Source organism: Drosophila grimshawi, unplaced genomic scaffold (genome assembly GCF_018153295.1).
Source record: "Drosophila grimshawi isolate 15287-2541.00 unplaced genomic scaffold, ASM1815329v1 contig_311, whole genome shotgun sequence".
Lineage (NCBI taxonomy): Eukaryota > Metazoa > Arthropoda > Insecta > Diptera > Drosophilidae > Drosophila > Drosophila grimshawi.
This window is the reverse complement of record NW_025063098.1, coordinates 11280812-11352900: the sequence shown is the minus strand read 5'-3', so window position 1 is coordinate 11352900 and position 72089 is coordinate 11280812. Positions and strand designations below refer to the sequence as shown.

General features: G+C 39.9%; 3 protein-coding genes across 7 annotated transcripts; 2 read left to right on the top strand and 1 right to left on the bottom strand.

The window, feature by feature from the left end:
* Positions 1-17320: 17320 nt before the first annotated feature.
* On the top strand, positions 17321-29116 carry LOC6563170 (muscle segmentation homeobox). Its single transcript, XM_001989590.2, has 2 exons — positions 17321-19132; positions 27907-29116. The coding sequence occupies exons 1-2, from the start codon at positions 17731-17733 to the stop codon at positions 28242-28244; spliced, it is 1740 nt and encodes a 579-aa protein (XP_001989626.2). The 5' UTR covers positions 17321-17730; the 3' UTR covers positions 28245-29116.
* Positions 29117-58773: 29657 nt separating this feature from the next.
* On the top strand, positions 58774-66886 carry LOC6563172 (protein phosphatase 1B). Of its 5 annotated transcripts, none has more exons than XM_032736741.1 (6): positions 59114-59459; positions 60823-61721; positions 61803-61920; positions 64856-64961; positions 65033-65087; positions 65414-65812. In XM_032736741.1, exons 2-6 carry the CDS (start codon positions 60909-60911, stop codon positions 65432-65434), a joined length of 1113 nt encoding a protein of 370 aa, XP_032592632.1. In that variant the 5' UTR covers positions 59114-59459; positions 60823-60908; the 3' UTR covers positions 65435-65812. The 5 variants fall into 5 exon arrangements, with proteins under 5 accessions (XP_032592631.1, XP_032592632.1, XP_001989628.1 ...); XM_001989592.2 differs by having other exon boundaries at positions 59190-59459; positions 65411-65812; XM_032736743.2 differs by lacking the exon at positions 65414-65812 and adding an exon at positions 65955-66886 and having other exon boundaries at positions 59197-59459.
* Positions 66887-66918: 32 nt separating this feature from the next.
* LOC6563173 (dynein assembly factor with WDR repeat domains 1) lies at positions 66919-69373 on the bottom strand. Its single transcript, XM_043214800.1, is given in 5 exon segments — positions 66919-67623; positions 68075-68428; positions 68430-68858; positions 68918-68996; positions 69049-69373. Coding segments are annotated over 5 exon segments (1398 nt in total). The 5' UTR covers positions 69089-69373; the 3' UTR covers positions 66919-67127.
* Between the last annotated feature and the right edge of the window lie 2716 nt (positions 69374-72089).

Below are 72089 nucleotides of genomic sequence, written 5' to 3'. Positions count from 1 at the left end.
GCATTGGTTTGACTTGATTGCCCAAAACAATTCCAACATAAAAGTCATTAGGGGTTACTAAAGTGGCGATGAATTTTCAAATTTTTACTTGATTTATAATAGAATCTTTCCATCTATCTCTGTCACACTCACAGTGCCTGCCTACAGAGAGTCTGTAATGAATTTCATTTAAATTAACATTGAAATTTATTGAGCATTTCAGCTGTGGGCAGTTGGTTGGGCTGGGTCCTTGACTTTGCATATTTTGCCAATGGCCAGCAGTTCGTCTGTTGTATCTTAAAGATCGTCTAGCTGAGATAAGTTCCGGAGTCTGGGCCCAGGCTCTAATTAAAGTGCTGCTGGTTGGCCAAAAACTAAGTGAGAATTATTGAAAATAAATGAAATAATAATCAAGCAATTACAAAGTATTGTAGAACGTTTTGAAATAATCTGCTATGCGTGGGAATAGAATAAGATGGAACACTTATGATGGCTGTTATCTATTGAAAATAACTCTACTTGGCTACAAAAATATTACAATCAAGAGATTGTGTGTGCACAACGGAGTTTTTACTATAAGTGCTGCTGAAAGATTAGGATACTTAGTAGTTAGATAAGAAAAGTTTATAATAAGCTCGCAGGGCAAGGGAAATAATACAATCTCATTTTAATACGTATCTTAATGATTACTGCACTCAATATTTTAATTTTTATTTAATTTTTAATGTTAAAAAGTTCACAATTCTTACAAAAGGTTTACAAATATAAAAATGTAAAATTGAACTTACAAATTGAAGTACAAAGAGTTCAAAATGGAGTAGTACAATTGAAAATTAGAAAATATTAGGCATATTATAAATCTTTTGGTATTAAAATGGAAAACGGTATAACATATTTTGTCAGGATCAGAAGATCAGAAGAAACCCAATAAGACTACAACATTTAAAACGTTGGGCAAAGAGTAAAAAGAGTAAGAAATGAGATGGAAAACAAAATTTGATTAGAGAAAGAAAACAAACATCATATTTTGAAAAACTTGTAGTGAATTGAAACTGCCATAGCTTCTGATAATTATTTTGAATTGAATAACCTTGCTGATTTTTAATTTCTCTTTTTAGCAAACCCGATTGGAAGACAATCTAATAATTGTTGTAGTTCAGTTAGTAAAATTGAGAAGTTGGCTTCTTCTTCAAGGGACTTGGTGTCCTCATTGGGTTGATGTTGACACGCCTGGCATGCGATGATTTATTGACGCGGTCAAAACATGTGTTGGAAGTGACAGCTTCTTGCGGCATCTGTAACGCCGCCGACGCCTCTGCTGCCGCCCCCGCACCCGTCTGGCTGAGCACGACCTGGAAACGCCGCGTGTGGTTGTCGCTGTGGCTGTTTGAATGTTTGGTGTGTTTCTCGGGAATTGTGTTGTTGCGGTTGCGCCCAACTTGTCTGCCGCTAACGATCCTTGCAGCGGCAATCAGTCTGACAACGATCCTGGCGAAGTCTCAAAGGCCGACAGACTCGTTTCGGTCTGCTCTCGTATTTCCGCCCTCGTGTGGGAATTTCCGCGCTGTAATTGGAGCAGGTTTGTCTACATTAAGCGCCGCAACGACAATCTATAATTATCAATTCTGTTCAAACAATTAATAAACATTTAAGAAATTTACAATTCGTTGCACCGGCTCCAGCGGAAACAGCTGCAAATGGCGGTTACCTCTGAAGATCACTTAAAATGCATTAGCAAGCTAGATTTAAAATTGTTTTCCCCTAGTTTACACTTATCAAATTAAAAGAAATGAAATCTGTAGAATATTTGTGTATGCCAAATATTTCACACCATGGCAAATGTTTTGCATAGTTTTTTGTAGCACTTTTGCTAGGCCAACTGAGATTTTAATCGCTGGACGTCAGCTGCCCGCTGCGATGCTCGTTGCTCGATGCTCGATGCGGCTCGGCACGCACAGTTGGCTGGGAACAATGGCAAAACGGCATTTGAATGTCAAACTGCGGCAACGGCTCAACGGGCATGTCAGGCGGCCATTTTGCGTTGAAAGGATAACAATACACGTTATAATGGCAGTAATATCCCCCAATCTGCTTAGCCCGCTTCACTGGCATCGTGTATGTGTGTGCTGTGTATGTTAATAATGGCACCGCTTTTGGCAATTGACCAGCATGAATGTGCCCAGTCGAGTTGATACCCCTGCTCCCCTCTACGATCTGTCAGCATAATGCCTGTATAATGAGACAGAGGCGGCCATTAATGCAATTGCCATTGCCATTGCCATTTGCATGCTATTTTGCCAAACAGCCATTTGCTCGCAAACTCAAACGCACACAGCAATAACAATAAATTTGATGACAATTGCATTTCATTACATTTCATGCCTTATGTGTCACTAAGTTGATTAAACTGCGCCTCTTCCATGCAGCAAAATGGCGACAAATTCTTGATTGTTTGAGATCTGCATAGAAAGCTTTGAAGTTTGGTCCTTCACGCAAACAAGCAAACGTGCTCAACACTGTTAACAAAGATATGAGATAATACCAAAGGTCTATTTTTTGTGTATTCCAAAACCATTTAAAATGGGTGTCATGAAGTTTGGTAAATGTATGTTGCATGCTAACTCGACTGATTAACTCGGAAAATTAAATTTCACCACTTAAAACTTTGTGCAAAAAGATTACCCCAAGCATATTTCTTCGAGCAAAAAGAGAATGAAGATTTATTAATTTATTTAGCTTTTATGAGTATTAATATAGTAGCACAAATGGTGTATTACAGTAAACTAAATGATCAGCAGCTAAGTGGATCTGCCATTTTAAAAGACAATGCAAAATAGAGAAATTAAATTAAAAAATCAAATTTATGGTTTTCAGATCTTTAAATACAAATTAATATTAATTTGCGGCAAATTAGAAATATATAAAAGCGATATTTTCCTTTGATTTTGGCATTCAAGTAATAAAAAACCGAAGTTTATAGATTACTATGGTGCTCACAACGAATTTTAGTTTCTTTGGAAACTATTTGACACAAACCCATTAGGCATTTGTTTGAGACCTTGCCAGTGGCGTGAAAAATATGAGCCATATTAATGAGACGTGTGAGAAAGGATAACACCCACGAGCAAGATCGAGTTGCTACTGCTCCCGACTGTAATGCGATACACAAAGAAAGCGACGCGTCGCGGAATGTGCGACAAGTGTCCACCTCTGGCGCCAGTTCTGGGCACGCTTCAAGGAGAAAGTAGGTGCTGGTGTTGTCTGGGTGCCTAGACTGTGTGTTGGAGTGTTTGCAGCGCAGCATAATATTTACAACCTTTCGAGCCTTTCTCCATCTTTGTCTAATCGCATTAACTACCGTTTAATGTCTGGCCAGCCAAACTGCCACGCCCACCAGTGTCTAAAGGCAAGCTGCAAATGGGACGCTATAAGTATGCACACACAGAGGAAAACCAAACCCTTCTTAAAGTTTCGAGAACAGTTCACTCTAGAATTAAGTATGAGATTTTTATATTTGAAAAGTCAATCCGTAAATAATTTAGATTAAAAGTTATTGAATCGCGTATAAAATACTCTTTATAAGTTTTTGTATACATAAATTATGTGTTAAGCATTATGGAACTCCAATTCATTACTATTTTTATGTATTAATTGTAATAATAGAATTGACTAATTAAAATAATTATTAATTCTTTTATTAATTATTAAGTTTATTTGAAATATTTAGGAACATTTCAAAATCAGAGGACAACAAAAACGTTATCCGAATTACAATTTGATTCCAGGAATAGCATTTTCGAACTATTCCTGAATTTTGAAGCTTGATTATCTATTTTTTGGCTGAGTGTATTTTTGTCAGGTTTGGGTACTCACATTTGCACTGCTTGACTGAATTCAATATTAATTGATAATTACTGTGTGGGGCAACCGAGCGACTTTTGAGCTAGGGCCAATAATTCACGAAATTAGACAGGCAATTTCAATTTTCCAATGGCAACTGGGGAATAATACGAATAATAGCTGAGAGAGAAGCAAACAGAAAAGTTATCAACGCTAATTGTCAGCCCCAAGTCCATAAATCTTGCCACAGCTATAGCGATAGTTTGGGCGCGACTTGGGATGCTATGCGAGGGGGTAAGGGGTTATCTCCTCCACATAATTATGTGTGCGATTGTGTGAGTGTGTGTGTGTATGAGTGTGTGTGAGGGTGAGTGTGCGAGAGAGTGTGGGCCGATAAGCAACTGCCGTTGGGGCTAGTCAAGCGTTATGCCGCCTGATTAGAATGGGCAAGGGGTAGGGCACACTCACATACACACTCACACACTCACACACACACACACTCAACGACAGCCTCAATTACACAGCATAGTTCGCTGTTGATAAGACTGCACGCTGTCAGCAGCGTTATCCTTCCATGGCCAATTACAAGCGCAATGTTTTAATTTGAGCTGATAATGTGGTCCCGACGGTCCCGTATCGCCGATGCCCCGTAATTTTTCCGAGTTTATTGAATTTGGGGTTCGGGGTTTATTGAACTTGCCACAAAATCTTCGAGAAACAAATCAGTTTTGATAAGCAAACCAAACTACAGATCTTTGCCAGTGCTTGGTTTCTGGTTTCAGATTGCTGTTGTTGTTGATGTTGATTTTGCTGTTGCTGTTGCTGTTGCATTTACGTATTGTTGCTGTAGCGCCTCTGCCGGTTGCAACACAATGTACTGGCATTGTCTTCTTGTGCACCTTTTGGCCGCGGGTCGCCATCTGACGTCAACGGTCTTTTACACGCTTTCAAAATGTAAAAACTGTAGCAGTCAGCCGCGTCTTGGCCATTGTCTTAGTTCGGGCCTGCATCCTGGGCCGGGACCCTGGGCCACTCCATTGTTTCAATCAGTGGCCGGGCATTGTTGCCAGCGGCTTTTGCAAAACACACACACACACACAAATTTTACACCTCTTTTGTCTAACTGTGTGTATGTGAGTGTGTATTTGTGATTTTGCGCTAGCAATTGTGTTTTAAAGAGGTTCAAGTGAAGCGCATCTAATTGCCAGCGTGCTGGTTAAAGCCAAGTGCCAAGTGCCAAGTACCAAAGTGTTTTCCGAAACTGTTTTAACGCCCCATGCATACAAAGAGAGAGAGAGAGAGAGAGAGAGAGAGAGAGAGAGATCGATAGAGAGCGAGAGAGAGCGAGAGAGACAGTGAGAGAAAGAGACTGGCTGAATTTTTCCCGGAAATCAAAAAAGGTGCGCTACAGTTCGGACTCGTTGATATATGAAGCGTGTCAACTGCATCTTTAGTGGTTTTTAATTTGAAAATTGTTTTGGTCACTCCCAAAAAGATGTGCGATTCTTGATGCTGGCCAGGCCTGATGCTAGGGGCGTGTGCGTTTGTCCAACAACTGGCGGCTTCTCTTTCTCTGCTGACTTTTATACAATTACCCAAACTGGCCTTTTGTGGTGCCTTTGTCAAATGTTTGTTGGCACCTCCAACAAACGTTTTCCACTTCTTAGGCCCGCATAACAATACGAATACAATTCCGAGTGCTTGACTCGCAATTTAATTGCCTGGCTGGCTGTCAGTTGTTGCTAAAGCAACCAACAAGCTGCAATTATAGCATATGCTCTCCTTTTTGGTTGCAACCCAATCACAAAATTCTTTCCTATCATGCGATTCATGTCCAAATCAGACCATTATGGAGATGTTTATCGTCATCCGCATTTGCTTGTCTCCTGTTCTGTTTTGATTGCCTGAAAAATATGAAAATCTGTAAATCTGTGAGTATCTGTGTATCATTGAATCAGTCTCCCCCATCGTTCGTGTATAATACATAATACCGTTGATATTTATTGTGAGGCACTTTTTGCACCCTCATTATTTTTGGCTTTGTGCAGCGCAACAAGCCAATTATGTTAGATAAAGAGGGACAACAGCTGAGAGCAGTTGCTGCAGACGGGCAGCATTCTTAATTGATTTACTTGACAAAACGACAACAGACATAAACTATTATTATTGATACCCATAAATGGTGGAAACTTTATCAGCTGCTAGTTAGTCTAGCCAAATCTGCATATGAAATTCCATTTAAGCCAAGTCATGTCCAGCTGGTTATGTATCCATGTGTGTGGCCAGATCACGTGTCAAATGTCCAAGACATGCCAAAATGATTTAATAATGAACTCGACGACAATGCGACTCGAATGCATCATATATGAACTGAAAAATTCGCCTTAAGCGCTGCTCCCTTGACATCCACATTGCTGACAAGTCAATTGTTTGATATTTTTTCAATTTTTTTCAGCAGAATTTGTTGTGTGAAAAATCCGAAAACAATACCAATACAATATGCAAAAGATACACTCACAGACAGACAGTGAAAAACAGATACAAAGAACTTGAGTTTCACAAGTTGTTCAGCCGTTTGATGAGTGTCAAAAAGGCAGCAGAGACTACAAACGGATTAGCAGGATTTGGCTCTTTGTTGGACCAAGGATCATCCAATTTGGAAGTCAAAGTGCCGTCTCTGGGCATTATGCGCTTATCGGCTATAGAGGTTGCACTTTTTGATTGCTAGGTAAGGGCCTCAGTATTAAGCCCATTGTTTGGGGGCTCAAGCAGCTGCCTGGGTTCGGGCTAAATATTATTGATTGCCAATGCTGTGTGAAGTATAATTAAAAGATATTCTTGTTGGCTGCTTGTTTTGTTTGATTGCTGAAAGGCGCAGCAAATGCACTTGAGGTATTAGCTGAATTGAAATGACTTCGAAGCCTTTTGACAAATAATTATTTGCAACTAAAATCGGATTCGAAACATATCATGTGGATGCACTTTAGACAGCCAAAGAGATCAAAGAAATCATTCACAATTATGATTTTAATTTAACACTCAAATGAATATCAATATAAATTAAAGTGAAACGTGAATGCAAATCTTTTCAATATTTTTTAATTAATAGAAGCTTCCGCTATAAGGAATTTTTGATTCGTGGTAATAGTTCGGCGGAACCAAATTTCTCAACTTCAAAAATGTTCAATTTCTAGCTTCGAATATTAAGAAATTCTCGAAATATTGTCGACTTTTCGATTAAATGTCAAGAGCAAAAAATATATGGAAAAAAATTACTTTCCATTACTCTCTAATGATCTACTGATCTAAAAAACTACAAATATCATAATGTCAGTTCAACTCAATGTTATATCTTTCTCTCCTCTCTATCTTCCATTAATTAGCAATCCATAAAGCCAAGTAGCACACAAATTTCAATCAGGTGATGGCAAAGGGCACGGGGGAAACAGTTGCCATACGTTGCTCGTAAAGGCGACGGCTGTCGGGCAAGGGCGTCGGGCTCGTGGCTGCCAAAGTATCGACTTTGTTTGCTGGGTGCTATTGATACAGTAAATTTCCAAAGAAATCTTAGAGATTGGTGGTCGTTGATAAGCGTGGAGCAGCCGCAGTCGCCGCAGCAGAAGCAGAAGCAAACGGCTATGGCGGCAGATGCAACTGCGCTTTATTGTGCCTATATAGGATATGTGTCTGTTGGATTGCTAGCGGCAAATGGCGCGCGTGTTCATTAGCCGCCATAATTTATATGAACCAACATATTTATTGAATGTTTTGGCAGTCGCTTTAACGGCTAGCTGGCTAGCCCTGTCTGTGGCATTAGGTAATAGGCCATGGGCCACAGCTGCCATGTCCGCGTCATAAACTCACTGGACAGCCAGACACTTACCACGAGCTCTGACTGTTTGTGCCCCGAGTGCCTAACTCACTGGGTAACTGGGTGTGGTGCCTCATCGTCTGCATCTGTAGTCGGAGCTGAGCTTAGCTCACAGCGTGCAATTATTTTCGAGTGTGAAAATAATAAAACTGCCAATAGCGGAAAAAGTGTCCTGCGGTTCTCGAGCCCCTTAACAATTGTCGAAAAAGTGCGCAGCACTTGTTGTTGTTTTTGCTTCTCTTGAGTACCCAGCTGCCTCTTGGCTGAAAGGCAATTTGGTCTACCTACATACATGGCTACACTTAGAAATACAAATGCACCAGAACTTCGCAAATCGCTCAACTGATTTTTAGGGAAGCGCATTTTTCTGGCACATTATTTCTATTAAGCTAGATTTTCTAAAATATATCAATGACAAACTAGGGAAACAAATTTAAAAATTCGGAGGTTTAATGTAATAAATATATATAAAAAAAATTCTAAAGCACAGAAAATACATAAGAAAATGTGTTAGATAGAAGTACAAATATTTTTCAAAATATTAAGTATTACTGGTTAAGCAAATAACATAGTCTTACAATTGTTTATTAATATTATAATCTTAAACCCATTACCTAAAAACTAACATTTTTCAGAGAAATTTGGCTAATACTAGAACCTTTTTTTGCTGAGTGTACTTGCACAGTCGGCGCACTCGAGACGCTGTGGGTGATGGATGGATGAGCCATCGTAGTCTATAGTCGGCTCAAGTGCTTGTTGTGTCCTTTTGTTTGAGCTAACATTATTCTTTACTTTAAATACCAATTAATAACTGCAGCTGAAGCTGGCGACTGAATACTTGAATACTCTTAACTCAAACTGGAACACACAAGTGGCCAACTCTCTCTATCTCTCTCAGTCTCTCTTTCTCTCTCTGTCTCTGTCTGTCTCTCTCTTCGATACCTTCACTTCGTTGAGTTTTCTGCAAATATCAGTCAAATGGGATCCCTTTCGGGTTGTTGTTGTTGTTATTGCTGCTGCTGCCGCTTGACTGGCGTGAATGCGTCATAATCTTGCCACTTGAAAATGAGCGCAAATATTTACAGGAACAACGGTCGCTGCCGTCGCGTAGTCAACTTGAAACAATTAATGTGGCATTTGTGTTATGCCATATGACTTTCGGCTTCTGCGGCAAAAGCCGCCCCGCCCCTGCCACCTTCACAAACAAATGCTAATGGGTAGGACACGTCGTTGCCGCCGTTGCTGTTGCCGTTGCCTTTGCCGCCACTTACTCAATTACTTTGCCAAACACGAAGCCAATGGACAGTAAGCGCGCACAGTATTTATGATTTATTTGCGCCGACTTCGTCTCCGCCAGCAGCGTCATCTTCAGTCATTTCGACGGGCCATTCCAACTACCAAGTGTCAATATTGATGCCATGCAAATATAGCCCGGCAACAGTATGGTCCGTTCCATGGTACTATTGTCAGGTGTTGTCTCTGGTCGAGAGTCGGCACTTCAGTGGCTCCGACAGATCGACTGACCAACCGACCGGTCGACAGCTCAAGCTGCCCATTCTAGCAGCATCGGCAGCTCTCTCAGCTACATCTATTATGACTTCAAAGTACCGTCACGCCAATTGTTTGAGGTAGATTTCTATAAACTTTGACTCACATTTGCCAATTAACTGCGACACTTTGAGTGTGTGGCATTGCTACCGGGCTCTATAAATAAACCCAATCAAAATATATACATATATATATATATATATTATATATATATTGGTATATGTGTAGTTTCCAATTAGCAAGTCGAGCCACAAATACACTTTACCAAATCGAACTGAAACCGGTCGGGCTTCAGTTGAAAATAGCTGATTCAGCATAATAGTATTGTAATGTATTATAAAGACTAAGTTAAATATTTGTATATGTGACATATTAAACAAATTTCATATTAGTTTTAAAAATTATACAGTGAATTGATGTTTAAATTGTAATTATTAAAAAATGACACTACATCTGGTATTTACTCTGTGATGAGCGACGAGAAATATGGAAATAAAAGTGATCGATGATTTTTTGTGGATGTGTTTAAAATAAATACATAAATGTAATTCCTTTCATAGGTATTTCATAGCTTAATGGTGGATATATCTAAGTCCATATACCATCATGTATCCTAACTGTTGGAAGGGTATAGAAACGAGCCGCGCGCGCATCCAAATAGCATCAATGGAGCAAGGTGACTGGGACGAGAACAATTGTCCAAGTGTCTAAGTGGAGAGTCGGCTCCTGCGTCTGGAGATGTCTGGCGGCTGTGTGCGATGTCAATTAGCAGCTACGGAATGACACTTTATGTGCGTTGCGCGAGAAGCTACTGCTGCCACTACTATGGAGGAGATCCTTATGCAAAGTGCAATCAGTGCAAAGCAGAAAGCCAACGAAAGCCATCGACCATGAACAGCTACGCAGTTGACAAACAAATGTGCTAAAAAAAATGAACGAGGTAGCTGGTAGCTGGTAGCTGGCAAGGCAACCTAGTCAAGAAGTGAGATCTGTGAGTCGAGCAAACAATTGATGTGCTCCAGACTCCGTACTCGGTAGCTGCCTGAGAGCCAAGTCAAAGGCAGACAACAGTAACGCGACTTGTATGTGAGCTAAGTTGAGCCAGCAGCAGCAACATCAGCAGCAGCAGCTTCTGAAAGCGGTCAGAGCCAAACCGCAAAGTGACTTGTAAACATTTTAGCAACTTTTAACTTCAACTTGACGCTGCCTAATGAACTGCCCAATGCTCGAGACTGTGATTCTCTCTCTCTGATTGGCATTCTCGATCGCTGTTGCATTTGCAATCGCGTCTGTCAATTGACAAGATAAATACATTTAGCTAATTTGATTTTCGACTTGTATCGGAAGCTGAAAATTTGTACGCATCAAACGCAATTAAGTTGTAATTAAGCAACACAAAGACGCCGCGCCGCTGCGAGGCCAAATCACGAATAAGCCCACCATCTAAAGGCACGCAGAGACAATGGCAATCAAAATTCATTAGCTGAGCGGCGACAAATAAACCAAAGGCCTATAAATTTGTGTTCTGTATATACACACACACCCATACACTTAAATACACAGGCATAAGTAAATATATGCTCTGCAGCCCGGAGGCACATAAAAGGCGACAGAACCGCACATCCTGTGCCAGGAAGCAGCCGGCTAAAATTACAAAAGTCAACCAACCCCCAAAAGGCACATAAAAACGCTTCAAAAGCGTATGCTCAGCACCAGCCTGAAGCGCCAGCAACTGTCTCTGGTAGGTGGAAAGTGGGTGATTGTGGGTGCTGTTCTCTCAACAACTTGAACACCCAGCCAACCGGCCCCCCAAAGCAGCCCCCAGCCAGCATCATCAGCATCCGAGTCGAGGCAGAGGCTTTTGAAAAATTGCAAATTGAATTAAGCCAAAGTTAAATGGCTAAATGACTCGAGAGCCAAGTAGCCCAGAATGGTGGCATGGTGGCATGGTGGCGTATTCAGACATGGCTGCCTGCTCTACCAGTCGATCCTTGTGGACAGGACGGGGGCAGGCATGTGGCATGTGGCATGTGGGGCGGGTTGCGGGGGGTTGCGGTTAGGCGCATGATAGCAGCTAATATGCTGAGAAGGATAAACGCACGCTGAAGCAGAGCAACAATGGGACAAGTCGACTTAGACTGAGATAAAAACTGGAATAATAAATTAATAGTAAGAAAAGGACTCCTATAAGTAAAATCATTTCTTTTATCCTTAGAAGAAGGATTTAGTTTGAATCACTTGCAATTACTTAACATAAGTAAACAACAATGAAATAGTAATTAATATTGTATTATTATTTGTATTACGGATAATCCGATTTTTTATTCACCGCTCCAATGAATAATTTGTTTAATTTCCACAGATAAGTGTATGTACCTCAATAATAATATTAATCACCATTATATTAAGGATATGTATATGTTTTCAACGCATGTGTCTTAGTTAGCTATCAATTTCGTGATAAGTTTTTTATTTTTATTTTATTTAAAGCTAATTCAAAGTCTTAAACTTTAGGCCAAGGAGCAATAGCTGCAAATGCCTTCATTTCAGGATAAGTGTGTCTCTTCAATGTTTGAGACATATTTTTAATTTCCTTAAATGTTTTATTTTCTTTCTCATTTTGTCCCACTGTATCGTAGTTGCACCACAGCCGAAACCAAAGACCCACAACCAACAAAGCTCAGCTTCCCCCAGTGCGCTTCTTTTGCCTGAGTGTTAGTGTTATTTACCAGGCTAAATTATTAAACGATTGTTAAACGAGCGGATAAAGGATGAGCGTGAATGATGATGATGATGGCGTACGAGAGGGAGGGGGTAAGCAATGGGCTGGACTTGGGGTGAGCCATAGAATGGCCTTGTTGGCTTGTTGGTAGCTGCAGCGAAGGGGAAATTTGATATTAGGTAAATTTATTTGATTTACATTTTTATAGGGTTGCTTTTGGATAGAGAGCAGTGGAATGGAATGGGAATGGGCAGGAATGGGATGGCAGAGCCTGTTGTTTGCCAACGTCGTCGTCGTCCTGCGCTTATCGCATTAAATGCCGGCAATGAAGATAAGAACTTGTCTAGCTTGTCGAGCCCAAAGTAAACGAGCGTAGAATAAATATAAAATAAATTAATAAAATGGCCGCGTGAAAAGAAATCATAACGAGTTTGCGACGTACGCCGTGTTGGCAATTATGTGAGCAAAGTGGCTAATGGGGGAGGGCAGTGGAGGGTAGGAGGGTAGGGAGGGTGGTGAGGGGTTCTGTCAATTGCAATGCATGGCTATGATTGACTTGGCTTTTGGACAACCACCAGCCAAGTGACCTTGCAGTGCAGTAAGCCTCCCCCTTGGCGCGCACAGCCCGTAAAGCAATCAGTGCCAAATCAGAAGTTTATTTATTTGTTTGTTGTTTGGCAAACATTTACGCCATCAGCAAAACGACACCCAAGAGCTCGTTAAATGCGCAGTCATGCGGATGTAATTCAATAAACGAGCGCGCCATCATCACAGTGGCAGCCCGTTAAACTCCCAGTCCCAGCACTCATCCCTCTGCCTCTCTCTGTCCCTGTCCCTGTTCTTTCTACTGATATCGCTGTCCTTGCCATCAACACCCAACCGTTTAGCTAGGATATACATATATATATATATACATATATATATGTATATAGAGAGAGACGACTACTCGTCTACTCATATATATGTATGAGAGCCAGCCGCAATTGCCACAACAGCCGCTGCGACTAAATGACTGACTGACAACCGCATTGTATTTGTGTATATCAGTGTGTGTGTGTGTGTGTGCTTGTGCGGGGGTTGGTTTATTTACTCGGCTGGGTAAACCACCCTACTGAGGCCAAAACTTGAAACTGCCTCCTCTTTGCGCTGGCTCTCCATGCCTCGGCTCAATAACGTTTATTGACTAAATTTCGCACCAGCTTCGCCTGCATCCCCCGGCCACAAGAAGAAAACAAAAATCAGAACTGTCAACACGTCAAATGGGGGCGTCATCAGCCGCTAAACAGGGGTGGCAACGTTTTTAGCATGTTTAAGCGATTTAACGCATCGCAGGGATAATGAAATTTTGATTATGTTGCGCTTGGCTGCCTCTGTTAGCCAAAAACGATTCGTATTTATCGCTGCTAGTGTCAAGTGCTATATATCTAAATCTATGTGTGTGTGAGAATTACAGATTGGAAGCCATCAGCTCGTGTGGGAACTGCCATTGTCAGCTACTAATTAACATGGCTTATTAAGCCCTCAATGTGTTTAGCGATTATATGTCATTTGTGTAGAAAAATGATCGAAACTTTGCTGATATGTGTGAAAAATATATGGTATATGCCAAACTGTGACTCAGATATGAGTCTAAAATTAGAGACTATGAGTGTGTACATAAAAATCAATAGTTATCCATTATATCATTGTTATACTTCATCATTTATGTGCCATACATATATGTGGATAATAATGAACAGAATCCAAACAATAATAATAATACTATTCAACACACTACATTATAGATTATAGATTAATTATAGCTGATTAATAATATGTCGATTGAAAAGTTACTTCTTTATAATTGTGTCTTTTATTGCTATCGGAAATCAATGAATATTGATATATGTGGACCCAGCTACAGATAAAATTTCATATGCTTGATCTGCGTTTAGTAGGCGATAACTTATATGCCAAATTTTTAATTCTTTAGCTCTTATATTCCCTGTGATAGGTTTGCTCATGCACACCGATAGTCGGTCATGTCTAAATCGACTTATCTGTTGATGCTGATCGAGAATATATATATATTTATATGATCGCTGCTGCCTGTTTTATAATTTTGAAGAATCTCATTCTACTCTTTAACACATTTTTAATTTATATATATATATTTTTTAACTCTACACGCTTTCTGATTTTAACCAAAAACGTTTGCACTTGCCAATTGAAATCAACTGTTAATCAGGCAATTACGCAATTTAATTATGAATTAATTGCGCCATTAAAGCAACAATCTTGCTTAATTGATGACGGCTGCGGCTATTTGAAAGCTAACTGCCCACATAAATGTGCAACACACCCACAAGTACTCAGACACACGCACACTCGCCTTGGTATTGGATGTGCAACAGCCACCCGCCCCACACCCCCTGCTGCATCGAAGCGCTTTTGGTTAAGTGGGCGCGCGGCAAACAAAATCAAAAACACAAATAGCAGCCAACCAAACAAGCAACAAAAAAATAAATAAAAATATTGAAAAAATTATGAAAAACTATCAAAACATTTACATGCGGCGGCTCCATGCGGCCAACGCGACGTCCATTTATCAACTGACCAACTTCCCAAACCGCTGAAAGTTGCTGTTGTTGTTGTTGTTGTACATTTTATTTTTGTTGTTGTTGTGGTTGTTGGCAGTCGTTCTGCGCTGCCGGCGCCGTTTCATCTTTGGCAGGCAAAGAAAAAGCTTTGACTGCGATTGGAGGCGTCACAGCGATTGGCGGGGCTGTATAGAAGGGCAGCCGGTCCATCGGCAACGGCAACGGCATCGGCATCGGCATCAGCATCGAGCATCGAGCATTGAGTCTTTCGGCTCATGAGCAAGTAGTAAATATATGATTATGATGTTTATTGAAAAATTAATTTGCGCCTTGTTTTGGCTGCGGGTCTCATTTGCGTACCATTTTCAAAGCGCAATGAATAATGATGAAGATTATAAAAACTCTTGACGCGTTTCGTCTGGGAAATTAATATTTGTAATTGGCTATAATTGTTCGTGCCAACGTAGAAAACCATATTAATGAGGCCCCTTTGCGCACTCGTCTTGCGTTGTATTTCAATATTTTTAATTGAAAAGAAAGCGGCCTTCTTGGTTTTTTAATGAAGCGCTTAACTGGCAGCAACGAAATGTTTTAATCACTCACTTGTTTGATAATGTAAATGGAGGTGCCACAAAGTATATAGATACATATTTTCATATATATATATATATATATATATATATATACACTTAAAAATATATGTATCGGCAACTAAATATCTTGGCATTTTTGAATTTTAACTTTTATAAATAGCCACATTAGATGCTGTCACAAATCTTCAAAGATCTTGGAATTACCAAGTTAAATTTTATTTATACGACACATGTTCAAGATTTGCACATAACAAAATATAAATGACAAATTCTTGTTTAGTTAAATAGTGTGTTTATTTTACGCTAATAAAATTTCACATTTCAATTAGTTGGCATTTTGTTAATTTAAATTTTATCTTAATTTATTAGTTGAGCTAATCAGAGAAAATTAAATGATCTTTTTAGAAAATTATTACTTTTGTAGACACTTTGCTAATTGGCAATAAAATATTTCTATTTATTTTTATGGATGAACATCGTATAAAGATCCTTCATAATACTTCCAATGGGAAGTTCAAAGAGTTAACTGCTTTATTCAGCTGCTCTAATTGAGTTGATTATTCGCCGAAGCAGCAGCTTCATTAAATATACCCACAGCAGCATTTACAATCCCCAAACAGCGCCTTGGAGACAACCCTTGCTGGACTACCCCCTTCCCCCAGCAAATCCCTTCGCCCAAACATGAAAGCGAAGCAACAATGGCTGGTAAAACTTCGGAGCCAACAATTTTCACACAATAATCCTTAAAATGAGATTAATTTGTAAAGTAAAATTATAACCAGAGAGAGACGGAGACACAAAAATTCCAACAAAGGAGCAGGATACAAAGCAAACAAGAGAGAGAGAGAGAGAGAGAGAGAGGCAGAGCGCGAAAGAGAGAGAGAGAGAGAGAGAGAGAAAGATGCCTTTTATGCCATTTATGAAATATACTATATAATGAACCCCAAAGTTTGGCTTATCCTGGCCAACCTTTTGTTGTCGCCTTCTGTGGCGGATGCGGGGCCTGGGAGGGGGAGGCAGAGTGAGTAGAATTTGCTGCTGTTTATTTCGGGATGCTGCATATTTGAGATTTACGTGTGATTGATTTGCCATGCTGGCTACTCGATTTATGCTTAGCGATAAGAATTTTATGGTTTATCTTTGAGGTGTGTGCGCCATGGACATAAATTGCATTTATTTTATTCTTTTTTTATTTTTTCTGGGGCAGACAGCAAAAGAATTTTTTTTGGGCAGGCATAAAAAAACATAATTTCCTGCCAGAGATTGCAGCTTTGTGATAAGATGCCGTCGTCAATGAATTCGCATTCGCTTTTCATCATAATGATGGGCTTATTGTTTATTATTTATGTACGTATATATGTATTTATGTATATTTATATAGATGGTTATATTTATGTATGCTTCATTGCAGCGATGCTACATTTATTAAAAGATTGCCCATACGCCGCGTGCGCCCCAACCTGGAGCACCAATTAAATGTTCCCTTGCGCTAAGCTGGCGAGCTCTGTGGAGACTCCGAAACGTAAGCAGACAGCGCGACGACGACGACGCTGCCGCCAATTACGTTGACAGCAGAATTTAATAAGAAGCGGCAAGCGGCAGGCAAATGAAGTCATGAATGTGGAAGCTGTGACGTGTCAGAGCGGGACGGCGCTTAACAGGGGAAGAGAAAGAGCAGCAGAGACAGAAAAAAATCCAATGTGGAAATGGGCAAGCGACGGTTGCGGTGGCTGCTGCTGCTGATGTTGCTGCTGCTGCTTGTTATAAAATGCTAATACGCGCAGCAAAAACGCTTTGAAGATTGAATTATTCAATAATAATTAGGCGTGCGAGCGAGACAGCCAAAGGCAGCAACTGTTGCAATGTTGCCGTCTCGCTTGCGCAACATAAAACAAAACTCACCACACTGGAAATGAACAGCGGTAGAAAAGAAGGCGGCGCAAGCAAACCCAGCAAGAGGTAAATAAGAAAAAAAAAACGAAATAAATAATCGCTGTGCGAGAGAGCATAACCGAAACAGTTAGGCCAATAAAAATGGTGTCGCGGCAAACGCATGAGCAGCGAGCGCAAGCGAGAGAGCGACAGGCCGGTTTAACAGCCACCACCACCAGCCAATGTGTGTGTGTGTGTGTGCTTGTGTGCGTGTGAGTACGAGCAGCAGCAGAGAAGTGACTGCGCCGCTGTCTGCGTTCAGTTGTAGAACAGACGTGATCTCAAGAGGACGTGTCTCTCTCTCGAGTCTCAGAGCCGCAGCGTGAATTGAACGTCTCACATTTAGCAAGCAAATTCGAGCAGGCCGCGTGCGTGCGTTGTCTATACGTATATGTGTGCGTGTACGTGCGCGTGTATGTGATCGTGTACGCGTGTGTGTGTGTAGAGTGATGATGAACGAGCGAATTAATTAAAAGATAATCAAAACAAATTAACAACACATATGTATATTTTTCTACTGAAAGTCAAGTCAAGTGCCAATTTGAACTCGCGCCAGTGCAATGTTTCAATAAAAACCACAACTAAGGAAAGCAAGAGCAACAACAACAACAACAACAACATTCAACTTTTGAAGGAAATCCAAGAGAGAAAAGTTTCGCTGGCTTTATGTTAAAGCTGTCTAGCAACACCGCAACAGCAGCAGCAACGAGCGTAGCAGCAGCAGCAGCAACGACCAGGAGCACGACGACGACGAATAGGAGCAGGAGTATGACAGTGACTGGCCTGCGCCAAACGATGACCAGCCCGACGGTGCCGCCAACCACAGCGCTCAGCAACAGCGCCGGCAACAACAACAACAGCAGCAGCAACAGCAGCAGCAACAACAGCAGCAACAACAACATCAGCAACAGTATCAGCAACAGCAGTCTGACGTCGGTGGCTGTTGCGGCTGCTGCTGCGGCTGCCGCCGGAACGGGTGCTCTTCATCCGTTGGCGAGTCCAACATCGCCGTCGGCACTGCTGCTGGCACACCAGCAACACCTGCTGGCCCAACACCAACAGCACCAGCAACAACAGCAGCAGCAGCAGCAACAGCAGCAGCAGGCTTTGCACTTGGCTGCAGTGCATCCTGCACCGCATCATCTGCACAAGAGCAGCTCCAGGCTGAGTAACTTTAGTGTTGCGTCACTGCTGGCGGACACACGACCGCGCACCCCGAACACTAACAGCGATGGACCGACGAATCTGTCCAGTTCCGCCGCCACATCGCCCATCTCGCAGAGCAGTGCAGCGGGCACACCGCCGCCACCGTCGCTGGTGGTAGCAGCACCGCCAACTGTGCCGCCTACGCATGCATTTCATCCCGCCGCTGTTGCGCATCACGCCCACTTGCTGCATGCCGCTCATGCGGCAGCCGCAGCGCACGCCCAGCATCAGCACCAGCAGCAGCAGCAGCAACAGCAACACCAGCAACAACAGCAACAGCTAGCAATGGCGCAACTGCGTCAGGCCCAGGCCCAGGCTCAGGCGGACGCACGGGCCAGTTCGCCACCCGCCTCCGCTTCAGCCAGCTCGACGCCCAGTTCAACGCCGGTCGCACATGGAGCTGGCGGCAGCTCAACGCCCGCCAAAAATGAGAGGCACTCGCCGCTGGGCGGCAGCAGTCATACGGATTCAGAGCTGGAGTACGACGAGGATATGCTACACGATCATGATGGGGAACATGATGAGGACGACGATTCCATTGTGGACATCGAGGACATGAATGCTGACGATTCGCCGCGATCCACACCCGATGGCCTCGACAGCAGCAGTAAATCCCTCGAGGGCTCCCATTGCGGACCACCTGGCTCCGGTGCAGGAGCAGGCCAAATGCCAGCCACAATCCTCTCGCCAGCGGCGCTGGCAGCCAGTGGCCATGTGCCCATCAGACCAACGCCATTCAGTGCCCTCGCCGCCGCCGCAGTCGCCTGGGGCGGCATGGGCGGTGGCGTTCCATGGCCGGGCGCTCGACAAATGCCACCGTTTGGGCCGCCGGGTCTGTTTCCAGGTCAAGGATTTGGTGGAGGTAAGTGTCGACTGCATTTTAACTATCAAATCTATTAAAACGTTCTTGAACAATCCATTAACATTGGGCATTCTAAAAATCGGAAATAATTGGTATTTAATCTGAAAAAATGTCGTCAATAGGAAAACAAAAATGAAAATGAAAATGAAGCCGTTTTCACACCTAGTAAAAATTAAACACATGTGTAAACAAATAATTATTTGTATAGTTGTTTAACGATTGTTTTTGTTTGGGTGCATATCGCAAATGTAAAAAATGTACTAAAAACTTAATTAAATAAAAGATGAGGTTATAAAACGAGATAAGCTACAACTTCTGCTTACAATTGAGAGAACAGAGAAAAAAGATTCTAAAAAAAAGAAAAATTATAATATAATTAATTAATTATATATGGGATTTGCCTGGTTGCTAATAAAATATGTCTAGGGGCAGGTGCCAAATCCTTTCTAAATTACGCTTGGTCAGAGACTTTATCGTAATGGCTAAGTGACAGTTTTTCTTTTTCGAGAAAAATGCAACAAAAAATAATCCGTTTTTGGACGCGAGATTAGCCTTGGTAGTTTATCTAATAACTGCTTAGAATTGATCAGTACATTTTACAAATTACATTAGTGTTTGAGCTATTTTATATCGATTCCATATTATCTTTTATAAGAAAAAGAGATAAATGTGCATATTTCAAACATTTCAGAACAATATCGATTCTATATACAAAACCCATAAAGATATCAACAAATGCAATATTCCATTGATTCGTATTTCATGGTCTGCCAACTCCATTTTGTCTGATTGTTTGTTTGTGTGTGTGTGTTTTCATAGTTTAATTGAATTAAGCTGCCCCGCGCCTTAATTGGCAACAACGGCAAATACATGCCACGACAATGGCTGCCACCAAATGGCCATTGAGGCTGCGGGTGCTGCAGCTGGCCCCTACTCTGCGCCTCCCCAGGGTTTGTCCCTGCTGCCCTGTCTGCCGTTGCAGTAGTCAAAGTGCGTGGCAATTACTCCGTCGCTTTAAATAAAACAATGAATCGTTCTTGATTGCGCCAACCATTTACTCGCATCATCATCCACAGCATTATTATTATTATTATTATTATCAATTGTTGTTGTTGCTGTTGCTGTCTTTGGTGTCGCGTCGGTTTTGATTTAACTCAATTGGCGCGTCTGCTTATTCATTGCATTGGCGTTTTTGTTGCTGTACTTGTTCGTTGCTTTTTTTTTTTTTTTTTTGTGTTTTCCGGTCTATGTCAGCCCCCCAGTTGAAATAAGTAGGCCCTAGTATATATCTAACTGAACTGACTGACCAGACTAATTGAAGCGAGTCTGGCGGCGACTCTCTCTGTCGCGATTAGTATCTGCATGCACAGTTCACACTTTTCTTGCATTTTCCGGCATCAAACAAACAAAAAGTGAGCAGGCCAACACTTGCAGCTATTGCAACAAACAAAGCCGTTGGTCACACCTTGCTGCAGTCTGCCGTCCAGGACAAAAAACTGCCGACGGCTGACAGACATGTGAACTTTACCCGTTTAGGGCAAAAAACCTATCGCGAACTTTGCATTTCCGCCCGGCAAAAACAATAACAACAACAAGCTGGCCTGTTTTTATACTTGTTGTTGCCTTGCCTGCTGCTGCTGCTGCTGTGGTGCATTGTTTTATAAAGCTGTCAACAGGCAGACGCCCAGGTGAGGCGCCACATTCAGTTTTTCCACATATACACATATTGGTTTTCCTTTTTCTAAAATGACTTCATAAGCAATTAACATATGAAAGCAGTTGCCTATGCCAGCGAAGAGCTGCGAAGAAAGAAAACGAGTTTAAAGTTATGAAGCCGTCATTAGAAATCATTAGAGTAAATTAACCAAATAATTAAATGCATTTTTTAGATTGCTCAACATCTGTTTTGCAAGCAGTTAAAAATTAACCATAGCAATCGTTAATAATAATCATAAATAATATATATGGAAAATAATTATAATACTTTTTATTTATTTTTAAAAGAGCCAATTTCATCTTCTGATTTGTTATCGAAATGCGAATAATAAATTCGAGTAATTATCAAAGATATTAAAAATGTGAATTTAATTTGCATTTTCATACTAACAAAGAGATGAATAATATTTAATAACAAAATAAAATATTGTCGATGTTTAAATCTTATCTCTTTAAATCTTCTGCTTCAATCATAAGTTATATAGCTTGATTAGCTCCTCTAAATAGCCAATTCAAATTGTCTTTCAGCTGACAGGCGACAACAGCAGCAGCAACAACAATTATTTCAAACATTTGCCGCTTATTTTGTCATTTGCTGTCAACTGCAGCTACACACACACACAGACACACACACGTACACATTGCCACTTGAGTTTGTGGCATACAACTTTATTTCATTTCATTTTGGCAGCTGTGTTTTTTTTTCTTCTTTTGGACCCATCATCCACAGTAGGTCTCATTAGCGCAGCAGGTTGCTGTCTTTTTGTGTGTCCTCTCACTGTCTCTCTCTCTCTCTCTCTCTCTCTTCCTCCCTTATCCCTCAATTATTGTGTTTGTCTTCGTGTGACCTGTGCCGCTATCGATTGCCCCATTATGTCAAGTGTTAGGTACTTAGTGCCTCTCGGCAATGTATCTGTGGCAGTTACTGTAGCTGTTGCTGCCATGCATCTGTGCCTGCGTCTTTAGTGTATCTGTGAGTAGGCCTGTGTCTAAAAACGGTAGCTCTTAACTGGGCCTTATCAGCGGCGCTAGTTTCATGTTTCATGGCCCATTCAATTAGATGAAAATACCACAAGGCCTGGGCATCTTAAATGGTCTGCGATTAGGGAACACACAAGAACACAAAAGAATACACACAGCTGAAGTTTGCACTTTGCATTTGTGTGGCCCTCAGTTTTCTCTACTCTGCTCTGCGCTGCTCCCTCGTGACTGCTCAGCCTGCTCTTCGTGGCTTTATGGCCTAAAGAGTATGCAATTTGATTTGCATTGAACATGCAGTTAAAATGCCCAGCGACGAGGCTTTCTATAATTTAACTAATTTGCAAAGCGCAGGCACGTCACGTTCCTTATGGAATAACCAACTCGCGATGCGATAAAAAAAATGAAGGCAGAGTTGCACGTAAAGGGTGAGTGGGGAGGGGGTTGAGGGGGAGGGGGAGGGGTGGCCAACTAATGCAGCTGCAATTCTTGGCAGCCATTACAGAAATTAATTTTCAAGCTGAACAAACGAGCAACAACTTGGGAGTCATTGCATAAATATAATACAATGCAAACACAACAGAAGCAGCAAATGCAAACACACGCAGCACTCGACAGAGACAGAGAATGTGAGAATGTGTGTGAGCGAGATAGAGAGAGGCAGAGAGAGAGAGAGAGTGAGAGTGAGGCACAACAACAACACCAACTTGCAGACTGGGTAGACTGGGTAGGTGTGGCATGTCAGCTACGCCCACCTAAGCACGCAATTTTATTTTTCGTATTTGCAGCCAGGCAGCAATTTAAACGTTGACAGACGGCGACAGCCGACGGCTGCTGGGCGAGTAATCGGATGGGTTTTGTGTAGGGAGGAGGGGGTAAGCCCGGGGGCAGGCGAGGGAAGTTGCATGCGTTTTAACACCATTCGCCAAAAAGGCAGGCCCCAAGCGAAGACGCCAAAAGCCAAAAGCTAAAATAATATTTGCATTCTGCACGCCATCTAACGTGCATAAGCTGTACTAAATACAAACACACACACACACACACTCACACACACACATACACAGACACACACAACATAGCTGCATGCAATACATGTAAGTGAGGGGAGAGGTTGGCAGGGGGGGTTGCTCTGCTGAGGTGTGCTGGCGCAGACATTTTGATGTATGTTTTGGTAAATAAAATTTATTTGCATTAAATTACCAGGCAGACAAAAGCAACAGCAGCTAAGGGGGGAGCAGCAGATGGGGGCGAGGTGTTGAAGTGGATAGTGTTGTTGCCAATGACTTGCATATGTGCCACAAGGTGTTGCCAACTTGCAACATTTGTTCGTATGTATGCACATTAAGACAACGGCAAACATTTGCTAAATGTTTGTAGACAATTGGTAGTTCAACTAATTTGAGGCACAGTCTGTAGCTATCTGTGTGCCTCCGTGTGTGTGTGTGTGTGTGCTTACTGCTGGGTAATTAAAAGAGAGCTCTGACGCACTTAAACTTGTTAGCAGGTGGGCAACAGCCACCTAAAGCTGAAGCTGCATGCCCAACCCACACATGATTTGCTCGCTCGTCTTTCTTGGCTCCCCCTTTGGCCACGTTATCGTTCGCTTATCTTGCACAGAGGCAGCCATTGGTGATTAAAATATGCACTTCATTGCCACTGCAAACATTCCAATTTCCAACCGGACAACCCGAGCAACCCGAGCAACTGGGCAACTGGGCAACATGCAATGCGACAAGATTTGTCCACTGATCGCGCCCCCAGTTTGCCAAGAGTGCAAAACTTATCTATGGCAGCCGGTTTTAACACGCTCTTTGCTAATTAATAGGCTCTAATGGGCCGGTTCTCATGAACGCCTCGAACACTTTGGCCAGTAATCAGGCCTACATATTTAGTATACGCACTCAAGTGCATTAAAACGGCAAAGTAACGAGCAGTAAAAGTTACATATCCTCCATGGTCACATTTCATGGTTTGCTCTATAGTTTGTGTGTGTCTTTAAGTTATTAATTTTTATTCATTCTCTTGACTTCTTGTATGGGTAATATTCTAGTTACATGTCAGTTGAAATTCTCTTATATTTACTTTACTTTCTTATGCTTTCGACCAGTATTTGTTGCTCCTGTGACGAGTCATTATTGGCCACTCAATTTACATTATTATCTGTTCATCATCATATCATCCATTCGCTAAAGTTCCTCATATGCATATACCAAATGTGTTCAATTTTGGTGTCGTAATCAATGATTTCTCCATCATATCCAGTCCATTATACTTATAACATCCTAGTAACATTTTAGTCGAATTTTCCTTTTATTTACTTTAATTTGTTATGATTTATTCTTAGCATTCAAGTTCATGGTGTTTACTTAATTTATATTAAGCCTTATGTACTTTAACTAGCTCATCCATTCAATACAGTTCCATATATACACAAAATATGTAGATGTGTTTTCATATTTAACTGATATCCCAATCATTTTATATTTTTGCAAATTCGCTGATCGCAGATTATGTGATCGCACACACAGGCATATTTATAGCTTGAATTGGTTACATTGCGCACCCAATTTATCTACGTATTTGGTGCTAATTAAAAGCCCTCATTAGAAAATCAGACCGTCCCAATCAGCACCCGGACTGGCATGGAGTCCCCATAGCACAGCTCGCTTGACCGTAAGCGTGTAATTGCATTAGTCAAACGTTCGCCACCGTTTTCTGCTCCAATCGATTGCGAAATGTTTTTCACTACAAAAAAAAGAGCAACGTAGACTGTTCCCCTCTCCAACTCCCCCCCACCCTCCAACCCCCCGCCCCATCAGCCACCCTTTGCATTAAGTATACCCCACCTGTGTCACCTGCGCGATTGCCCGATTGGTGCCTGCTGCCTATTTGGCTATGCGAAAATGCTTTAATGAAGAATTAATTGCCTGCAATTTGCAGCGCAAATCAATCCAACGTTGTCACCATTGCTTGTCCGTCGTATCGTTGTTGTTGTCTTTGTTTTTGTTGGTGTTGTTGTTGTTTTTTTTTTTTTGTGTAGCCCATAGGCCTCTAGGCATAGATAGGCATAGACGTAGGCAAAAGGCAATACGAATATGCCGATAGAGGCCTCTATGGTCGATTGCTGAGCGTTCGATACGCGTAAATTTCACAATTGCTGCTTGTTTGTGTTGTTGCTGTCGCTGCTGTTGTTGCTGTTGTTGATCGAGTCTTATATGTCGTCGTCTACAACACACCGGAGAACTCAAATTAATTGAAAATCCATTACAAACATAGGCTAAATGTCACAATTGGCGTTTGTGGCATGTATTTGCACTGGCAATGGCGATGGCGATGCTGGCGACGTATTGCCACAGTAACAACCAGCAAGCAGCGAGCAGCAAGCAGCAGCAAGCAGCAGCAACAACAATGGCAACAACAATGCCTATAAAAGCGCAAAAAGGCGAAAACAAGTCTCGCACTCTGGTTTGAACGTGCGTGGCCGTCTTCGTCTACCTCCCTGCCTCCCTTGCTGCCATACTCCATCTCTGGATCTGTTCAGTCTGTCGAAGTTGGATCTGTTGCAGGTTATTTGTGCAACAGGCGGCGGGCCAAGCTATTGGTTTTATAGTTGATCCGTGTTGCGGGCAACGTGTCCGGTGTGGTGCGAGGGGCAGCTCAAGCAATGCCACTTGCTATAGTTTTTTTTTTTTTTTGCTCTTTGGTCTGCAATGGAAACTGAAACCCCATTCGAACAATTTAGCGACAAATGAGCAATTAATTTTCAAATAAATGCAAAGCGCAAAAGAGTTTCAGCAATGTAGCAACGTATATATTTAGTACTTTTGCGAATCATTTTGTGGTAATTATTGATGCCCTGTGGCTAATAGAAACATTTTGTGTATTGTCAAAATAATGATGCCCAAAAACACACAACACAAAAAAAAAGAAAGACAAGCATAAAATAAATAAAAAATAAAATCAGAATCAGAGATGTATACAAATAATGATACTAGCCCCGAAAGGCATGTGACAAAGGCAGCCAAAAGCTGTAAAACTTGACCGCATCGTTTATATGCTAATTTGGCAACTAATTTATGGGCATCACAACAAGAGCGACAACAACAGCAATAATACAAAATAATAAAAATAAATATAAATATACACATGCATATACTACCTACCACTAAAAGAGAATCTGAAAATATTCAAAATATGTACATATGTACAAATATCAGAGATGTGTGTTTGTGTATTTATGCATATTTATAGATGCATGCAGGCCGCGTCTGCAAGTCTGTAACAAATTTCTCGGTGCTGCTGAGGCGCATCTTCGGCAAGAGCAACATCATCATCGTGGTCGCCACAACAATGATTATCAATATTATTGAGGTTTATTTAATTTTTTTTTATTTTTTTTTGATTTCGTTTCACCTTGTTAGGCCATACAAAACGATTTCACGAGACTGCAGTCAAACAGCACAAACAAATAAATGAAATTTTATATGCATACAATAATATTCTCGTAGCAGCAGCCAAAAGATAAGGCGGGCCCCAATCTGTACGATCGAGCTTGGAGCGCATTAACATAACTTTGACATGTCACACTAATTACTTAATGAGCTGATCAGTCCCACTGTCTGTTGATGTTGCTGTTGCTGTTGCTGTTGCCATTGCTGCTGCAGATGCAACAACGCAGAGAGTCCGCGAGTTGGCATTATTAGTTTTATTATGACAAAACAGAGTTGGACTCTGTACAAGATTTAGACACATGTTTCGAGCAGCGCTGTTCTTTTTTACGGACAAACAGAATTTGACATTTATTTGTTTATTGATAACATTAACGCGACTCAAAGTGTGTGTTTGTGTGTGAAACGAACAACGAAATTGTTTGGTATGTGGCAGACTGGTTGTCTGGGGCTGGGAATCTTCTCTATATACATACATGTATGTGGAGTTCTCTCTCAATTATTATTTGGAGTTGTGGCCCATCTGGTCTCAGCCTGTTATAGTCTCTGCTGCTGTTGTTGTTGTTGTTGTTTAATGCCTCATTTGCGCTGGCTGCCATCAATGCATAAAATGTAATTACAATGCAAACAGCAACGGCAATTTTCGGTTTGTCACTCAACAATTTCAATTTGTGTAATTATGCATAAAATTAAAGCGTTGCATATCATTTGCATGGGCCTTTATTTTGATTCCTGTCTCCCTTTCAGTCAGCAAAACAAAATGCTCCATAAATTACGCGTGCCTGCGCCTTCACTCGCTTCTGTCCTGTCCGACGACGAATATATATATATATATATATATATATGTATATATATATATAGTCAATGCTGACCCGGGGATGCATCTTTAAAATGCCATTTGCATCTTTGTGGTTTGGTGCTGGCAGGGCTCAATGGCAAGCTCATTACTTTCATTAACAACACTCCAAGCGAATGCCACAGGCGCACGATGGTGGAGCAGCTGCAGCCAGCTTGCCCCTAACTTGCACTGCACACCGCAGCAGGCAGCGCCAGCTTTATCTGCAACTACAGCTACAGCTTCATGCGGCTGCTTTATAAGGCATGCACGTTTTTTTTTTTTTTTCGTTTTTGTTGGCTTTCTGCTGCCCAGCCGCGTTCTCGGTTCGGTCTTTGTCTTTGCCAAAACAAAATGCCCAAATTAAAATTGTTTTGCAGCCAGCACCGAGAGAGAGAATCGAACTCGAACTCGAACTGGGGACATTGCATTTCCCGTCGCAGCGGCTGCGGCTGCGGCTGCGACTGCGACTGCTGCTTTGTCTGACAAATAGTTTAGACAGCAAATTTATTGGCCACTTAAAGGAGTAATTACCGTTTGGCTGTAGACGTTGCCATTGCCGTTGCCGTGTTGCTGTCGTCGTTGTTGTGGCTGCCGCTTTTAGCCATGACAAGGCCAAGGACAGTGGACGCTGCCAGTTGACAGCAACTCATTCAATGGCGCTGCAATTGTATGGAAATCTTTGATTTTAATTGGCCCAGTTTCAAAACTGACTAGCTAATCAACACACGCACTCTCTCTCTCTGAATTACATCGAACTAATCAACATTATCTCTCCCTCTCTCTGTATCTTGCAGATGCCAATGAGCCGCCTCGCATCAAATGCAATCTGCGCAAACATAAACCGAACCGCAAGCCGCGCACCCCCTTCACTACACAGCAGCTGCTGTCGCTGGAGAAGAAGTTTCGGGAGAAGCAATACCTGAGCATAGCGGAGCGTGCCGAATTCTCTTCGTCGCTGCGACTCACCGAGACGCAGGTGAAGATTTGGTTTCAAAATCGGCGCGCCAAGGCCAAGCGGCTGCAGGAAGCGGAAATCGAGAAGATCAAAATGGCGGCGCTGGGACGGGGTGCTCCTGGTGCACAATGGGCGATGGCCGGCTACTTTCATCCGAGCCTGATGCATCTGGGATAAGTGGCGGCCAAGTTGGTTGGTTGCACCAACAGATCGTTGTTGTTGTTGCACCAGCCACACAAGCAGCCAGCAGCCAGAATGACAACCAAATAACTGAGCCACGCCCAGCCGCCAGCATAGCCCACAAAAAGTCGTGCTCGCTTCAGAAAACGAAGAATAATAAAAACCCCAAAATTTTGCTGTGATGTTAGCGCATTTTATTTACGATACTTCCAAATGTTTTTTGTAAAATGCACTCTGTAAATACTGTAAGCATAGAGAGGATGAGATAGAGAGAGACGGAAAGAGAGCTAGTTCTGCTTAGATTCGTAATCCAAAATCTGTAAATATCTAAAATAAAAAGAAACCTAAAAAAAAGCAAGCGAAAATGTTTCCTAATTGTACATAAATCTAGAGAGTAACCTAATCATGAATTCTTAAGAGCCAATTTGCGTTTAGAAGTATTTGCTGTTTGTTAAATATAAACTGTAATATATAGACTTTCGAAAATATTGAAAATAAATCAAAACTAAAATGGAGAACTTCATGAATAATTTATTTGTAAAACTCAAGTCAATAAATATACAACAAAAGACAAACAAAATCAACGTAAGCTTTTGCCGTTAATGATATTTGATTGTCTTGTACTTTTGCATAATAAGTCTAGTTAAAAGATCATGTATGTATTTAAAAAATACTTGTAAGAAACTTAACTAAACAGCTATAAACTATACCGTTAATTATACATTAAATAATAATACGCAGCCCTATATACATAGCTCATACATTCATACGAAATACTACCATATAGTGTTAATCCTCTGTAGTTGTTTACACTTAAATCATAAAACAAAATCCCCAGAAAAAACCAAAACAAACAAAAAAAAAAAAAATCAGTGGAAAATATATAATTATACGAATGATTTAAATAGACTTTGTTTTTGATTCATTTTACAGCACACAAAAATGGAAAGAGATTATTATATATTCTTTCTCTCTCCCAATCATATGTAAGTGTCTATTTTTGACCTTGTACAGGTTAATGTAATTGTTTTCAAGATGAGCTCTGACGATTCAGCTCAGTTCGTCTATTTACTTATATGTATATACATATGTATATATGAATTATCTTGCACAATGATGCTCGCACAATTAAATTTGAATATCTGATTAGATTTTATACAACTTCTATAGAAAACTGATTTGATTAGGATTTAATGGACAACAATTGGAATGAAGGCTATATTAAATGCATCTGATTAATATTTTCAACTTATATGAATGAACATGTACAATACTGCCTTCAAAAGTAAATGTGAATATCTGATTAAATTTTCTACAACTTCCATAGGAAACCGATTTTATGACGATTCAATGGATTAAAATTTGAATTAAGATCAATTTGCAAGCAAATGCTGAATATTATTAAGTTCAGCACTCAGATTGAAAGCAAACAGGAATAATATACATATATATTTCGGGAAGTGTTGCATAGAATAACTGAAAAAATTTCGTACTTGATTCAATAGAAGACATATTAGTCAACTAAAGTCTATCATGTCAGTCCCGATTCGCTTTCACTTCGCGGAATATCGACAGTGCTGATTGACACTGATTAACTATCAGTTGTAATTCTAATTAAATGTCAAGTTGTCATTTCTCACTGTACGTTAACTGTCCACATTTCTCAAATTTGGCATACATACTTATTTGCATTGACGAACTTTGAGATTATCTCGTCAATTGCCTGGGGATTTTCTGCGCTTCCCGAGCAATTCTGAGAAATTCTGTTAAGAATTATATTTATATATTTGCTGAACTACTTGCCGAGAATTTGAAAAATATATAAAAATTGTGACGTTCATGTGCGCTATTCAGAATTCCAGCATATATGCAAAAATATGATTCATACATGTTTCTGATTTCAAAATTTATATTCAAGTCTGCCTGACGACAGATAGTGATCAATTGACTTGACCGCCAAACACAAATGTTCATCGAAATTATATTTCATGAGTACTTATTTTGTTTGCCGCGATTGCTTGACTGTTTGACTATTCAATCGTTTGCGTTTCACAATCAGACACTCAAGTGCGAAATGTAAAAGCGCCAACGTGTGCCTATCAGCGATCAATTAATATTTAATTAATCAGGCGAGGGCCTGAGGAGGGAATGATCGATGCGGTCGGCGCACATGGCGTATGCGTACTCTTGTTTACTCTGACCGCCGATCATTGGCAAATGACTAAATGGAGGCTAAGCCGAGACAACAGATGCTGCTGCCGAGAATTGAGTGATTATCAAATTGTAATTTTTATTTCTATGCGATTTGTCGAGTGTCAGACGGGTTCAATAACAGACGCAGCCCATCAACTTAGCTGTACGCTTCTTTTTTACTGTATTTATTTGTTGTTGACAATATGTGAGCGTTAATCTTTGTTGCTGCTTGCTGTTCTTATCGCGCTGAATTAAACCCCAATTAATTTAATTACAAATGGAAATAACGCGTCGCTGGCAGCAGCATCGAAATTGCAACATGTCCAAATTTCGCTTTCTTGATTTATTTGCCAGTTTGCTAACAGATGAATACAGACGCAAATATATATAAATATATATGTATATATATTATTTTAATGATTGTGTGCATTGGCATGCGCTCAATAAATAAATTAAATTATTATTTGCCACCTTGTCGCTGATAAGCAAAATTCATTTGAATTTTTTACAGTAGCATTTCCATTTAATAAAACTGTCATTTATTATGCCCAGAACCTGAAATTTGATTTACACAAAGTATAAATTTTCGATTCAAGTGTACTTTATACATACTATTGATTTTTCTTTTATCTTTATTTTAAATATTCATACTTACAATTATTTAATGGCATGTAAACATTCACAACAGGGCATGTAACTGTCAGTGCTCATCTGTTCCGCTTATGCAAAATTAGTTAGCAATTATAATATAGGCAGAATTTGACGTTTTATTAGCTGGATGTGAAATACATTATTCAATTGTAAGCTCGTTTATTATATTTGTATAAGTATTTACAGATATGCATGTCTGCATTGATAAATGTTTTTCCATATGAATGCAAATTTCTACGGCAGCCAAGCATTTTTATCTCGAATGTCAAATCGATTGTCTCCGCAATTAATTACGCGTATATAATTACAATGTAGCCCACGCTGATGCCGACGCCGACGCCAATGCCGACGATGACGACGACGACGACGACGTGGCCTATGCCGTTGCTGGCGCCCTGGTCTCTTTATTAATTAGCCCTGATGCGACTGCAGGTAGCCACAGGTGGTGATGGTGCATGCAGCATGCAAAACGTGCCGCTGCGGAAAGTGCAATGCGTTAATCAAAACGTAATCAAATCATTTGGCAAGGGTCGGGCAGGCGAAGCCAACAAGAACACATTATAATCACGGCCTGGTCACACTGCTAGCCCGCTGTGCGTTGTCGGCCCGGCAATTAAGCTTTATATCTGGCCTAATGGACCGAGCGCCGCCTGCGCTGATTGCACGCATTTGTTTAACCTACTCGCTCCTCCCCCTTCTCCCTCGCTCCCTCCATCGCTCGCTCACCCAATCAAATATGAAACTGTGCCTTTCAGTCCCCAAGTCCAAGCACGACGAGAACGGTGGCACAGCATGATATTAACGCCCCACCGTGAGGCGGCGCATTTACAATGATAATATTTGTGTTCGAAGTTATCAATGAGTGCGCCGCTGCTCAGCGAACGGGAATATTATTGAATGGGTCTCGAATTGAGATTGGAAATGGTGCCATCGTTTGCCTGGGAAACTTTTTTTCTTTTAAATATCTCAATCTGTGACTAGAGTGTATTTACTTTAGACTATATTTTGTCTATCGATTCATTTTTGATAAATTTGCTTATTGGTATATCTACTTTTATTTTGATTCCATCAGTTTTTTTTAAATTACCCAAAAATTCAAGCAAGTTTAGTTAACCCAAAGTTGCTTTCCCAGCTATGTCTAAATAGAGCATATCGCTTTGGCTTTTTTGAGCTGTGCATATTTCATTAATCACTTGCTTAAATTAACCCAACATCAGTTATATACTTTGTTTTTAATTTTGGCGAATATCCAATGTCAAATTTTGTCAGGTTGACGACTTTAAATAACTAAAATAAGTAGATTATATTAAGTTTATCTATCTACAATATACAAATTTTAAATCTAGTTTCTTAAGAACACACTGAAAACTATTTACGTTTCACTGTTTTGTGAATAAATCTGAATTTTCATTATTATAATTAAGTTGCAAAGCGAGTACGAATAAGTAACGCCTCTACAACGATGAAAGAAGCACTTTGCCAGCCATAACATTTTTAATTAACACCAAATAGCCCCAGACCAGCTCACCGACCCTTGCCCAAACATGCAAATGATCTCATTATGAGCTGATTATGCAATGCATTGGTCACTTCAACATTTATACACATATACATTAAGAGCAACAGCAACAGAAACATCAACATACTAAATGAAAAATACAAATACAACGGAAAATTCATTCATAAACGTAAGCGAATTGGAAATCCGTTTACTTAACCTGCTTCGACACAGTGATAAACTTCAGAGATCATCATATGTACAAATATCAATGGATTTCTCAGCATACAGGCAGCCTCGCAACTCTGGCAGACGGCCTGGCGGAGCACTCTGTGCTCGTGTGTGTATGGGAAACATTCACAATTACCGCGAATAAATTGAGGTAATTAGGTAATAAAAATAATGTTTTCACCTCATTATGGCAGACGGGCATCTGCGGCTAGCAGCTGTACTTCAATTGGGCTGCCATTTTTCCAAGAAGCCAGTCAGCCAGCCAGCCAACCAGCTAACCAAGCAGCCAACCACCTGCCAGCCATCGACTTCGCATCAGACCACAGCTCCACTCTGAAGTAGGGCACAAACACAAACAGAAACACATTCACATTCATTCGCAGTTCACATTTGTGAAGTTAGATCAATATGCAAACTCATTCAGACTGCATATGTGCGCATACCCTGCACTCATAATGGGGTATATTAGTGCAAGCTAAGCACTTTTTTATTTTAGAGAAAGAGCTTTCCCACTGAACTCAAATATGAAAAGATCAAGTGTTGCGATTTTTTGGATAGTCCAAAATATTTCGAATCCCAAATGTATCCTGCACAAAACATATTGAGATTTTTAGAAAACATTTTTTAGTTAATCCAGGATAGTACGTAATCTAAATAGTATATACTATGAATAAATATGCTTATGCATATTATTCTATATGCTATAAAATTCTACATTTTATCAATTCACAGCAGACTACCGTAATAATGTGGTTTCCACGACTTACAGAGTATTTCACACACCTTATGCGTTATGCGTTCTTGTTATGCAGTCTTGGGACATGGTCAATGGTCAGCCAGAAGCGAGTGACAAAAGCGTTTGAGGTCACTTTTATTGTCGTTGCTGTGTATTATGCAAATTATTAATTTTTCATGGAATTTTCAGGTCAATTACAGTTTTCACCACCACACACTTTGTACGCACCCTTACTTTAATCATTTTTTTATGTGCCTTCGGACAATTTCACCTAATGCCCGAACTGGAACCTAAAGCACATGTTTTAATGGCTCAGGTGAGCGGCTTTAATTGGTTGAAAATGTGCGCGTAATTATGATGTTTAATATAGTATTACTATGTATAAAGTGAAGTGCTGTGGGTGAGGGTAATAGTCGGCAATAATTTGATTGCCATTAAAGTGCTCTTGAGGCGTTTAATGAAAGCAAGGCAATTCGGATATCAGACTGTTGACTGGTGGCTCTTAGCTCTTGACTTTCCTGCATTAATTTTGTGGTTAACTGCAAAAATTCCGGGAAACAAAATGTGTAGAATGCAATTAAACAAAATAGCGTGAGATACGCGTCCGATATGCGGCTCGGAGCAGAACATTGTCGTCGTCATCGTCGTTGTCGCTCCCATAGCTGCTGAAACTGAAACCTAATTTCCAAGTTTAGAATTCTGCGAAAACTGTTCGGAGAGATGAGCTCGGAGAACGGAGCACGGAGCACGGTGTAAACGGAACTCTCCATCTGCCTGCATCTACCTTCATCTTCAGCTACAATCCCCGCCTACCCGCAAGCCCAAGAGCTGAGTTTAAGTTTTTGAATACTCAATTAAATTGCTGTGCCCAGTGGCTGATTGTTGTTGTTGATTGTTGTTGCTGTTGCTGTTGATGTTGCTGCCACAGTTTCGCACTATTCTCAATTGAATTAAATGCAGTGGCAGTTGCAGTTGCAGTTTGCAGTTTGCATTTTCATGCGAACAATTTCAAGGAATCGCGCATATCAAGCGCGTCGACGTCGCCATCCTCTCCGGCGTCCTTGTCTTCATGGTCCCCATCGTCTCCATCGTCCCCATCGTAGTCGTCGTCGTCGTTGCCGGCACGCTCCGTTTGGGCGCACAATTAATTTGCGCCCCAAAACGAACGCACGTATCTGTGAGATACATTAGCGAAAGTGTAGGCCGCCACGATCGCAAATACAATTTAATTTGGGATACGCTTTCTAAGGATCCATTGCAGCTGAGGCTTTATTAGTAACCGAATAATACTCTTGAATTTCAATAGCAATTCCAATTCCAATTTATTTAATGATATAAATACAATTGGAATTACAAATTAAATTAAATAAAAATGTAATTAATGAAATAAAGGGAGTAATTAAATTCCAAATGCATAATAAAAATATAAAATAAAAGAAATAATAAATTTGAGCATTTAAAAATTTAAAATGTTCCAACTGGGAAACCAAGAAGAACCGAATCAGACCAAAAATCGTTAACCGTTAGAAGCTTAATAATAAAGAAAGTAAGCACGTTAAAAAGGAAGATAGCAGGATGAAGGTAAAAAGTGATACTGAAATAAAGAAAAGATAATTAAATCTCAAAGGCTGTTGAAAATTTAACAGGTGATCTTAAGTTTTCTTCAAAATCCTTAGCGAGTATTTTTAGAAAAGATTTTTAGTTGATTTTTGTGTATAACTTTTTTATTTTATTGCACGCCGTTCTAAATTTGATTAACTAAATTCAGACTAACTGTCGAATTGTTAAACATTTTGTTTTGTCAATTGTTTTTTACATTGTTTGTCTAAACTTCAAGCACATTTCGTACTCAATCATTATCATCCATGTATAATAATTTCAAAATACTTTATTGTCTTTTAAGTAGGAACAAAAAACTGGCATGTAGCAATTTCAATGTATGTCGACTATAAAGCTCTCAAGTGTTTGCTTAAAATGCAAAGTCTTGATTTTTTCTCTCAGTGGAAGTGTGGCTAGCGTATTGAGGCTTCGGTTAGCTCTGCTTAGACGTATTTAATTCATGAGGCCGCGCTGTGTGCGACAGAGACGCCAGCAAAATGCAAAATTTGTCTGAAGATTTTAATCGTCGGCATGCGCGCTCAAAACGGCCGCAACTGCAGCAGTCGAAGTGGCTGCAGCAGTAGCAGCAGTTGCAGTGGCAGTAGCAGTAGCAGTAAAAGCAGCACCGACCAATGATTCCGAGATCAGTGTCGTCCGGGTTGTTCCCATTCAGTTGGGCTAGGCCAACGTTTTCTAGGTTGCACCACTTGGTAAGGGGGGCGGTCGTGGTGTAGGGCGGGGCATGGCTGGCTGGGCAGAGCAGAGCATGTAATGCTTGCTCGTTTCTCTAGTGGCATGGCTGTTGTTGTTGTTGTTGTTGCTGTTGCTGTTGCAGTTGTAGCTACAAGACAATTCACTTTTGTGCGAAATTAAGTGGCATCTGCAGCATGGCATTCCACTTGACTCCACCAGAGCGTCAGCCCCCTCGGTCAGCAAGCCCCTCGCCACCTCCGCTCTGCAGCATCTGCATATGCAGCTATCTATGAGTGTAAATGTGTATGTGTGTGTGAGTGTGTCTCTTGGGCCTCTGTGTGCATTTCTCGCTCTTGTGGGCAATAACTAATTACATTCGCAATTATTTCATGTTTTGGCCAATTTAGTGGGACAAATTTATCTGCGCGGTGTCATCTACTTAGAATGGATGGCTTGCCATATGAAGCTTGATGTTGTTGTTGTTGTTCTTCTTCTTCTTATTGTTGCTGTTGTTGTTGTTGCCGCTGCCGTTGTTGCCATTAGGCGCCCTGGTCTGCTCTGAATGACTTTGATTGTTCTATGCCAAATAGAAAAATTTATCTATCTGTCTGCCAGTTGCTGTTGTCGTTTCTAATGCAACGCTGTGTAAAATGCAATTATTAAGCAAATTAGCAAACATTTAGATATTCCGGCAAGATTGCCGGCCACCAATGGGCGCCATTGAATTGCAACAGCTCATTCATAAAATGTCTCTCACAGAAGGAGTCGGCCCAGCATATTATTTCATTACGTTTTATAGCTTCCGCAATGTAAGCACTGATTAGCCTTACATGGATAAATTGCATAGATAACATTCACAATCACACTTATATTAGCATCCCTGTAAAAACAAATTATTCAATTAATCATGTAAGATTTGATTTCTTCTTATTACAATAAACAATAAAAATAAAACAAATTATACGTATTCAAAGTTCAGTTTCAACTACATTGATTTATATTGCGTCTGTCAACTTATCGATTCATAAATTTGTTGTACATTTTTTTAATTTCGGATTACATTTTTGACAAGAAAATGTGGTAGTGTTGCCATCTTACAATGTGTTGCACACATATATATATATATAATAACATAACAGATTTTTATAGCCAGTCCAATCTTTAAACTTTTCTCCAAGACATGTCATCGTCTAGATACTACCAAACACTATATAGATCTATTAAGATATATCTCTTTAGTCTTTGATACTAACAAACGTATTGGCGAAAATAAGATAAAGTATTTATAAGTAGTATTTAGTGATTTAATTATATATATAATTTAATATAGTTATAAATTCAATTTAATTTGAAAATTAAACTAAAAGTAATTTGTAAGCGAAATACATAAATGATAAAAATAGAAAAGCTAAATTAAATCGATGTAAATGAGTATCTAATATACGGAATAATATAGGAAAACTATTGAAAATAATTGTAAGCTGTAATTATCAATGTTTAATGTCTGTATATTAAAGAAAGAAAATTATCAATTAATATCACTTATTCCAGTTCTTTGCAGATCATAATTATGTAAGCATCCTTATCAAATCTTTTTACAACTCTCTCTATGCTTTCCCATTTGAATTTTTTACTACTTGGTACATATTTCATTTGTCATCTGCTCAAAGTGTCCCAGCACCAGTAATATATTTTCTTTTTATACTTTATAAGCCTGCTGCAGTCGTTTTAAACAGTAGGTATTTTGCTATATACATGAATGTATATCTGTATATATTTTAACGTAACTGTATTAGTATGTTTATTGCTTTACACTTCCAATTATAACTGAAAATCCGAGGCAAGTAGAAACAATAAAACGCACAAGCACAGAGATTTATGCTCATGTACACAAATACGCCAGCACAAAGAACACTCACATACGCACACAGATATACATGTATATATATATATTATATATATATATATATGTAGGGAACTCACCTTAATTCAAGTAGAAACGATTTAAATCCCCCGCCTTCATTATGAAATTGCTGTTCTTGTTATATTTTATTTTATACGAACTTAATTTCGCTCAACTCAACCACATGCACATATTTTACAGTACATACACACACACACAAGCACACACAAGCACACACAAGCACACACACAAGCACACACACACACACATGTGGGGCGCACACAAAGCCACTCATACAAACGACTGGCAACCCTTTTAAAAAGTAACGGTAAACGCAACCATTTATTACATTTTTCCCACTACATGACAGAGCCCGAGAGAGGCTTTGGCGAAGAGCGAGAGAGAGAGCGAGAGAGAGAGACGGTGCGCGAGTACGAGTGCGAGCGAGAGCGAAGAAGGCAGGCCAAAAGGATATGACGTTTTGCTTTTCACTTGGCAAGTGAGTGGAAATTTGTTTCATTATAATTATTTTCCACAATTGGACATATTAGTATGGTTGCGTTGACGCCGACGTCGTCGTCGACGGCAACAGCAGCAGCAACAGCAACGACGACAGCGACGCTGTCGCTGTGTTGAGCTGCCCGACGCCATTTTTGCAATTTAACTGTGCAAATAAAGGCAGCCAAGTGAAAGAAATGTTGCAGCCAGACAGGACAACGGCGACAGAGAGCCAGCCTATGTGGGTAGTCTGTGTGGAGAGAGCTGAGGAAAGCGCTCCATGCCACTATCGCTGTCCCTGTTGCACGCGAGCAGCAACACTGCCACATCTATGTATGCGCATGCCCAGCAAAATGTTGAGCGTGGTGAATATTCAGGGCAAACCGTTCCCCACCACCGCCCGATGGGCTGTCCTGCATCTTGTTTTTGGGGTAGTTTTTATTGATTTCAGCCATTTACTTGCCCCTAGCCAGTGGGCCTATATACTTATGCCCTATACATATATACAGGCTTTATATATCAATATATATATAAATACATATATATGGTATATAGCGACGTGCTGGGAATGACAAAACATAAAAGTTATAATAATTTTTCTTTCCGCTTAATTGTGCCCCTGCGCAACAGACAGATAGCCTGAGTCAGGACATTCGGTCGCTCAGCTCACTTTCGCTGTCTTTCTCTCTCTTTCTCTATACCTCTTATTCTCTCTCTTTCTCGCACTCTAGCAGAGGTACAAAGTGACCTGGCGTTGGCACTTTTAATTTGATGCTTTTATGTACGACGATGAGGTCTGCAGAAGCTCCAAGCAGCAACTGGGTAAATATAGTAAATATAGCTATATAGTAGTCTGGGACTGGGTCTGGCTGAGAGCAGCTGGAGTTGTGCGTGGGGCTGAGCCTTTGGGCATGGCGTAGAGAGAGAGTAGGAAATACAGCAATTAGAGCCATATTAACCGTAATTAAATTTAATTGTTTAATTAAGCGCGAAAAGTGAGGAAAGCATTTTGTGATTTTGCAATGGCGTTGCTCGTTACTCACTCCACTCCACTATATACAAGCGCTATATAAATACATACTATATACACAAACACACACATCTACATACACATCTACATACATATGTATTGCAGATGTGGGTGGCTCTGTGCGTGTACGAAGCTTTGCGTGTTTCAGCCGTCGACAACTGTCTCTGCTGGCGCTGCTGGTTGGTGTTGGTGGTGTTGATGTAACAAATAGCCATGTGATTTGATGCGACGGCTTTGATAGCCAGCCAATTAAGCATTCAAACGTTAATTTCAGCAGTTGGCATTAGTTAGGTGGTTGGCTGCACAATGCTGGTGCGAGTTTCAAATCGTTGATCATTATTATCCGCACAAAGCGGCAAGCATAAAGTAAAGCACACTAACTAGAGGGCACTTCATTAAAATAATAGCTTGATCATTTTCATTTACAGTGCACTAAATTGAAATTAACACCAGCTAAACCATTTGAAAAACTAGGCTAGTTGAGGCACATTAAAAAAAAACAAAGATCTTATTGATGAGATTTCAATAAGACTTACATTTACTATTTATGTTTATTAATACTACGCCATTAATTAAAAATGAAAACAATTTTATTTATTAAATCAAGATGAATGGCTGAAAGGCAACTTAAGTGGCTTGGTTAAATATTGATATGATATACATTTATTACTGATATTTTTTATTATAAATGTACATCTGCTTTTTTACATACGTAAGAACGTAAGTTAAAAAAATCAATAACTATCAGAACAATAAAATTTATGATTTAAAATAGTTTTCATTTGCCACCCAGCAGACAAAATTTAATTTTTGGCAACCAACAAATCTTAAATTTATTTTTATTAAGAGAAAGGCTTCAAAATAAATGATTTGTTGCCCAAACTGACGTGGGAAATGATTAGATTTAGATATATAAGCAGATTGGGAAGGGTAACATCTGCTTCAGCAAGTACACATCTACTTGTTCTGTGCACATTTAGATCTCCGATCTGGTTAAGCGCTCAGGAGCACCCACATTGACATCGATTAATAATAGAAATAAGGAGACTATGGCTGCTATCCGGCGAGCCATCAGTCATGTGAACATTTTCTAAAATTCTCGAATAACTTGCAATAAAGTCGTGTAAAATTAGCATCAATCATATGCAGGTGCAGACGTCCAAGAACGGGAACAACAAGCAAGAGAAAAAAATAACCACAGACGATAAGCGACAAGCTGGCAGGCAAATCTCTAAACAGCCTGACGGCAAACAGATGTCAAGTGGCCCGCATGACCAGGCCTGGGTGCGGGGCTGGAGGGATGAGAAAGAGAGAGAGAGAGAGAGGCGGTCAAAAATGTCAACCACAACGTTGACGTCTTAATAATGATGAATTAATGGACAAACAAACCGAATGAAAACAACAGCAACAACAGTCATTTAATAATTTTTCTAACAAAATCCACTGCAGCTTGGGAAAACTAACAAGAGCAATGCTCAAGAATCTATTTGGGCATTGATTGAGAGCAGCAGCATCAATTACGAGCTCGATTCTCGACTCTCGACTCGCGACTCTCGAGTTTGTAGTCATGGCGAAGCTGAATGTCCAATGTCCATGTCCGCGTCCATTGCGATACCCAAGCAGCCGATGGCTGCCAACAAATTCAAAAATATCACTTAATTTTTCACATGTAGCTGTTGCAGTTGCTGTGGCAGCCAAAAGCGAGCGATGCTCCATGGCTGCATAAATCATGCGATGCTAACATGTCAAAGGTGCAGCAAGGATTTGAATGCGCCGGTGCCAACCATCCAGCCAGCCAGAGCGAGAGATGAAAATATGAAGCCATTGTTGGAGTCGCATTTCCATTTAAAATCGAAGCCAATCGAATGGCCGGGGGGCGGGCACGGGCGGTCTGGCTCGGTTTGGTCTGGTTTGGTTCGGTTCGGTTTTTATTATGCATGCGGCTAATGTAGTCATCGCAGCGACTGCGACTGCGACCGGACATATGCAAACAAACAGGCCGAGCGAAGCAAATAAGAAACCCATCAGAATTTCTCACTCCGACCAGGCGCTACGACAAATAAATATTTTAGCTCACAATAACAAAGGGCAACCGAAACAACAAATGGGACATCTTTGAATGCAGATGCTCTGCCAAAAAATGAAAAGCTTTAAGACCAGCCGAGGGCAGACAGAGACCATACATTTATTATGTTACTCTATCATTTTTTTTAAAGACTTTAAATAAATACATTATTAAAAACTATGTTTTCTTACTATTAGCATCTTATAATATAAGGTTATATTGTAATTACTTGATAATACCGCAGGTCTTTAGTGGTTCGCTGCTCCCTTTGCCTTTGATCGCTGCTGTTCATGGTGCAGCACCTACTCCTACACGCCGCTCATTCTGTTTGCCCCTCTCTCTCATAGAGCAATGAAGATGACCGTTTTTCAGCGCAACCGCCAAATCTGGCCATCATTTGTTTAAATATGCGCCTGCAATTCACAATAACAACAAACAGCGACAACGACAACAACAGCAACAGCAACAAGAACGACAACATTCGAAGTTGCACGTTTAACAATTCAATTTATTTGCAACATCAAAATTTAACGAACATGAAATTGCGAGAATTTTAAGATTTTCAGCAGAAACAAACGAGCGACACGATCCTGTTCACTGTCTGAATGTCTCAGTCTCAGTCTCAGACTCAGTTTCAGTTTTCTTCAGCTTACTCCCCCCGCCCTCTTAAGACAGCCCCCCACCCGCAAGTTACCGCTGCTAGCTCTCTTTCTATCTCTCTCTCTCTCTCGCTCTCTCTCGCTCTCTCTCTACATCCTTCTCTCTTTCCTCTATGCGATCATCATTCGGTAAGCTGTGTGTTTGCTTTTGGCTTTATCTGTCGCGCGCTTTTGTTCTTTTGTGTCTTTGTCGTGGGGTTTGTTTAGCTGGTTTTGTTTTGGCCGGTCCGGTCTTTTGGGGGCTCTATGGCCAAGGCTAAGCGCTTGGCTGGCTTTTGCCTGGCTCAACTCTGCCTGCGGGTGCAAAGAGTCAACAATTTAGCATTCAAAGAAATATTTTAAATTAAAATTTCTGAAATTTTCGTCAATAAGCCAACGAGAAAACAATGCAACAAACATTTGCAGCCCCAAAAGGGGCCCCATGGATTTGGCCAGCCATGGCCCAAGCATAAGCTCTTTAAGCCTTTAAATACTTGCACATATTTGTAGCTGTTGTAGTTATAGCTGATTTATTGGTCAGCAACGTACCCGTACAGTGGGCACTCCAAAAAGCCCTCTAATTGGCCAAAACACGCCATGGAATAATTCAACATTGCAAGCGGGGTCTCGACAGCAGTATATAAGTTTATGTTTAGTTCATTTGGATTATTCTGCTGAATAAAAAAGGTAAGGATGCTACTGATGCTAAAACTTGCTCAAAATATCTATGTTAATAATATACATATCACACATAAGTCTTTGACCATATAATATAAAATATACTACAGACAATTTCTATTCAAAAATATACATTTTCCACTTTATAAATTTTAAAAATTTCCTTTTGTTTCTAGCACAAAACCATAATTAAATTTTTAAATTAAGAGAAGTACCCGGAGAATATATATAATTTTTCGATAAAGAAATGGCGATAGTTAAAATAATAATCAAAATCGCCAGCTTCACGTGTTTTTGGGAGTAATATTAACTGAAAAACTTAAATTTTGATGGAATACAGTTTTGCGTGAATGAATGGATAATTTTAAATTGGTGAAATAGCTAAAGGTCCAAAACAAAGTAATACAGAAAAGAATAAACCCTGTTTCACTATCGCAGTACAGTTATTCATAAAGGCCACAATTTTGGGAAACAATACTCAAATGATTAAGAAAAAAAAAGAATTACCATCCAAGTCGTTAAGAAAAATATGAAAGCACTGTCTTGTTATTTAAGTGATTTTCTGAATTTTGATCCCACGCTTGCCCCATTCGATTTGCCATAATAACTAACGCCTTGCGGACATTTACATTTAGTGTGCCTGGTCCTGGCTGCTGTTTATCTCATTCAATATTTACGTTTCTCATCATCAAGAGAGTTTGTGATTGAGGATGAGTTTTTTTTTTGTCTGTGTTGTTTGGCTAATAGGCTAATCACACATCAAAAAACGAGGCACAAAACAACAAATACTCGCACACAGGAGGCAAGGATAAGGGCAAAAATGCGAGAGCGAAGTGCAATCAACCCCTAAGTGATGCCCATGTGAAAGTCAACAACGTTAAGCGGCTTAACGCTTGTAACTATGACAGGCAGCAGGCGCAGGATGAAGAGCAGGAGCAGTCGCAGGAGCAGTCAAAGGACCAATACCAGTACCAGGACTTTGGCCAGGATTACAGTAACTTTTTGTAATTGCTTGTTGCTAGCAGCGCCGTTGCTTGCAGCGATTTTTGGATTATTTGTGTGTACGGCACGCGGCAAATATAAATTAACGAAGTTCGTGAGACAACGCTAGAAGGAGAAAAGAGAGAGAGGGAAATACAGCGGAATTCTCAGCTCAATTGCATATTTGATTTGGCTGAAAATTGTCAGCGCATTGATTTGCATATTTGATTTGGCTGAAAATTGTCAGCGCATTGATTTGCATATTTGCATGTCTTGCATGTTGTTTTCTGTTGATGTTGATGCTGCTGCTGGCTTTGCTGTCCTGTCTGGAATGGTCTTGTCCACCGTCTGGTTGCAAATTGAAATGTCAAGCCATCCGCTGAGCGCTTTATGACAAGCAGCTTGGCAAGCAGCTTTGACTTTGGCCAAGAGCCCGTTTAGACCGAGTTGAGTGACTGATATATCTGCATAAAGCCGTCGATGCTGATGTCCATCTCGCTGTCGTTGTTGTCGATGTCAACGCATCGATCGCATCGCAACGCATCGCACACTAAATTAACATTTTGCAGGCGCTTGTCAAGCAGGCAAATGTTATTGCAAATGCAAATCGTTTCAGCTTGAGAACCAGTTGCCACTTTAAGGATATCGAACCTGGCTGCAGTCAACTTCACATTTTTTCATTTAATAAGGCTCAACGCGTGCCAGGACACTAAACAGCCATCTGAGCGCTCATCAGCCACATAACTTGATCCTTTCAGCTCCTGTGCATAATTTGCATAATAAAATGTTCATTGTTTTTTTATGATTCACCCACCCACACACACACACACATCAATTTCCAGCTTTGAGCACAGCATGAAAAATTGCAAATTAATGTAAATCGCAGCGGCAAACGTTTTCATAGGCCTGTCGCCATTTTTATGAGCACCACTACAAAATTGACACTTCAAGCTTCAAAACGCCAGCACAACAATAAAAATCACACAAAACAAGTAAAAAGGCGTTATAATAGACGAGTGATCGACCAGCAGTTACCCTGTTGCCAGATTAATGAATATTCATACTCAAATACTCACCAAGTTATTTAAAAGATTATAAATATATTGCTAATATATATTTTGGCTAAATAGCCAAAAATTATATTATTTCGATAAAATCATTATTTAATTTTGTAGTTAAATCTTATAGGGCATACGTATGACAATAAATCGATTTCCTCCAGGAGACGACACTTTGTACAGGGTATAAGCACATCAATGTCACGGCTGGGGCTGCGAGGCGCAGGCATTGCGTTCAATATGTTTCGAACATTTTTGCATTATGTCGTTAGTTGAAGCGATAAACAAACCGACAACAGGCATCCACAGCAAGGACAAAGCAGCCACAAGACGCAGGCAAAACTTTGTCCTTACATATGCGCCATTTTGCTGCCTGCGGTTGCTGTTGCCTGCCTCCTTGTTGCTGTTGTTGTTACTGCTGCTGCTGCTGCTGCTGCTGCTATGCAAACGGAAAATGACAAACGAATTAGTTATTGACAACAACAGGAAACAAAAAAAGTTTGCGTTGCTGCAAAATTTCCGCTCACCATTCACTACTAAGCAAAATAAAATAAAAATCGTAGTCCATTTGACGTTGCATTGCTGGAAACTTATGTAAGTCGATCGATGTTTACATGTGCTAATGATGCCGGATGCCAGTGTGTGTGTTTGTGTGTGTCGACTGTTGTGTTGTCACAGGCTTGTGAAAAGTTTGACACTTTCGTCAATAACTACAAATTATGGTATTTTGAATGAAAAAAAAAAAACACTCTTCAAGGATCCTTGTTGTTGTGAGTTTGTCTTACACGACTGACGTGATGTTTACAAAAGTAGTTTTATAATTTAAATATATTTTTGCCAGCTCCAGATGGCTCCGATATATTTCAAATCGCATTGGAATTCAACTTCGTAGAGAGATTTACAGGGTCCTTCTAGTCAGCTGAGGAGTTTGAGTTTCAGCGTTTCAGAGTTTGATGCCAGCCGAAAACATATTTCAAATGTACTAGGTATCCAAACAATGTATTGGAGTACTTTTATTTAATTTAACAAACATTTCACAAATTTAAAACCATCATTTGCACTAATTTAATAAATATGCACAAAAATATTAAATACAAATTTAATAAAAAAAAACAATAATATTTATATTTTATGAGAAATTCAATTCTGAGTTGTATTTAAAATTTTTTTTTTTTCATTATAAGTCAGTTCAGTTTTTTAGTTCTTGAGCGATGTCACTATTTATTGTTGTACATTTATTACAACCCAGTCGGCCTGAGCTGTGATTTGTTTTGTGCCCCTTCGTTTGCTTTGCTAAAGATCAAATTATTGCAATCAGAGATGTCACCCAGCCCAAGTCCGAGACTGAGTTCGAGTCCGAGTCCAACGGCAAGTCACGTGTCAGCAGTCAGTCAAACCCTTGGCAAGTGACTGCGAATATTGGGTGGATGTGCGCTTATGATCATTCATCAAGCTAAATGTCAATGGGACACGTTTTTTCACGTGCCTTTCGACAGGCATGCGGCGTTTCGCGTTTGGCGTTTGCCCAAAAAATTAAGCCTCTTAATGCAGGTCCTTCTGGTCAACCCGGCGATATCGGGAAAGCCTTTAATTGTATTTAGGCGCGATTGACATTTATAGCTGATTCTCTGTGTGTGTGTGAAAATTTGTGCTAAATGTTTGCCAGTTAAATTGATTGATTGGTGATTGCGCTGATTGACAGACTCGAAGACTCTTTTAAAAATGTTCATACGCTTTCATTGTTTGAGAAAGCTTCTTTACCAAATATTACAATCAATTAATCATTGGGTAAGGTATAGCAAAAAAATGAGTTGTTGAACTTATGTAGATTTATGTTGGAAACGGTGTAATGCAATTCAAAATCCTTCCTATTACTTCAAAACTTCTAAATTAAAAAAAGGGAAAAGTATCTTATTTTATACATGCCACATTGAATCTTTACACATCTGTCTTTTACTAATCATTGTTTTATAATGATATAATTGAAAATACAAAATATATGTCCTAAATTTCAAAATAGCTGGTTTTCTCGCCAGGCTTACACGGAGGTATAATCATTGAATATCGTTAATCACAAATCAAAAGGGTTTGTCGGTCCGTTTTAACTGCATTTACTTCATATAACCTAAAGATCAGCTACATTTAAAGTGGTTTTTCCGCCTTTGCTGAAAACATAATGCGCCCACAAAGGACACCGCCGATTAATCCGCAGGAAACACCGGACATCAAAGGCGTCTGCTACTGCCCGCATGCGAGTGGAGTGTGCCTAATTAAATATTGACAAATCAATTTGAGTTAAACGATTTGGACGCAGCTGGGAAAGCGATGTGAGGCACATTAGCGATATCGTTGCAGGCAAACAAAGCTGCGATTCGTTTACGTTTGTGACTTGATTTCATTTTAATCGATATAAATTCCATTTGACTTTTAGCCATTTGAGCAGCCATTTTTTTTTTTTTTTTTGCATGCCAGCCATCCAAATCGACAGCCTGATGGAAGAGCAGCCAATGAAAAACCTTTTCACATGCAAATTTTTGGTGAGCAAACATCACGTAGAGCCATCATCAATATGGCGCCAGATGTAAGAATGTGAGCGAGGCTTGCGGGTGTTGGGAAAGGGGAAGGAAGCGAACTTTGATTGCCATGCGATTGGCATGTGATTTTTATGTTCATAGAGCAGTAGAAGCAGCAACTGCTTTGCATTTTATTTGCTGTGCCAGCAGCATTTGAATTTGATTTGATAAATTTTATGCTGATTGGAAAACGCTGCTTAATGTGTCCCCAGGTGATGTTCGTACGGTCCGTCGAATTTAATTTGATTTCTCGCTTCCCCCCATTATTTTCCAAGGTGGCCCATTATTGACTATTAATGTGAACGGGGAATGCGTATAGTAATCCCAAGCTACAGGCACGCCCCTCCCCCCAAATTAACCACCAGCGCTCCATCAATGGCAAACAATGCTGCCTGATGAATGCATTCTGCACATGCAGCCCCATCAAATTGGCGATGGCCCAATGCATACATAGGCCCCAGGCTCTGTGGCGTCCCACAAATTGCCGTGCGCCTCACTGATGTCTTCATAACACACACACACACACACACACACTAACAAAACCAACTAAACAGCCAACAACTGACTAACTGGCTAACTGGCTAGCTGGCTAACAGGCTTGAGAGTGGCTTGGTTTGGCTTTGCTCTGGCTCCTCTCTGCTCACCAGTCCATATACAGAGCGCCTCAATTCGATTACGTTTTCGTTAAATGTAAAATTTATACGCCCCACGTCAATTGTGACAGTTCACTCACTCGCAGCACAGACAGACAGATAGACAGACTGCGATTCATTGAATGGCCAAGCAGACCGAGCCAAGCAAAACCTGGACAACGAATTTGTGAATATGGCAACTACAGTGCACACCCGCTGCAGGTACGGCCTTCAAAAAAATGCTTTTTATTTTCATTTTATTTATTCTTATACGCAATTCCATCATTGATCAAGCTATTTTTAGGCCGATTTTACATTGGATCAAAATTACCAAGTGACCTAATCCTAAAATATTGGAAAAATATATATAAATTTAGATTTATAAAATAGAAGAAAAGAAAAAAATAAAATAAAATGAATGTAATTGAAATTACATGTATCATGTGGTTTCTTACCCAGACAGTTTTCAGGCTGGAAACTCTTTCCCTTAATCTCAATTAGACCATTCGTCCTTAGGCAATAACTACTGTTGCAAAACCATACAAAATATGCATTATGGTCATTCTAGGCTTTATCTTTGCCCCTGTCCACTGTTCTTGTCTAGTCAGTCGTTTCGTGCAATTTCGCATGCAAGAGGAAATTGAATTGAAATTCAAAAAATATCACAAAAAAGGAGCTCGTTATGTGCGTTTCTGTGGCGCCGTCCTCCGCCCTCCGTCCTCCGCCCTCCGTCCTCCGTCGTCCGGTTGCCAGCAGCCTTGCTTAACGGTTCAAAGTCAATTGCAAAAATTAGCACGATGCAGACACCCCTTTTACAATGGCGTCGTTCCTGTTGTTGTTGCTGCTTGTTGTTGCATGTGCCAAACTGTAAAAGTATCAAATTACACATCCGGCGGAAACAGCGCCGAACTTGGCATCGGCATCGGCATCGGCATCGTTTGCTGTCACTGTCGCTGTTGCTGTCGCTGTCGTCCTGCGGCACTTTTATTTTGTTATCGGACATCCTAGCGGCAAGGTTTCGATTTCTATAAAATTTTTAAGCACTGCCCTTTTGTGGTTTATTTTTTGGATGATACAACAAGCCCATGGCATAATCCCCATGTGACACTCGCCCTGACGTCGAGCATATTGAGCCAGCGCATTGTGTTAAGCCTGCTGCTGATGCATGGTCCCTGCAGTGCTGTCGTCCAACCACTAAATGACTATAAAGTAGCAACTTCCGCGACTGTTGCGCAAAATCATTCAATTTCCGTTTGGGCACTGTCTCCAACTCCAACACTTCTATCGCCTATCGCATGTCGCCTGTCGCCTGACTGCTGACTGCTGACTCCTGGCCAGCGCGTGCATGTTTGCGCATCATAATCGAGGGTGTGATTTGTCCTTTTTCAGCGTTTGCCTTTGCGCCAGCATCCTTATGAAACATTACCGCAATTTAGTTGCCTTTTTCGCCACCCACCCGCAGCCGTTTCGCCCTTTTGTCGTTTTGCCTGCGAAAAATTTGAATAATTTTTATTACGTGGCGCGTTATGAATTTTTGATGAGCTCTTTCTGTCCCACAATGCAGCATTCACTGTGGTTGTTACTGTTGGTGTTTTTGTTGTTGTTATTGTTGCTGGCAGCGGGCGTGTGGCCAGTTATCCTTCACTAAGCCAAGTGACAGTGCCACAATTTATTAGATTCTCAGCTTCATTGTGGGCTGCACTGCCTTTGCTTTTTTCTTCTCTTCTCTCTTCTCTATTCTTATTTTTTTGTAGCACCGGCGACGGCATCGTCAGCATCAGGCATCAGCGTCTGTGTTGCAAGTTTCCGGTACGTGCGGGCGGGGACAGCCAGCCTGGGCTGGGTCAGGGTGAACTGAACTGGGCGTGCTATGTAATAAAAGCAAATAAAATATACTTTAATATGCGACACTCGCCAGAGTCATTCCATTCCTGTCCCCGCACCCTGACGGCCCAGCCACCACTGCCCTGCCATTCTGTCGGGTCTGTGTGTGCAATTTGCATATATATTGGCTCGACAAGCATTAATATGTGTAATCCCGTAATTTTTTAATTAAATCAAATTGTTTTCATTTTTTTACTCTGGTCCCCATCAATCGTGTGACTTTTGATTAGAGCATTTTTTACTATTAACAACAGTGTTACTGAATAGGCCATACGGGAAAATTTAATTTAAATCTATTTAAAAACATATATTATTATTATCAACGAGTAAATTAATAAATTACTCCTTGAATATTGAGTATACATTTTTTACGACTTGTTTCGGTGACTATCACTACCTATTTTTAATTATTATTATTATTATTAACTAGATCTGTTGAACATCAAATAACATATTGATTTTGAACTCACTGGAGTAAAGACTTTTTGACTTGTATCAACTGCAATTCAATTAAATTTTCCTAGAATTCTTGAAATGAAAAAAAATGTTGTCAACCCGCCCCTATCAATCAAGTTGCCCCCATCCGAGACAAATGGATCAGTGTGTAAGCTATCATAACTACAGCTATGCTAACTATGCGTAACAGTAATCATTTTTGGGTAAATCTGTAACCCAATGTCGAAACGTGCATCATTGGCGTCGCCCGCCGGATTTGGAGACGATTAAGTGATTTCGTGCACACTGCATGATAATTGGATTAATATGCGCTGACAGCGGCCACAGCCCAGCCAGCAAGCAGTCAATTCAACAGGATGATGGCCATGCAACCACTAGGGTAGCTGGAGCTGGAGATGGATGTGGAGATGGAAATGGAGATGGATATAGCGGGGGTGCTTATATATACATTTCGGAACTGAATAGGCGGGCTGTTGCTCATGCTAAATGGCAAATTATAAGAGTGCGCAGTGGGAGTAGAATGTAGGGGTTATTAAGTAGATCAAGTAAGTGAGTGGTTCAGTGTGTGTGTGTGGGTTAAATGCTCTCGTTATCTTCAGCATCAGAATTATATATATATATATATAATATGTGTATTCCCATATATCATATAGCATCATGCTGCTGAAGGGTGGAACGAATGCATAAACAATCTAACCTTTTGGCTTTCCTTTGGGCTTTGCCTTTTGGCTACGGGTGGTTAACAGTAACCCTCAAATTGTGCAGCTAACCCTCCACGTCTTTTGTGCTGATGTAAACCAATTTAAGCAGCTCTCTCTCTTTCTCCCTTGTGGGCGGGGGCGTTGAAAACATATTCCAAGTGCCACACCAGCGCATGTTGTGAGTTGTGTGAAGTCAGGATTACGATATGATGAAGTTGTATTGTTAAAATTCGGCATTGATTCACTGAGCCAATTATGGGGGGACAAAGAGCAGCAGACATTTAAATTTGAAAATACTTTTACATTCTCAACAATTTGTCAGAACAAAATATAAGAGAGCGGGGGTGGAGGCGCAAACAAGTAAACAGCTTGGGCATTTTGGTTAAACAACTGCTCGGCCACTTAGCTGGCCATTACCAATCGCTGCCGCTGAACAAACAAATTAAATTGATTTGCTTGCCGAGCCACAGAAGCCGCTTCCGAAGTGCCCGAATGGCTGAAACTGTTGGCGGTATGATCAAAAACCCGAAAATTATTTGACAACCAAAGAAGAGTTAACTGTAAGCCAGCTAAGTGCTGAACGGGGCGTTCCAACTTTGATCAGTGGCTGCCTAATTGATAAAGTAAACTCTATGAAAATTAGCGGCCAACTTAAAGAAACACACCGTTTGCACACCGTTTTTCTTCTGATTAATATATGTATATATATAAATGCATTTGCGCAATGCTTGGCAAGCAGAAGGCAGTCGAGCAATCAATTGCCCAAAGGCGGCAACGATTTTAACACCTTCTCAGCTCAGACCAGAGCAACGCATAAAGATGTGCTGAGGTTGCCTTTTTAACTGTTTTGGCTGCTCATTAGTGGCTGTTGCTGTTGCTGTTGTTGTCGCCTCGTTTGAAGTGGCCGCGCCGCGCTCTTTAGACACTTGTTGTCTAATTACCAAAGCCACCCGCAATGGCACGTCTAAATGGCTAAATGGATGCTAGCTAGCTGGCCTGCTGGCGTTCTCTTTTTGGCCAGTTAGTTGCTGTAAGTGTGGCACTGGGTGAAACCGCTGCTGTTTCAGCGAAAGCAAAGTTTCTCTTCGCGCCTGCTCGTTAAACGGCGCTGCTGCTTTGATGGTGCTGCAAATGCTGCTGGAATGAATCTAATGATTTGCTCTTGGTCTTCTTTCTGTCGGTTCTTGCTGCTACGCAAAAGGTTCGATCTGGCGCAGATAATGATCTGGCGTAATAAAATTGAAATGCGTCTGTTAATCGTTTCGAGATACATAATAATTTTGTGATCAAACATGCTCAGGCGGCGACAGCATCCAACGATACCAACAACCAAAGGCGATCGGCGATCGAAATTCTGATGCTCCTCGCATATCGATCACTTTACTTGGGTAGCCGCAGCAAAAATAAACAAAATACGCAAAAATCACAGCGGTAGTGGGCAAGGTTCAAGATCGGCACTATCCGAAACTGAAATGCGCTGCAAATCAAATCGAAAACACTTGTAACTCCGTTTTGAGTAATTAAACTATTTTCAAAGACTGTACATATATCTCTACTGCTGCATTAATATCTATATCTTTGTATCTAAGAAAAAAATGATTTCAATTTAGGTTTGGCTGAAATTCAAAATGAAAGATTCAATTTAATAAGCGTAAGAGTCAAAATTTACCATGGGGAATTTGATATTTTCTGATACAAACCAAATAACTAATAATACGCACATCGATCATTGTTCGGATCATATTATTTTCACTGTCTAAAAAGGACAAAATTGTATTTATAATCATCCCCTAAACATAAATAAAATCTTCAGAACAGTGATCGATGTAAGCATTGATATTGTTTGAGTTTTAAACCAGATTTCTTTCAAAGTTTTATTCAAGGTGAAAATTAATTCTCATAAAATCTCAAAACAAAAAATTAAAAAAATAATGCCGAAATATTATTTGATTTTCAATTGGTATAAATATCATTACTTCTACACAAATAAATGGTAAGCGATAATAAGCAGGACTCTGACTAGCCCAGAATGTAGAGCATCGGGCATAATAAATCTTGGGTTTGTGGGTATTTCTTCCGCTAAGCACAGTCAAATCCAAATGCAAAAGGAGCTATTGTTCGCCAAAAGGGCCGACGAAACGAAAGGCCATTCCACAAACGAAGACAAATTCGGATGAGGGGAACAGGAGCAGCAGTAGGAGAAGCAGCAGCTCGCAGCCTGATAAGCATCGGCGGCGCAAGCTGCGTCCGCTGATCTTAACCGATCCGCAGCGATCCTTTCAACGATGCCACACAACCAATATTTATGGCAGTGCCCAAATACAAAATATAAAAAAAAAAACGTCAAGCCTCTGAGTTGGAGGCCAACCATGTTCGCATAACAAGAGTCAGCTTAGCTAGAAAGTAGAGCAATTAGCCCATGAGGGCAGCACTTGACGAGCTGTTCATAAAAAAGCAACTAATCAGCGTTGACATGATGGAAATAAATATAAATACTTATATATAAAAAAAAACATATAACGATTGCTGATTGCTGATTGCTGCTGTGACCTTTTGTGTCTCCTCAGTGGCTACTGTGGGCGTGCTGGGTGCAGGTTGTAGCTTGTAAACAATTTCATTATCAGATGATTACGTAATTTATAGAGAGCCAGGAGCTACCTGTGAGCGCGTTCTTGATCTGCCCGAAGCGATAAGCAGCGGTACATAAATAAGTGTCTATGTTCCAGAATAAATGTCAAAGGGCATTTAATGAAGTTATTTAACGCTGTGGCCCAAAAACCGAGGCCAGGAGGCGGTCCGACAGGCTACCGTTTGAGGACAAGGACGTCGACATGGAATGCGATTGCCACGGCGAGGGCGTATTGAGACGACGATCGAGTCTGGCCCGTTCCCGATCCCGATCCCCGATCATAATCTGTGGAGTTTTTGGCCCGCTCTCTAGTCTGGTTTGCATTGGGCCAAACTGGTTGGGCAATAAAACGCTTGCTATAACGAGCAACAAAATTTGTAACGATTCAATTTAAGGCTATGTACAAGCGTCGGCAAAAGATGAAATAGTCAAATAGACGCAAGTACTCTCCCCGACCCCCACCTCGATGGGGCTACCCACCCCAACAGACGGCAGTTGTAGACACGGAGCCGTTTTGTATGTTTTGGGGCGCATGTTGAGACCTGGCAAGCGGTTCAATTCAGTAAAATTTATGAAGACATGACTGGCAATTGTAGTCGAAACCTGTCCCAGCCCGTCCCGTCCCGACATCGTCGTCGACAACAACTACATACTGAGCCTTAGCCCAGCACTGCACCGTCGAGTTCGAGTTCGACAATCAGGTCCGCATCCTTTTCAAAACTGTTTGACGCCTACTTGCTGCCCATTGAGGATAACTAGCAACAACAACAACAACAACAACAACGGCAGCAGGAACAACTTACTTACAATTCAATTGAAGTAGCTGCTAAAATTGTTACTTGACATTTTTCCGCAAATATTTCAAATTAATTAAGCGAAAAATTTGGTAGCCTGCAACGGCGGCAATTCACAAAGGACGACGCACAGGTCCTTCCGTGTACAACAAGATGCACGCTGATTTGTTGTTCTACCTGTCCGCACACAGCAATGGGTGTGGCAAGGTCATAAATAAATACGCAGACTGGCGAAGCAAAGGATTTGAGAATTTGACCGGCCTTACGGCCACTGAATGCCATTGATATATTTAAACCGATAATCGCCATATCGCAAGTGTTATCTTTTGTACCAGCTCGCTGCTTGTGTGTGGGAAAACTTGTGCGTCTTTTGTTGCCGCAAATTGTCATAAAATTTCACATAAAAAACTAGTTACATAGTTACTGGTTGGCCAAGATATTCGGGTGGTCTGCTAAGTAAACCAATACAAAACGAAATATAAATATATATGTATATTTACGTATATATATATATATATATATAGATTACCAACAGATTAGATTAAATGTCGAAACTTGCATATGTAAATAAAACTGCATAAAGAGATATCAAAAGACATTAAAACTTTTTTCGTAACTGGAAAACATTATTAAATAAAAAATACATATATAACCAGTACATACATTTGTACAAAAAATAATAACAGACTCCAAAAACCAACAATAATCTATAAACAAAAATGAAACATCATGTTACATAAAATACGTGTATCCATAATTTTTTTTTAAATGGCTTTAATCTTTTTTCGCTGGTAAAGATGGATCGAACTTGACGTTATATGTAAATATAACTGATTGACTGACATCACATTTTCAAAGATCTACAATACAAAATTTTTTTACTATTTGCGTTTTAGTGATGTAAACATTTTATAGTTTTAAAATAAATCTAAGTCAGCTTCACCAAATGTTATTATTATTGTAATTTGATTTAAAATCAAAGCTGTGCAAATTTGTTGTTTAGACGGAAATTATGCAGACTTTTTCTACTTAATAAATGGAATATATACTTAACAGCACCGAAAATTAATAAGACATGTAATTAATATTCTTTTAGACTTTAGGTCTCTTAGTTTATGTCTGGACACAATTTTTGTGAGATTAGGCATTTAAACAGCCTTGATCCTTTTGGGGGGATAAGAGCTATCAGTTGATCTAAGACTCTTTTTTTGCTTGGTATAACTTCTGTCACTAAACGATCCATTCTCTGATTCACAGTTAACGGACTAGATCGGTTATATAGCTCATCTAACGAGGACTGCAATAAGTGAAGTGAAGTTTGAACATTCCCCTAAAATCTATATGATGCAAATTTGGCTAAGGATAGAATTAAAAAGTTGACTTTCTTAACTTTTATTCCTGCTGCTCTATCAATATTGAGTTTTTTATAGATGTGCGAATAGTATGTTAATTGAATGCATGTTTATAATTCAATTCTATTTAAATTGCAGTTTAGGGTTCCTCTGTCTGTAATAGTAGCAGTAATAGTCGATTCGCGAGGAAATGGAGTCGAAACAATTATTCTGTTCAGCAGGCAGCTATTTAATTCCCAATATATCCTGGTCGTTTCCCCCACAAAGCTTCGTTTCGCATTGTTAAGACAAATGTCCTTCTGTGTGAAAAGATAACTGTATTGTTGCCTGCAGTTTTCAGCTGAATCCGTAGCACTGGCGGAAATATCATAGAAAATCTTGGCACCTTCGGCCGCCTAGAGAATCGAGAAGTTCATCAGTCTAAAGCCAATAGTCAATTGTTTGTTATGCAAAAGCCTTACTTTAATTGAGGCACATCTGAAGGCATCGTAGGCGTTCGGGGAACTGTTACAGCAAGTCAATCCACTGCAGGTGCATTCCTTCTTAAAGTCGATCTCAACTTGTTGGCTGGATGTTTCAAAGGTGCTGAAGCAGACATCGTATGCTACTTGATGTTCAGCTGTAGCGTGGTCCAACTGAGGATTGTAGTAGGTGAAGCACATCGATGAGGTCGCCTGGTTTCCTTCGGCCAGAACCATGCTCTGACTGTGTAGTTGCCGAATCTTGTCATCGGTGTTGAGTGCAAACTGCAGCTTGCGAACGAGATCAATGCTGATGCTCAGGCTCAAAGGAGAACTCTTAATTTGAGACACATATTCACTTCGATTTTTACTGCTGCGATTCTAGGCAGAGCTGTTTGTTTCCAAGCTTTAACTATTTCGGCTGTATTTATATACACTCTGGATGGATGCGGCACTGCATTATATTTTCATTATCTTTGTCGTTGTCATCACAAGAGTTAAGTTCTCCTTATCAATATGTAAAAATTTTTCCAACATAAAATATTTTTGGTTAAAACCCGTAAAAGTTATCAACAATAAACAAATATATTTAAAATATTGAAATTAATAAAGGACTCATTCCCATATGTGATTTTACTTTTATAATTCGTGTTTGTAAATTTATTTGAGGTCTGGAAATCTATTGAAAATCGCTTAAGCTAGGCAATGAACATCTTGGATCTGTAAAAAGCTATACCTTTAATCTTTCATTATTATCAGTAATCGACTTCCTTCGATATTTGTTTTCGATCAAATTTAATGACCGTAATCTGCTCGTGATAACAACTTATAAATAGACAAAGCGACAGGCAGACAGACTAGGCAACTAGATCGACTCTTTTTTGCTGATTAGGTTATAAAAACAATTAAAAACTGTGCTATATGAGGAAGGAAGATGAATGTTATTTTAGTTGTAAGATCAGAAATAAAATTGCGCTGAAAACCAATTGGAAAAGAATGTCAAAAACTTAGAAACGCTTGCCACATAACTACACTTCAGAAATAGTTTATACTGTCAAGAAATATATTTCAAAAAATTTATAAATGTTCACCTGATCTTTAGACATTCTTTTTAAAATTCAGATTAAAAGGCACACAAATTTCTCTCGCAACTTCAAGGTTAGAGTTCAGTTTTTTTTTTTCAAATTAAATGATACTGAGATAATAAGTTAACTAAAATTACTTTACAAGTTTTAAGAGCAGAAAAGAATGTTCATCTAAAGTGAAAGTATAATTAAATGGGCAGACCTCGGCATGGTCAGGCATCAGGACCAGGGCAGTGCCAATGGTCAAAAACAATGCAAACAATTTCAAAAACATTATTCTTCGAAAAGCGATGAATGTGCCTGGCCGAAAATTGCGTGCTGCTTTTTATTTGCTTGAAATTAATATGATTTGCTTGCCTCACAAGGTTACATATAATATACAAGCAAATATGTTCACATTTAGTGTTGATTACAATAAAATAACAAATATTTCAATAACTGAAGAAAGTTTCATTAGGTTTTTTGTTTTGTTTTTCAATTATAAGTCTCATGTGAATCAATTTCCAAAAAAATAAACAGTCAATCATCATAGCCTCGAAGAACGGAATTGAATTACCGTCATCTAATTTGTCCTATAAAATTACTTAGCCAATCGATTGTTCTTATGAAAGCTAAATGATAAAGTAGTTCGATAACACGCATAACTGGTGAGTTTGCTTAGGTTAAATTGTTAAACAGAATATGATATGGTCAGACTGTTCTTCAGTCTGTTATATATTATTATATAACTTCAATCTAATATTTTTATCAATTCAGGGTAGAAAACCCGATTGGCGCTGCATGTTATTTTGTCAAACAGTTGTGTTTATGCAATGACGCCACCTTTCGGACAGCTTACAAACCACAAAAAATGATGCGATACATCGATATTTTAATCACCGGATGGTTGATGCGTCCGTAAATAGTAGCGATTATAATGTGTTATGCGTTGCCTGTCGAAATCACCAATATATCGCTCAGCCGGCTAGCTATCGGCTCAGGGGTAGTTCGACCGCGATATATTGGGCGGCAAGTTAACAAAAAATTTGTATTCTTTTATAAATAAAAAAAAAAACAAATATTTCCATCAAACCAGTCCGCTTGCTGTTGTGTTGGTTGTGTGGATGTTGTACAGCCTGCGTGTCCCTCCCTTCCTAGTGGTTCCACCTCTAAATTTCCTGCAGAAATTTCCTTTCACAAATATTCTTTTTTCGCTTGTTTCTCATGCCCTCATCTCACCCGATCACATTGAATTACCACCTCATATTCATTTTTTTCAGACTATTTAATTTACAACTCATGTGATACATGTGACATCGTGATCCCTAACATTTTGTTGGCCAACACTAAATTCGCTTATATATATTTAATACAATTTTATCTATCTACTTAATTTAAAGCTTACAAAATATTTTTCTTTTCTGTTTTTATTTCGCTTCAAAAGTGCGCATCACTGAGTGACAAAATGAGCATCACTATTGCATTGGTTAGGGCCGATCAGCTGTCTTTGGCTCACTCTGCCGCAGTTAGGCGGGAACAAATGTTGATATAATCCGAGGCGTCTCAGGGTCTCCGGGCTTCGACTTCCTGTTTCCTGAGTCCAGTTGTCCCTGGCGATTTTCTCCTTGATGATAGTTCCGCCTGTTGCTGCCGCCGGTTTGTATGTTTTTATTTTATTTATCTTTTTTACTTTTGCTTTATATTTATTTATTTTGCATTATTTTATTTTATATATAATTACTTCATAATTTATTCATAATTAATTTATTTGAATTTCTTTTTAAATAAATCTTTTTGCAGCGCATGCGCATGCGGTCCCCCTTCCTCTTTTTTTCTTCCTTTTTTCTTTCCCCTATTTTTCTGAAGATGGTCCCCATCGATATCCCTCGTCTATCGATCTATCTGCCGAGCATTACAAATGTGATATATTATTAATTTTAATCGATATATCGATATATCCTATAGATATCAACGTCAGTTTCTGCTCTTTAGTGCTTGTTTTTTTTCAATCAAAACATATATTTATTTTGAGTTACTAAAATAATTGCATTCATAAGATTCCATAGTGATTACACGCCTATCCACCGGGTCACTGGTGCATCTCGTTCGGTGACGCATAAATCAAACAAAGAAAATTTTCTTTATCTGCCAAGAACAGTTACTCACACAGCAACACTCACACACATACAGACGGACGCACGCCAACAACAGCAAGTGAGTGGAAAAGTAATCACCGAAAAAATTGAAAATTTTTTAGCGAGACAATTAAACTGATTATTATGTTGTTCAATTTCTGGGTGTGCACAATATGCTGGCGTGCATGCAAAAATGGAAGGGCGGGTGTGAGTGTGTGTGTGTGATCATGAAGAGCTTGATATTCATTATCTACTTTTCCTCGTGTTACCTCAACTGTGCTCAAGTGATGAGCGCTCTTTATGGAAGTCATGTAACTTTAAAATACGTGTGCACAGCAAAGCTCGCACTGATTATAAAACTAACACCTACGCTGAACCGGTGCTCTAAGGGCGTAAGTGGGCGTGTCAATTGGCCAATATTACATTTTTAGCTGTTGAGCACGCGTCTGTGACAAATCGATGTGCAAAGTGAAGCAAAACAACAACAAAGCAAAGAACAAGAATAAAATCAAATAAAAGCGCTACTTGCATTGGTCGAGTCGAGTGTAGGCGGTAACAGCTCAATACGCATCCTTTATTCCGTATGTTTGTATGTGTGTGTATGTTTGTGTTTGTATGTGTGGGCGGGTAAGAATATTGGTATTGGTGTTAGTGTATTAGTGTCTATACTCTTTCTTCAGCAAAGGAAGTCGGTGAATATTGGTTTCGTGACATATATATATATATATATGAATATAAATATGTATGTAAATATGTTTCTATGCTGGCTTAGGCCCGCTTCAGATAAATTCACTATGCCTATTTTGCTAAGATTTCTGATTAACAAGGCGAAATTTTTCCCGCCACATCAGGTTTCAATTCACCAACTTGCAGGCAGTGGCAGTTTGATCATAGTATTGTATGTATTCTTAAAGAACTGACATCTCTTGCACACCAAAAATTGTATAAATCCTTGTAGACAGGAGTTAATCGGCTGTCATCTAAATTTTAATTCGCGGATTGTTTTCCAATTTACTGACTGACTGAATTTTCCACATCTGTGTGGTTATCAGAAGAGGTTACATGTATCATTCGACCAATTATTCCTATGGCAGCCATATGATATAGTGATCCGAACCGACGTCACAAAATTACGACAGTAAGTTTTAAGTAAATTGGAATTCAATTTAGTCAAAAAGGACAAAAGAATATGGTTATATCGACTCGTCAATTGATGCTGATAAGGATTACATATACTGTACGACACGATTATAATACAAGGGTATATAAATCAAATGATTGTTTCTATGGCAGTCCTAATGATAAGAGCTTTATAAAAAGTGTACTTAAGATAAGATAATATTTCATCCCGTCGATAGTTGCCAAGAAAATTAACGAATTTGAATTGATATATATATATATATATTAAAACTGGATTTTGCATTTGCATTTTGAAATTACAGGAGAAGCACAATTGAAGCGATCGACTGACCGAAAGAGTAATTCCACTAGGGTGTGTGTGCAGTACACAACATTATGTTCAATAGGTATGGGAGCATTCCTGGATAAACCGAAAACAGCCAAACACAATGATCAGGGCGCGGGCAACAAGCTGCTCTTTGGCGTCAGCTCGATGCAGGGCTGGCGCTGTGAGATGGAGGACGCGTATTTTGCAAAGGCGCGTCTAGGGAATTCTCTGGAGGAGTGGAGCTTCTTTGCTGTCTTCGATGGTCATGCGGGCTGCAAGGTATCCGAGCATTGTGCCCAGCATTTGCTGGAGAGCATCATCTCGACAGAGGAGTTCAAGAGCGGTGATCATGTGAAGGGCATACGCACTGGCTTCCTGCGCATCGATGAGAAGATGCGACAACTGCCCGAGTTTACCCAGGAGGAGGAGAAATGCGGAGGAACAACGGCCGTTTGTGTATTCATCAGCTCAACGCAGGTGTACATTGCCAATTGCGGCGATTCGCGAGCGGTGCTGTGCCGCACCGGTGTGCCCGTGTTTGCCACCCAGGATCACAAGCCCATTCTGCCCGAGGAGAAGGAGCGCATACACAATGCGGGCGGCAGTGTGATGATTAAGCGAGTCAATGGTACACTGGCCGTGTCACGTGCCCTTGGCGACTATGACTTCAAGAACGTTAAGGAAAAGGGGCAGTGCGAGCAGTTGGTTTCACCGGAACCGGAAATCTTTTGCCAAAGCCGTCAGGACACCGATGAGTTCTTAGTCCTCGCCTGCGACGGAATCTGGGATGTGATGAGCAACGAGGATGTATGCAGTTTCATCTACTCGAGGCTGAAAGTGACCACAGATCTGGTTAATATTGCCAATCAAGTGGTTGACACCTGTTTGCACAAGGTACAGCGTGTACAGCACGTAATCAATGTTGCTTTGCTTACATAATCAATCCTAATATTGTATCTCTCGTTCGACTCATAGGGAAGCCGTGATAATATGAGCATCATAATAATTGCTTTCCCCGGAGCACCAAAGCCAACTGAAGAAGCAATAGAATCTGAGCGACGGTTGGAGGAACAAATCGAGAAGATTACAAGAGGTTGTCTAAGTCGTCTAGTCTGTTTATAACTAATCGTAAACCTAACGATAGTCGTAACGCCATTGCGTGTTTATGTCTGTGCCGTCGTCGCCCCTCCACCTATCGACGAGCCCATCGACCAGATCGAGGCGACTATAAGAGAACAAAAAAAAAACGAATACATTGTACCTTACGTAACGCAAACGCAAACGAAAGAGAGCCCCAAAAACGTTTGCATATATTAGTAGATTATAATTATACACTCATATAAATACACCAAGGTGTATTTGTTAGCTAGCTAGATAACTGAACAAATCTAATCGTACCCGCAATGCAAAGTGCACTTGCAACAAGATGTTCCTTCCAAGTGACACTCAAAAACAACAATTGCTATAACCATTGCCATTACCAAGTCCATTCATACATATATATATATATATATCTATATATATACACCTAATTAAGTAGACTTACCCACATATACATATGTAGGTCCTATTGCTAATGCATAGTAAATAACTAGATAGCGTGTTACTTTCTCATATCCACTTCCACTGGCTGTGCGTGTGGCTGAGTGACTGTATGTGCGTGTGTTATGTATGTGTGTGTATGAATGAGTATTCAGTATTATTTATTTATTTCTTTCTTTATACATCGGCCTTAGGGCGTTTTGTGTGCTACAGCAACTGCCAAAGTGCTCGTAAGTGAGCGAACACCATATATAGCTAAAGAAACCAAAAACAAAAAGAAAACCTCATCCCATTTAGATATTACTATTGTCATATGCATATATAAACATTTAGTATGTAGTAGTACCCTAAATATATTGGCAATGTTTGATTAATCCTACCAAGAGTTGTAGTTGAGGCCCCATCAGTCAGTGTACATATGCCTGTATATAATCCTATATCTATCCGACCATACATTATGCCTATATTTGTAGCTCGATCAAGTTCAAATAGAATGAATTATTGTTTAACGATGCCAGAAACAACAATAAGAAAATATTTTAGTCAATAATGATGGCAATAGACTATTTGTATTCGATTTTCGAGAGTAGATCAAACAGAGCAAATAATTAAATAACGATTGTGGACAAATGGTGGGAATTGATGTAGATGAGTCAATAGTCAGTGCTGAAGTATTAAGTAAATCGTGTTCAGTGAGAACCACAGATCCTAGGTTACTAACCCACATACTCCCCCACACAGTATTCATGACACCAAAGTGAATTTTGAAAACGACCCTAAGGTCAAAGTCCAAAATGTAGATAATTACTTTATTGTATGTAAAATGTGTCAAGCCCCACAAATATGATCCCACTACTCAAGTATATTGAAATCTAGTATTAAGTACAACCAAATAGAAAAAGGAGAAGCTAGATAAATCAAATGTCCAGACAAATTACTTAGCCTAGGTAAACGATTTTGAATGCCAGGCCTTAGGGCAGATGAGCCCGATATTAAGTGAAAATGAAACCAAAATTAAGTATTGTAAACCTTATGCTCACCAATTGTTGTGCTTGTTGTCAACGTAAAACCCGATTTACTTTAAAATGTTACATTTAGAAATGCAATTGAGGCGACACAGCGAAGCTAAACCAAATCAAATCAGGTCGAAAATCTGAGAACACTTGTACCTAAGTACTATAGCAATCATTCATAATTGAAATCGCTTGCAGCTTAGGCAGCGGCGTTTATCTAGCAAATAATTACTAAATGGAATACAACAAAACAACCAAACTAATTAAATAATTCTTTTGCTGCTAAGTAAAAATATATAACTTGAAATGAAAGATTCGAAAACCAATCAACCAAACGTGTTTGTTTGCTGTGTTGTTAAGTTTTCAGTTTCCATTCAACACAATCGCTGCTTTCAACACACAAGCCGCCCCGCCACCCCTTCCTCTATACACATGCAACACAAACAAAAAAGAGAAAAAAAACCAAACAACTCACACATTTCACGTGGTGAATATTCAATTTAATCCTTTTTCATTTCCATTAGTTTCTTGTACATCTAATATGCAGCATTGTGTTTTATTTATGATTGATCAAGTTATTCACAATTTTAATTTCTGAAGTTACTTTTTGGTTGTTGTCTATTTGTTTGTTTGAAGGATCAGTCGAAACTAATAACTTATTTATTCTTTCTACGAAAATTGTAAAAGTAAATTTAGCGAAGGCGGTGTTCTTGTTTTTTTTATCGTTGATCGCGCATCTTAATAAACCAAAAAACCAAAAAAAAAATAAACACAAAATGAAAATGGGCGTGTCAAGTCAATGCCAGAAAACAGAAAGCCAATCAATACAAATTATTATGATGAGTGAGCATAAGGTAAGGCACATAGATACCAAACACACACAAATAAGAACAGTAAATGATATGCATGCTCTTAAGATAAAATGAATTATTATACATGTTATTCAATCACTTTTACAAATTCGATATTTTCAAATGTTTGTCGTACACTGAATGCTGTAAACAGTTTTCTCATCAACCAATCCCAATGCAAAGATATCACACACAAGAAATGGGACAAGGCAGAACTTTGTCCCTCTCTCTCTCTCGTATTCCTTCTTTTTTTTTTAAGTGTACTCCCGACCTTGTGAAGTGCCACCCCATTTGTTATATTATTTAAGATTACGTTTACGATGCAGGCCAATCGAATTGAAAACCATAAATATAAAAAATATAACTATAATTCGATTAACCTGCATCCACTTAGTCAAAGCTTTGTTGCTCAATTTTTGTCGGCTCTTGCTGTTGCAACATATTTCGTGTTATATTTTTGATAAATTGTAATTTTGCTTTTGCGTAGCTTTAACATATACATATAATTCGTATTTTATTGTACATACCAATTCCATTAACATGAGCTGTAATTTTAAGCTATGTGCCCTTGAATTTATCACACTAATTATTTGTTTATATATTTCTTTTGGCATTCTTACAGAGGAAATTGCGAGTAATAAGGAAACCGATTATGTGGAACTGTTAAAGTGTCTACAGAGCAAAGACGACATTGAAGGTCTTCCACCAGGCGGCGGCCTGCAGTCCAAGTATGTTGATTCTAAACTTTAATGTCAATGATAGAACAAACATATAATGAGGAGTTCTTGTTGCTTTTCAGATATCACATTATCGAGCGCACATTCAAGGCGGCATTTCCGGATAAACCATGTGAAGTACGAAATATTTTTTTCAATCTTTAAAAGTTGCAATTTCTGATTACGCTGCACATTTTATTGATGCTTATATCGTTTTCTATAATTTTGCTTAAGCTTTCTCATTTTCTTTTAGGTTCATTTTCATTTCCATTGTTGCTTTTTATGCTTATTTAATAGCTTATCTCTCTCTCTCTATCTATCTCTCACAACCACCACTACTGTAACTTGAAACTAATGTAGAATCACTATTGTTTATTCTCTAACAACGAGGATGCATCCCCAACTAATTGTTGTTTAACAAACCGAAAGCTCTTTACGTATTCTCTTTCTTTTATTTCTAGCAGTATGCATATGATGAGCTATGAATTTTTTAATGCTAAATATTGTTCATTTCTAAATCAACAAAAACAACAACAACAACCACAACAACAACAACCAAACATCCAACCAACAAGAGAACAAATGAAACTAAAAACAAAAACCTTTTAAATTCTAAGTGTAAGGCCAAAACCAATTTGTTGTTTGCGTCTCTTCGTTTTTTACAATATAGTAGATAATGAACAACCTACCGTTAGATTTGCAGCATCCAAAAAACAAAACAAATAAAAAATAACCAGGCGCTCTGCATGTTCGCTCTGCTCTACCCCGCATGCTCATCCAAAAACAATAATTATAATAATAATAATGAAGATAATACAACGATAATAATAAAGAATTTAACTGATTGTTATGATTGTAATGAACAACTTCACTAAACTCTCTGCCTCCACACACACACACACACCACGCATGTAAGACCCCGTGCTGGCTGTGCTTGTCCTTGATCTTCCTCAGACCTCAGACCTCCAAGCACTTAATAATCTGTACTTTCTTGTTATCTTGCAGAGTCCAACGCATTAAATTGCAAACAAACAAAGTCAACAAATGCAACCACAAGAATGTAATAACAACAGTAACTCTACAAAACAAACAAACACACACACAACAAACAAACAAACAACACACACACACCACAACCGTTTTCTACTTTGATAAAAACAAAAACAAACAAAAAAAAAAAATGAAAAAGAAAAAACCTACTCCAAATAATATAAATAACCATTATTATATAGTTGAAATGAAAGCCAGACTAAAACAAAACTACACGAACCTTGTATTATGTAGATCATACTAATAGAAAGGAGCGAACCTTAGCAGACATCAGACCTAGAATCGATAAATAAAGCAACCGATAACCGATAACAGATACAATGAACAGGGTTTGGCTCAAAGCCAAGACACATTTCAAATGCAGACAACTAACTCTTCACATCAGATACTACACATATATTTACTAGATACACAGATACAGACATAGTACATGAATGCAGATGCCAAATGCAAATGCAAAAAAGCAATACAGATCAGATCAGAAACGATACGTCTTACGTCTTACTTCTAAGTTAGTCACTGGTCCATCATCGTAACTGTCGTTCCGTCATGCCTCATTAACACATCAAATTTATATATATATATATACATATATATATATAGAAAGCATTCATACTAAACTGTTGACTCGCCTTTGTTGCCCGCCTCCTTTGAACTGAGCAGATAGTTCAGCTGTGTAAAGTTTTTACCAAATACCTATTTTAGCCCTGTGTAAGAAAGTCGCTCGGGTGATGTCTGTACAAGAAGTTTTTAATTTTACTTTTCAAACTGTATTAATATTGATTCCGAAACGAAGCGGATTTTTGTAAGCTGTATAATGTTTGTTACTGAAGGATCATTTTTGTTCATTATTTTTATATATGTATATGAGAGATATCCGATTAAAAAAAAATCCCAAAAAAAAAAATATGTAAAGAAACGAAAGAAAGAAAACTGTAATGGAAAACTAAACCTATTAATTTGTAAGAAGACAAATTATTAAGAAACATACAAAACAAAAAAAAAAAAAGAAGAGAAATAACGCCCGAGTTTGTAGTAAATGTTGATATAAAAAAAAAGAAAAGAAAAAAAACGAATTTCTGTGCAATTATTCGATCAATCGTTTAGCTGCACCGTATACCAGTCGTATCACCTCCAGACCCGACAGGTGTTGTCCTTCGAGGCAGTCAATACGGCATCTCCCGCATAGCTGTAGGCGCAGCTAAACACCTCCGACTCGTGGCCGCTCAACACCTGGGAGCACTGCCCCGTCTCCGTCAGCCACAGCCGTGCCGTGTTGTCTGCCGAGGCGGAGAGCAGCATACAACCGCTGGGACTGAAGCACACCTTGTTCACTTCGTCACTGTGGCCGGCCATCAACGAGAGCATCTCCAGCGGCTCCAAGCTCCAGACACGGGCAGTGCAATCACTGCTACAGGTAGCCAACTGCTTGCCAGCCGCATCGAAGCTCACGTCCAGCACCTCGTCGCTGTGCTTGGACACGAGGTGCAGCTCCTGATCCAGGCGACGCACATCCCAGACGCGTGCAGTGCGATCCAGGCTGCCGGTGGCAATCATTGAACTGCTAAAGTTCCAAACGCAATTCGACAACTCTGCGCTGTGTCCGCGCAGCTGATGGCAGCAGCTGTCGGTGAGACGTTGGTTGCATGTGGCAGCAATATGCAAAACAAGAATAGTTCTCTTCGGCATGCCAAAGATTTAATACCCCTGCTCAGGTACGATAAATTTATATGAAATACAAACACGTTTTTGGCTGATAGCGTTTAGGGGATGGATGAAGTTTTAGACTAATCTGTTTGCGGCGTAATAACACTGTATATTTATGAGATAGAAACTAAGAATTGGAATTTGAATCAATACTTTCTAGGTCAGCATGATCCGGTCCGATCTGGCTGATACCGACAGAAATTCGGTAGTCAATACAATTTTTATACTGAGCGACTTGATTGCAAGAAATAAAGACAGAACAATAGTTTATTCCTATGGGGTAGCCATAATCTACCCTTCGGACAATTGCTTTCTATAGGGCCACCCTCTGGCAGGAATATAATAATCGAATCTGAGCTCAAACAAACCTCTTGCTGCGTATATCCCAGATGGCTGCCGTGTGATCGAAGGAACCCGTCAGCAACAGCTGGCCATCGCGGGAGTAGCGTGCTGCAATCACTTCGGCGCCGTGATGTGAGAGCATCTGCAGTTCCTGTGCTGATTCCGTATCAAAGATGCGTGCCTTGCCATCGATGGAGGCCGTTGCAATGTCCTTATCGTGGACAGGATTGAATTCGGCAGCCACAACCTCAGCGGTATGTCCGAATAGGGTGCTCTGGCACTGGCCGCTGCTCGCAGACCAAATCTTGGCCGTGCCATCAAATGAGCCCGTAATTATTTTGTCACTAAACAAGGGAAGCATTAACACCAATTGGACAGATAGACGGATTCTTACAGACTGACCAGCGTGGCGTGTTGTAGCCAACGGAGAAGACCACATTGTCGTGACTGGTGAGGACGTGCTGCACTTCGGCGGTGCTGGTATTGATCACGTGGCAGGTGCGATCGTAGCTACCCGTCAAGCAGTGTTCCCCACTCCGATCGAAGCAGACGTTCGTCAGCGGAAGGATGTGCGACTTGTAGCACTTGTGCAGATAAAACTTCTTTTTGACCGGTTCGCGTAGCTTGGCCTGCAGTTTGGCTATCGCCTGCTTTAGCGCACTGAACATGTCCTGGCTGCTCGAGGCTTTGCAGTTGGCGGGCGTGCAGGGCATGGATTTGTCCACACTTGCAACATCCTGGCCACGTTCCGCCTCCATGACCTGCAGCTCCTCGAGCAGGATGCTATCTGCCAGCGCTTCCACATTTGTTCTGTTTACGGGATTAGCAAGAGATTAGTAGGCAGGCCATTATCCTTGCCTTGAACTTACTTGGCATCTAGGTCGAGCAAATCAAAATGTCGCAGCCGCTCCTCCTCACCCTTCGAGGATCGATAACTCAAGGCCAAACCTATCGAATTGGAATTGCATTAAAAGGCTCTAACCGGACTATTGCTCACCACCTGGTGGAAAGTAGCGCAGAAAGATTTTATTCGCGCTCATTTCGCAGCTGTTGTCGAAATTCCTTTGCCAGGACACGTTGCCAGCTAGTTTGAGTTCAGCTTGCTGACCTGCTTTAATTTGTTGCTCGTTGCCGTGTCAGTAGAAGACGGGGAGGAGGAGGAGCGTTTGACATGCCATGTCATATTCGACTAGTTTGGTCGATTCTCTGGGTTGTAGGTCTGGGTCGCTAAGACCTATGGGGCGGAAGTGAATATGTCTAGTTTTGGCCAACCGAATGTTTTTGCAAGGAATATGCTTTGCTGTGAAACGTATAAGATAATTTCTCCAATTTAATTTAAATGTAATAAAATCTGTGAATTGTGAAATTCCTCTATTAACAATACGTAAGCTTTTTCTTCTTTTAAAAACTATTCCGTGGACAACAAATTAAGCTTAGATTTGCACACAAAATCTACAGGCGACAAAGCTTCTCAACTTGCTGAATAATTGTAGGCAAGTGTCGAAAAAATGAACGCTAGATGTCGTTAGCAAAAAAAAAATGGTTTGTGTACTTACCGCAAATAGCCAAAAAAAAATGGTTTGTGTACTTACTACAAATAGCCTAAAAAAAGCATATTTCATTTGAATTTTATTTTAAATTTGTGAATAAAAAATTAGCTATAATATAAGTTATTTAAGCAATTCTGAAGTATTTTAGATGTATTTATTACATTTTAAGTAAAATAAAAGCGAGAAGAAGGAGGAGTAAAGCATATATTAAAAAAATCCTATTTGTTGACCCCGAGCTAAGTTCCAAACAAGCAAAATTATATTCATAATTGTGCGCGTAAATAGGCATAGATTTCAGCCTCGGGCATATCCTTAAACGCTTTTTGAACCACAGGTGCATGCATATTTGCGTTTATATCTATCAATGTTAATTAGCTTGTTTAATTCTATAGGTCCCAAAGGCCAATTGATGCCAGCACCTGTTCACATTGTCGGCCGGATTTAACATACATGTGTATTTTTGCTCAAATACAGTTGTAGTTGACAGACAACGAACAGACAGAAGAACATACTGTCTCTTCTCCAGCACTGGAGGCAATTAGATTGTCTTACCTTGTCTCGTGCCTCGCTTCAACATTTCCACTAATTTAATTTGTTCTGTAATCACTGAGACGTGGACGCCAGGGAAGGAGACTGCCCTCTCGCTCTGTCTCTTGTATGTATGTGTGTGTGTGTAAGTGTGTATGTGCGTGTGTGTGTGGGCTGCAACACAAAGTAATGTCCATTAGGCTAATACATGAAACGGCAGATAGCACCAGATGAATAGAGAATAAAAGTAAGAGTGAGTTTGAGAGGGAGAAAGTGCGTGCGATGGGGGAGATGAGATGAGACAGAGGCGGAGAAACAGAGAGAGAGAGAGAGAGAGAGAGAGCAAATGACCATAGCCAATAATGATAACAAATAATTAGATACTTATTATCGCACCCAATTTTGTAACAGTGAACCAAACTGAAACGGACAGCAAACAAAGGGAAAGAACACAGAAAGATGGGTGGCAAATTTAGTAGTATAATGTGGGAGGAACACGCAGAATATGAATTTAATCTCATTGATTTGACCATGCAAATGGAAGCAAAAGCCAAAGGCAGATGCCCCGGGCAGAGTGACTCATTATGATGAGCCCATTAATGTAGATTCCTTGACATATTTTTAAAAGAACAACCACATCTGTTGCCCCAGATCAGATCGACTTATTTAGGCGACATTTTTTTGTCGCCCATTTTTGACATATGTAAGTTAGAGTTGGGCGAGATGCGGATGCGGATGCGGAAGTTGTAAAGGAAACGACCGACCGGTGACGGTGGCGGAGTGAACTGAAGAATGGAAATGAAATCAATTTAAAATCGCATAAAATGGCAAAGCAAAGCAAATCTGAAGTCTAGGCAGGCAATGAACATCAAGCGGATTTAAATTTATGCCCAATAAACTTTTGTTGATTTTCGGCAAGAAAGATGACTGGCAGTACTTGAAGGATGTGCGTGTGTGGATGAGTCCTGAAATGCGGCGCTGCATAAATTAAAGGCAGACACATACACTCTACACACACTCCACACACACACACCCACTGAATGAGCTACCTGTATCCCAAAAATATTATTGCCGTCATTTTTTCATGTGTGTTTTTTCGACAGTTTGCGAGTCTTCTTCGTGCTAGGTCAACGCTGTTTCCGCCCACTCCCCCTCCTCCTGCTCCTCCTCGTCCGACCCTTAGTACACCTTGGTTAAGTAAATTATGCTTAAATGGCATAAACTGTTACACTGCTCAATTTCCAGGCAGCTAGAGGCTTAAATGTAGATTATTGATTGAAAATCTGAGTAATGCATCATCAAAAGATATTCGGCTTAATTTTTGGATAGCACATCGATTTCCCGTTATTAATACCCTATAAAGTAGACAATGTGAAGAGCATATAATCTTTTTTATAAGCCATTTCCAGTTCGAGCATCTTCCTCCTACTTGCATTTATATTCTTTTTGTAGTATTTTTAGGGAAAGGCATGCTTCATGCTATTTTAATCATATTTGCCACAGCTTGGCAGCAATTGACCATATTGATGGCTTAAAATGATGCTATGAGAAACTTAACAGCAATCCTCCGAATCCTAGAAGCCAATAAGATCCAAAAGTCTACGAATTATATTTCTTTATAATATTTTTGAATTCTTTTGAAATCTGTAATGACAATATTTCAGTTGTAAGATATTTGTCTGTTGAATCATAGAAGTGCTTGAATGTCAATGGAGAGTCCTTTTTCCTGTGAAGTCATCAAAATGTGCTCTTTCAAAATCCTTACGGAGATGGCAGAGCCATGTCCTTTTCACAACCAAATATTTTGGGGCATACTTTTAGGGCATCACACGATGGGCAGAAATTAAACGATATAAGAATTGCCTTATGTTGAATATCATATGTATATTAATATATATTCCATGTATATTATATTAATTTATACAATTAATTCGTATTTGTAAAGGGTTAATGTCTTGAACTC

What these genes read in the sequence shown, in the direction of transcription:
- LOC6563170 (XM_001989590.2), top strand. Translation starts at nt 17,731, where the DNA reads ATGTTAAAGCTGTCTAGCAACACCGCAACAGCAGCAGCAACGAGCGTA. An exon ending in AGGTCAAGGATTTGGTGGAG is followed by an intron (nt 19,133 to 27,906) that starts GTAAGTGTCGAC and finishes TGTATCTTGCAG; the next exon opens with ATGCCAATGAGCCGCCTCGC.
- LOC6563172 (XM_032736740.1), top strand. Translation starts at nt 60,909, where the DNA reads ATGGGAGCATTCCTGGATAAACCGAAAACAGCCAAACACAATGATCAG. An exon ending in TTGACACCTGTTTGCACAAG is followed by an intron (nt 61,722 to 61,802) that starts GTACAGCGTGTA and finishes TTCGACTCATAG; the next exon opens with GGAAGCCGTGATAATATGAG. An exon ending in GGCGGCGGCCTGCAGTCCAA is followed by an intron (nt 64,962 to 65,032) that starts GTATGTTGATTC and finishes GTTGCTTTTCAG; the next exon opens with ATATCACATTATCGAGCGCA.